Here is a 72,089-nt window from a genome sequence, read left to right as displayed (position 1 = left end):
TAGTTTTGGTGTTGGTGTTCTTCTTTTTCTAGGGCTTTGAGCTGTAGTGTTAGGTTGTTTATTTGTTGATTTTTACTTCTTTTTTTGAATGTGCCCCATGAAATAAATCTTCCTCTAAGTACTGCTTTCATAGTGTCCCAGAGATTTTGATATGATGTGTCTTTGTTCTCGTTTACTTCTAAGAATTTTTTAATTTCTCTCCTGATGTCTTCTGTTATCCATTCATCATATAATAGTGTATTAGTTAATCTCCAGGTGTTGGAGAAGTTTCTGTTTTTTATTCTGTCATTTATTTCTAATTTCAATCCATTATGATCTGATAGGGTACAAGGTAGTATCTCTATCTTCTTGTGTTTGCTAACAGTAGCTTTGTGGCATAAAATGTGGTCTATTTTAGAGAAGGATCCATGAGCTGCTGAGAAGAAAGTGTATTCGTTCTTTGTTGTATGGTATATTCTATATATGTCTGTCAAGTCTAAATTGCTGATTGTGTTATTTAGATCTATGATTTCTTTATTCAATTTTTGTTTGGAAGATCTATCCAGTGGTGAGAGAGGTGTGTTAAAATCGCCTAGTATTATTGTGGTATGGTCTTTTTGGTTTCTGGAATTGAGAAGGATTTGTTTGACGTACATGGATGAGCCAATGTTCGGGGCATAGATATTTATGATTGTTATGTCTTACTGATTTATGCTTCCCTTAAGCAGTATGTAATGTCCTTCTTTATCCCTTCTGACTAGTTTTGGCTTGAAGTCCACATTATCTGAAATGAGGATGGATACTCCAGCTTTTTTGCTGTGTCCATGTGCATGGTATGTTTTTTCCCATCCTTTCACCTTTAGTCTATGGGTATCTTTTTCTATGAGATCATCTCTTGCCGGCAGCATATTGTTTTTTCTTTAATCCAATCTGCCAGTCTATGTCTTTTGATTGATGAGTTCAGGCCATTAACATTCAGGGTTATTATTGTGATATGATTTGTATTCCCAGTTTTTTGACTCATTTTTGTTTTTGAACATGATTTGATTTCTCCTTTATTTGGCTGTTCTTTCAGGCTAGTTCCTCCTGTTGCTGATTTGCATCATCGTTTTTCATCTCTTCCTCATGGAATATTTTGCTGAGAATGTTCTGTAATGCCAGCTTTCTTTTTTTAAATTCTTTTAGCTTTTGTTTATCATGGAAGGATTTTATTTTGTCATCAAATCTGAAAGTAAGTTTTACTGGGTATAAGATTCTTGGTTGGCATCCATTTTCTTTCTGGGCTTGGTCAATGTTGTTCCAGGCCCTTCTAGCGTTTAGGATCTGGATTGAAAAATCTGCTGATATTCTTATTGGTTTCCCCCTGAGTGTAATCTGATTCTTTTCTCTCGCAGCCTTTAAAATTCTGTCTTTATTTTGTATGTTAGGTATTTTCATAAAAGTGCCTTGGTGTAGGTCTGTTGTAATTTTGTATATTTGTAGTCCTATAAGCCTCTTGTACTTGGTTTTCCATTTCATTCTTCAGATTTGGGAAATTTTCTGATATTATTTCATTGAATAGATTGTTCATTCCTTTGGTTTGTTTCTATGTGTCTTCCTCAATCCCAATAATTCTTAAATTTGGCCTTTTCATGATATCCCATAGTTCTTGTAGATTCTGTTCATGATTTCTTACCATCTTTTCTGTTTGGTCAACTTTGTTTTCAAGATTAAATATTTTGTGTTCAATGTCTGAGGTTCTGTCTTCCAGGTTTCTATCCTATTGGTTATGCTTTCTATGGAGTTTTTAACTTGGTTTATTGTTTTCTTCATTTCAAGGATTTCTGTTTTTTTTTTTTTTTCATTATCTCTAACTCTTTATTGAAATGATTTCTTGCTTCCCATATTTGCTCTTTTAGCTGTTGATTTGTGCGATCATCTCCTCGTTTGCTTCCCTGATTGTTTTAATTATGTACATTCTGAACTCCCTTTCTGACATTTCTTCTGTTTTGCTGTCATTGGATTTTATTTATATAGTGTTTAGGTTTGTTTGGGACATTTTCTTCCCTTGTTTTTCATATTGGTCAGATATCAGTGGGACTCTGAGATTGGAGATTTCCTCTTTGTTTTAAAGTGTTCCTGTAGATTTCCAGTATATCACCTCCCAGCCTTCAGTAGCCTGAAGTCTTGGAGGAACTTGATAATGCAGTGTTTCTGAAGAAAGCTGCTCCTAGCGCACTTCTGGGTCCAGGGCTTGGGGTGGCTCTGCGAGGAAAAGCTCTTACTGGGCGGGTCTGCTCTGAGGAGCTGGATGTAGATCACGCCTGCCTCTGGAGGGTGCAGTGCTGCTTTGGGAAGTCTCTGGCTGTCCTGCCCTGGTCCTAGAAGCCACCTGTGTGCAGGGGCCCACTGCTGGGTCCGGGGCTTGGCGTTGGCTCTGTGTGGAAGGGCTCTCACTGGGTGGCCTGCTCCAAGAAGCTGGCTGTGGAAGGAACCTCCTGCTGGGGCCGGATGGAGCGGGGCTGCTTGGGGAAGATTCCAGCTGCCCTGCCCTGCTCTGAGAAGCTGCCCCTGTCCGGGCCTGCCACCTGGGCTGAGCTTGACCCGGTGGGAGAGACTCACCCCGCGGCTTTATGTTAGTCCAAGTCTCTCAATGCCTCCCCTTCTTGAATCCTGGGTTCTGGAGCGACGGGAGATGCAGTGATCCTCTAGTCCACCATTTTGGATCCCTCTCAATGTTCTGTTATTTGGAGTTCCCTGATGTCATGTTGGAGGTTAAGGCAACAATTACAATGCAAAAGAGAATTCATACCACAATATGATTCCAAAAATATACCACACTGAATGTTTTAACATATTCCTAGAATTAAAGTCATTAAAATCATGAATTATGAATTCAGCAAGTGTCACAGGATCCAGGAAATCATTCCTGCTTGCCTGAATATCCTGAATGTTATGATGTAACTCCATAAGATCTATGCTGTCATTATTCTGTGCCAAATGCCCAGATTCTTTACCTTTTCCCATCCCATTGGGCAGAATTATATTTGGCTGCAGTATCACAGATGTATTTATAGCCAGCATGGCATCAAAGTCTTTGTTTAAATTTGAGAGCAGTAAGCTCATTTCCTATATTTATGACAGTAGTTTCCCAAGTACTTAACTTAGTCTCAATCTTTCATCAATATTTACCCAATTATGTAGGGCTTTGGAAGTATTTTGAGCCAAATTATTAAGAAAATGAGAATTTTGAATTTCTTGGGATAAAGCTAGAAAAGCTGTCATGGCAGAAACCAAAATAGGTATCAAAATGAATACTCCATGTATAATAAGACCAATCACTGGGGTCTGGTTAGGTGGGCATGCATCTATTGTAAGACTTGAACTCCTGCATCAGAATACCATGGTTCTGAAATGTTAGGTGGGAGTAAAAGAAAGGAGGGATAGTTTAATAGAAGAATTCTCTTTCTTCTGTCATGCCTAGTGATGCTGTTGGCCAGATTTCATCTCTTATATTACATGGTACATTTCTCCTATTCTTGTTACATTTACCTGTCCTGAAATTAAAACACAAGGAGGTTGGATACAGGCCTACTGGCCATAGAAGAAAGCTGCTTTACATTTCCTATCTCTAAAGTCAGAATTGGAACCATCTGTATCTAGAGAAAATTTGAGGCTGTTATTAAATGCCAGAGTTCTTTTTGCATGCCACCTCTACTGAAAGTCAGGACATTACCAACAAATTCTCCAGAAGTCATGGTGTCCTGGCATAGCATCAGGTGCATAATTGCTCAGTAAATGCTTTTGAACATTATTACTCATATATAAGCCAACTTTGCTTTACAGGGAGGAAAGTTTCAAGTTTAGAATGTCCACAAATCTTGACTATTTATTTTGCTGTTTTATGCCAGTGGTCATAGCAGACCTAATGTGCTGGTAAAATATAATTGTTTCCAACAAAAAATACTAATTAGAAACTGTTCACACTATAAGTCTTATTGATAACAACATAATTTTATATTCAGGTTCTTCCTATAGTTCTAGATAAATCTAATTAAACAAACACATTTTTTAACAGTGCTTATCCAGAAAGGACCAGGATGATGAATTTATGCCTGACCCAACTATGTTCTGACTTCCAGGGCAACAACCAAAATGACTCCTGGATCTTTGCCCTGGTAGTCCTCCTGAGCAGCATCTTTGTGTAAAACAGCATGGGAGCCGTCGACCAGCAGGCCATGGACTAACTGCAATATCCATTATGTGACTCAGAAGACTCTAGCATTAGAAGGGGTCCTGAATTAACAAGAGAGCAGCCTAACTACAAATCCTACAGAATCAAACTAAAAGATAAAAATAAACATGAAAAATACTTGATAGCTGTGTGTTGTGGTGCACACCTGTAATCCCAGTGACTTGGGAGGCCAAGGCAGGAGGATTGGGATATCAAGGTCAGCCTCAGCAAAAGTGAGGTGCTAAGCAATTCAGTGAGAACCTGTCTCTAAATAAAATACAAAATAGGGCTGGGGATGTGTCTCAGTGATTGAGTGTCCTTGATTTTAATCCCTAATCTCCCCCCCCCCCAAAAAAAAAATACTTGATAAATCCACAAGTGTCAGAACAAAGCAAAACAAACTTTTGGAACTGTGGAACTAATATGAGATGAGGGTTCATTTTGACACCTTTCCTTAGCTCCTCAGCTATGTGACAGAGCTGGCCAGAGGCATCAGAGGCAAATCTGCTACAAATGAGGTTGAAGATTCAGCTGACTTTCTGCACTTCTTCCCAGATTTGTGTGGACTCTGAGAGAAGTGACCCTGAAACTGGAAGCAGGTGAAAGATCCCTCAGAGCAGATGAGTACCTGAAGAATTCCCTGATCCTAATACACGGTAAAGGACCTGGTGATTAGAAAACAGGGAGAAAATATATCAGGAATTAATATTCTTGTGCAGGTACTTATATTCAAGTTTCTGTTCATATACTCCAGGTTGTTTTTTTCATAAATATCTATCTATCTATCTATCACTCTTCCACTGAGATACATCCCTAGCCTTTTATACTTTTTACTTTGAGACAGAGTCTTCCTAAGTTGCTGAGACTGTCCTCAAACTTGCGAACCTCCTGCCTTATTCTCCTGAGTGACAGGAATTACAGTTTTGTGCCACTATGCTGAGCTGCTCTAGGATATTCCTAGGAAGTAATGCTTGTTTAGTACCTGTCTTAATAGATCCAGTTTTAACTGCAATATTCCATTGTTCCTGAGATGAGTTTCTTTTGCTTTCCTTTCAGCTGTACTGTTAGTAGGTTACTTTCATCCCTGTACATAGGTTTTGTGAGGCTGCACATACCCAAAGGATATGAAGTAGAGGAAACATTTATTTGAAGAATTTCTTAAATGGAACATAAGCACTCTGTTATGTAGTCTACTTCACCCAACCACTCCCCCACCCCCTTTAATTTTATACCTTTTCCAGGCACTAGTGAAGAAGCTGAAAAGCACAACCTTTCCCAACTCTACATTTGAAAGTTCTTTCCAAAGGAGAAATTCTTTATCTTCTGCCCACCCACGAGTGGAAGAAGTTGACCCAGCTGGAGATACTGCATGATGATGAAATGGATTCTGGTTTTTTGCAAAAAGTGGCAGAATTCTGTTTCTGCATCCTCAATTATTCCAAGGCTAAAACTCTCTCAGGAGGCATCTAGGTTAATGGATCTCATGAGTTTACTTCCAATCCTTCCATTAACAATGACTTAATTTGTTTTTCAGCTGTTTCTATTGCTCTGCTAAATTTGAGATGGTCACAAAAAATACCTAATGTTTTTGTTAATAAAATATCTGGCTGGGAAGAACTTGCAAAGATCAAAGAAAAGAAGCTCTATTCCTAATATTTCCCTATTAACCTGGACATGCACTGTCCAATTTGGCATTCAAAGAAATATATGTGCCTATTTAACTTAAATGTAAATTGATTAAATTAAATATTCAGGTCATGTGACCATATTTTGAGGGCTCAATGGCAACATGAGGCTGTATAACACCAAGCTAAATTAAACCCCATAAAAGACTCCATCTGATGGAAATTTTAACATGTGTTCCACAAATGCTGACTTAATGCCATCAAACAATAGACCAGGGTCAGAGGACATACCCTATAGATATTAACAAAGGGATAGCGGTTCCTGTCTTAATAGTCCTAAATCATACATATAAAAACATCCAGTAAACAGAGGCAATCTTACATACAAGGGGGTATCCTTTCCTTGGTGTCTATATATATCAGAAGTATATCTTGCCCAAGGGAAGGATCTGTTTCATAGGTCTGAGGCAAGACTTGAGAGTGTGCATTTGTTTTAGGCTTCCAGTTGATCTTCATGCCTTTGAGGAGGCAATTACATATTCATAGACATGCACAGAACTACAGTAACTGGAAAATTTCCTTCACTCTACCTAAACTAAATGTCATCATTTGTTTTCTATTTGTAGGTCTAGAGATGCTGGTACTGACCTATGTCAATGCCATTAACAGTGGGGATCTGCCCTGTATGAAGAACAGGATCCTGACTTTGGCTCTGATAGAGAACACAGGTGCTGTGCAAAAGGCACTTTCACACTATGACAAGTTGATGGGCCAGAAGGTGCAGCCGCCCACAGAGACCCTCCAGGAACTGCTGGGTCTGCCCAGAGACAGCGAGAAAGAGGCAACAGAAATCTTCATCAAGAGTTCCTTCAGAGATTTCAACCATGTATTTCAAAAGCAATTAGAGGTAATTTTTTCTCTCAAAAATTATTTTCCAGTTTTATTGGGTATAATTGATAAATAAAAATCAAGTACATATTTATGACATAAAATGTGATGTTTCGATGAATGTATGCATTCTGAGATGATTACAACAATCAAGCTAATTAACATATCTACCATCTGACAGTTGCCAATTTGTATATGAATTTGGATATTGGGAGACCAAGTATTATGAGGACATGACATGGGCATTTAGTTTGAGAGACCCTACTATTTCCAGGTTTTAAATGGTGATACTTTCCTATTGGTAATCATAATAAGTATTTTTAAAGCTTCATTATTACAGACTCAAAATGTAGAAAGTGTTTTCTACTAAAAACATTCTTGCTTTTAATTAAATACATGTAGCCAACAGAGTTTCTAAATTGACAACATTCCTGCTGTTATCAAACTGATTTGACATCACAGTATATAAAAGGGAAGAACTCGGGGTGTTAGTCATCTTGACCAGGCTGATGGTAGATCATATTTTTTTCTATTCATGGTAATGATTGATTAAATTTGAAATAGACAAATTCAAAGAATTGCATTGTAAATGTAAGATGTTGCTCTGAACATTATATCCTAGGAAAGAAAGGACTTTGTAAGAAAGTCTAAGTTAAAAGGAAGAACAAAGTTTGTGGGCTTGCATGTAAGTTCCTAAGAGACTTTATTGAAGGCACTTCCCAAAATATCAAGTTAGAAATAAAGCTTTTCCATGTTATTATCTGTACTCCTGGTTTTACATTAAAGGCTCAACTAGAAAAACAGGTGTGATGTCTTTTGGAACCAGAATCTGAAAGCATCATCAAGTTGTTTCTGGGCTTTGCTTCAGAATATTTTTGGTTCTCTAGAAGAAGCAGTGAATCGGGGTGTTCATTTTAAGCCAGGAGGGTGTCCTCTCTTTGTTGTAGACAAAGAAGCCGAAGAAACAGTACCTTCAGAAGTCCAGGAAGGGTATTATAGGTAACCAAGACTTACCTATTGATTCTGCACAACTGCTGTTGAACTCCCTTGAACACCAATGAGTCCAAGCATCATTGCATACAGATGTGGATTCCTGTCTACATAGCTTCCAGTCTTTTATTTAAGAAACCCATATAGGGAAACCATTATCCCAGACATTTTGTAAGCACTTATGAAAGACATGTATACTCAACTAACATTTGGGTTATAAAATGAATTACTGGGGTTGATCATCACAACAACTCCATATTGTAGCTGGATATCTGATGTTACAAAGGACAGATCCAGTGACAGTTGCTTACACAAAAATGCTGCTTTAAAATTCAGGGACTTCACATTAGGTTTAAGGAAACTGGATCCAAGAGTTGCCACCACTGAAACCTGTCAAGTGTTACCCTGACCTTGATACCCCCCATCATGACTCCAACTCCTTTCCTGTGGATTGCTTTCTCCATGATGGCTTCAGTCTTCAAACCATTCATCCCATGTAGAACCACAGCACCAACAGCTACAAAATTAGAGCCCTCCATCTCTAAGGACAGAGATTCTCTCTTTACCAGTATCTCTATTATCTACTAATAGCTCTCTTGCTGAGAGTTTCCATGACCGACTACCCTGTAGCATGTGCCTGCCTCTGAGACAGGGAGTCTTGACCACCAATCCTACTTAAACCAAGAGGAATAGAACCTAGGGGTATAGGTGCTGGGGAAACAGACAAGAACTAATACAGCACTTCCACTCTTCTCTGAACTCTTAAGACTAAAGAGATTCTGCACACATATTGACTGTCCAAGGAGGCTGTGACTGATGCAACTGCGAACAGACCAGATTCTCATAGGAAAGGAAAAAGAGATCAAACGTAAGCAGTGACCAAGAGACTACATGCTCACAAAATCTCTTTAAAGTTTAAATATTTGACTGGGTCAAACTGTTTTCAGCAAACTAAGTTGGAAGCACATAGTCTCTCTTGGCTCCGAAGCCATTTCTGCCAGTGGCATAAGTAGTTACTATCATCAAGGCTACCCTAAAGAAAAATAGTCCTAGAAGATTCCCTTTTTCTATTACATGTAACAACCTTGCTATAATAAAAACTACAAAAAGATCTTCTGAAAAAACATTCTGTATCTTTGGGAGATTCTGCTCTGTGTAACAGTGGGTACAGTAAGAGCTAAGTTGTTCAGCAGATGGTGGCTTTGAAATGAGATCCAGTCAGAATCATCTCCAGAGTGGAGAGGAAAGGCAACAGGTTCTAGCCCTGAGCAGAGCAGAACTGGCATGAACTTCCAGGATGGCCATTCCTCACACCTTATTCATAGCAGGGTATCAATTCCTGGTCCACCTCCTGGCCCATCCCACACTCCAAGCCCCATTGACTTTATCATGATACCAACCCTTATGCAAATGAAGAAATTCTTGTTTATTGATTCACAGACAAATCTCTGAAATCACCAGCTGTCCAGGAGCTTCTTCCAGATTAAGGCAAGAGACATGTTCCTTAATCACCCATGGGTTAAACTGGGATCAGTATGCAAACACACAGCAGCTACTTATTGTAATTAGCTGAAGAAAATTGCAGGAATAAATACCATCCCACACGAGTTCCAACCTGCTATTGTCATCCACATTTGTCTCTAATTTGTGAGCAGAATATGCTCCTTTTCTGGCTCCATGGTTTCTACCATCACCATGGTTTCTCTCCCAGTCTGAGGCTCAGTACCATCCCTCATTCCAAGCCACCTTGTCTGTCTAAACACCATTATATAAATAACTGAGATGTGCCCAATTGAACCCTCAAATGACAGTTTTGTACCTACTTATTTCATATTAAGCAAATACGAACTGGTCTAACAAGTGTGTGACCTGTTGAAAAGCCATACCCAATGTTGTAGTACTTACTCAGAAATTGTGTCTTGAAATAAATCATTTCTTTTTTAAATGGAAAAGTCTTCATTTCTATCTATGTGTATTTCTATTATGAAAAACGACTTCGTTGAAAATAAAATCATAATACAGAAACTAGTAAAATAAAAAAATAGCCACTGATTCCTTCAATTAGCTGACAGTTGTAAACTTAGAGTATATATATTCTTCTGAGGTTTTATCATGATAGATTTGTAAGTACTCTTTTACAGATAAAAGTACACTAAATGGACATAAAAGTAAGTCATTCTTAATCAATATTTCCAAATTTATCTTCAGAGAAATTTACTTTATCTGGAACAAATTTTAGTGGATAGGTGGAAAATTCAGTTCCTTCACATATAAATTTCATGAAAAGATTCAATTTTCCCTGGAACTCTTTTTTTGTTTGTGTGAGGGAAACATACGTTTTATTATTCTGAAGAAAAAGCAGCTGATTTCCCAGTATTATTCCTGTTTCAAAGCAGCCTGGGTCTCCTTTCCCTTTCAATTTCAACTTTAAGGGGAAATTAAATTTCATTTTTTGTCCTGAAATAGACCCTAGAATTTATTTCATGCAAAGTCTGGGGATACCTTTATTGCTTATCATTTACAAAAACAGGAAGCTGACAGGTTAAAAAAGTTAAAGAAGGTGAGATCAAACTGGCAAAATTGGTGAGTCCTTGTCAGTTTTTCACAGATTTGCATTAACAAGAGCGAAACCCCATTGATACACAGACTAGCAGTATTCCAATGTGAGCTCTTATTAGTGATCTACCTGTGAAATAAACTTATTTTGGGGCAAGGCTTTAAATCTCCCAGTGATTCAAAAATAACTCCAAATACCATGAGATGACTGAGTCGTAGGACAGGCACCAGTTCTGACTTCATAACAAACATTGGGTTTGTCTGTTCATAAACTTTACATGAGTAGATTTACACAGTCTGTGTCTCGCTAGTTTGCTCAACAATATGATTGTGCTATTTATTCATGTTGTTTGGTGTCACAAGAGGTTGGCAATTTTCATTAGTATACATCTTTCCATTTAACCAACATACCATGATTTGTTTTCTTAGCAATGGTGGATGAACATTTAGAATGATTTCATTTTGGAGCTACTAAAATATTCCTGCTATTATTATTCTCAGTAAGTTTTATGTGTGCACATGAAAACATATCTGTCAGATGTATGTACCATATGGGGACAGACATAAGTATGTGTGCACTGAAGGAGGAAAAAAAACACTGAATATGTGGAGCTATTTTGTGGAAAATTCTCACAATTGATGGACATGTAAAATTTTAAAGTGAGGAATTGTTCATCTTCTTAGTGCACTTGTATTCTCTAATTAATTTGTTTTAAAAAATCATTACTTATCAAATCATTATTGAATAAAAAGAAAAGTAAAATGTTGAAAATCATGGAAACATCTTTTCCAACAATTATGATACCCAACCAATGACTTCTAAGTAATAAGCACTTGAAATATAACAGTCTGTAGTTATCTTATATGCTGTTATGATTTGGATGTGAAGTGTCCCCCAAAAACTCATGCAAGACAATGCAGGAAGGCTCAGAGGAGAAATGATTAGGTTGTAAGAGTCTTAAACCAATCAGTGAATTAACCCAGGATGGGATTAATTGAAGTGATAGGATGTGCCTGGAGGATTTTGGAATTGGGGTGCTTTGGGGTGTACATTTTGTATCTGGAGAGTGCAATTTCTCTCTCTCTCTCTCTCTCTCTCTCTCTCTGCTTCCTGATGATGTGAGCTGCTTCCCTCTGCCACACTCTTCCACTATGATATTCTGCCTCACCTCAAGCCCCAAGGAATGAAGCCAGCTTTCTATGAACTAAGACCTCTGAAACCATGAGCCCTCAAATAAACTTTTTCACCTGTATAATTGAGCTGGTCAGATCATCTAGTCACAGAGTGACTAAGATACAGCAGTGACTAAGACAGCTGACTAAGATACTTGCCATGAACCCTTAAGCCAATGGCAAAAGATATATAAAAATGTTCATATGTCTGACTTGGGAGGATCTAGGGAAGAAAATCTGCATGGAATTGCAGAAGCCTGAGTACTGGAAATGTGTCCTTTCCATTTCCCTTCATTCATGCACCTTCTGCTACACACTGATGCTGGACTGTCTGCTCTAACAAATCTTCAAAAGCAAGCATTCTTATGACTGAATTTTGTTGTTTGTACCCAGGTTCACCGAGTTGGTGAAGGTGTATCTAGCATGAATCACATTTCAAGAAGAGCCCTGTGCCTCCACTGAATTTATCAAGCAGAGACCCAATACCAGTCTGGCTCTTACCTTTGAACTTACACATGAAAGTTAAAAACAAAAAGATGCAAACAAAAAACTATCTTCATACAGTAATTTCCTGGAATTTTTCTGTTCTTCACAAAAGAAGCTAAATCTACTTGTAATACATACTGAAATATGTGGAAGATAGATATTATGTCATGTGCACCTTGCATACCCAAAAAGAAAAGGAATAAAGGAAAGACAATAATAGAAATTACATGATTTCTATGCCCAAACATGTTGCAAAAAAATGATTTATTAGAAATGTAATTTTTATACATGTATTTTATACATTGTATTTTTTGTTCTTTAAATTATTTTATCAAATATTATTTTAATTGTACATATTTACAGTGTACAGTGTAGTCACTAGATAGACATATGTATACAATATGTGATCAGCCAATCAAGGTAATTAACCTGGAAAAGCACTATTATCTATGCAACAACCTGTTTTCATTTGCTGGTACACTCTCCAATGTCTGCATTCAGAAGTTTTCTAGTTATCATATTTTTAATTTATTTTTATTGTAAACAAATGGGATACACCTTGTTTCTCTGTTTGCACATGAAGTAGAGGCATACAACTTGTGTAATCATACATTACATACGGTAATAGTGTTTGATTCATTCTGTTATATTTTCCTTTCCACCACCCCACCTCTTTTCTCTCTATACAGTCCCTCCTACCTCCATTCTTGCCCCCCTCCCAACCTTCATTACGTGTCATCATCCACCTATCAGCAAGATCATTTGACCATTGGTATTTTGAGATAGGCTTATCTCACTTAGCATGATATTCTCCAATTTCATCCATTTGCCTGCAAATGCCATAATTATATCATTCTTTATGGCTGAGTAATATTCCATTGTATATATATATGCCACAGTTTCTTTATCCATTCATCAATTGAAGGACATCTAGGTTCCACAATCTGGCTATTGTGAATTGAGCAGCTATGAACACTGATGCAGATGTATCTCTGTAGTATGCTGATTTTAAGTCCTTTGAGTATAGGCCAAGGAGTAGGATAGCTCGGTCAAATGGTGGTTCCATTCAATTTTTCTAAGGAATCTCCACAATGCTTTCCAGAGTGGCTGCACTAATTTGCAACCCCACCAGCAATGTATGAGTGTACCTTTTTCCCCACATGCATGCCAACACCTACTGTTGCTTGTATTCTTGATAATCACCATTCTAATTGGGGAGAGATGGAATCTTAGGGTAGTTTTTATTTGTATTTCTCTTATTACTAGAGATGTTGAACATTTTTTCATGTATCTGTTGATTGCTTATAGATCTTTTTCTGTGAAGTGACTGTTTATTTCCTTAGCCCATTTGTTGATTGGGTTGTTTGTATTCCTGGTGTAGAGTTTTTTGAGTTCTTTATAGATTCTGGAAATTAGCGCTCTATCTGAAATATGAGGGGCAAAGATTTTCTCCCACTCTGTAGGCTCTCTCTTCACATTGCTGATAGTGTCCTTTGCTGAGATAAAGCTTTGTAGTTTGAATCATTCCCAGTTATTGATTTTTGCTTTTATTTCTTGTACTATGGGAGTCATGTTAAGGAAGTCTGATCCTAAGATGACATGTTGAATATTTGGACCTAATTTTTCTTCTGTAAGATGCAGGGTCTCTGGTCTGATTCCAAGGTTCTTAATCCATTTTGAGTTGATTTTTGTGCAGGGTGAGAGATTGGGGTTTAGTTTCATTCTGCTGCATATGAATTTCTACTTTTCCCAGCACCATTTGTTGAAGAGGCTATCTTCTCTCCATTGCATATTTTTGGCACCTTTGTCTAGTATGAGAAAATTGTATTTATTTGGGTTTGTGTCCATGTCTTCTATTCTGTACCATTGATCTACTTGTCTATTTTGGTACCAATACCATGCCATTTTTTGTTGCTATTGCTTTGTAGTATAGTTGAAATTCTAGTATTACAATACCTCCTGCTTCACTCTTCCTGCTAAGGATTGCTTTACCTATTCTGGGTTTCTTACTCTTCCAGATGAATTTCATGATTGCTTGCTCTATTTCTGTAATGTACATCATTGGGGTTTTAATTGGAATTGTATTGAGTCTGTATAGCACTTTTGGTAGTATGGCAATTTTGACAATATGAATTCTGCCTATCCAAGAACATGGGAGATCTTTCCATCTTCTAAGGTTTTCTTTAATTACTTTCTTTAGTGTTCTGTAGTTCTCATTGCAGAGGTCTTTCACCTCGTTTGTGAGATTGATTCCCAAGTATTTTATTTTTTTTTTTTTGATGCTTTTGTGAATGGGGTAGTTTTCCTAAATTCTCCTTCTGAGGATTCATCAAATATGTATAAAAATGCATTAGATTTATAAGCATTGATTTTATAACCTGCTACTTTACTGAATTCACTTATGAGTTCTAAAAGTTTTCTGGTGGAATTTCCCAGTTCCTCTAAGTATATAATCATGTCATCAGCAAATAGGGATAGTTTGAATTCTTCTTTTCCTATTCATATCCCTTTAATTTCCTTGGTCTGTCTAATTGCTCTGGCTAGAGTTTCAAGGACAATGTTGAATCGAAATGGTGAAAGAGGGCATCCCTGCTTTTTTTCCGGTTTTTAGAGGGAAAGCTTTCAGTTTTTCACCATTTAGAATGATATTGGCCATGGGCTTAGCATAGATGGCCTTTACAATGTTAAGAAATGTTCCCACTATCCCTATTTTTTCCAGTGTTTTGAGCATGAAGGGATGCTGTATTTTATCGAATGCTTTTTCTACATCTACTGAAATAATCATGTGATTCTTGACTTTAAGTCTGTTGATATGGTGAATGACATTTATTGATTTCTGGATGTTGAACCAACCTTGCATCCCTGGGATAAAACCCACTTGATCATGGTGCACTATCTTTTAAATATGTTTTTGTATGCGATTTGCTAAAATTTTGTTGAGAATTTTTGCGTCGATGTTCATTAAGGATATTGGTCTGAAATTTTCTTTCCTTGATGTGTCTCTGTCTGGTTTAGGTACCAGGGTGATATTGGCTTCATAGAATGAGTTTGGGAGGGTTCCCTCCTCTTCTATTTCATGGAATACTTTGAGAAGTATTGGAATGAGCTCTTCTTTAAAGGTTTTGTAGAACTCGGCTGAGAACCCATCTGGTCTGGAACTTTTCTTTGTTGGTAGGCATTTGATGACTTCTTCTATTTCATTCCTTGAAATTGATCTATTTAAATTGTGTATGTTCTCCTGGTTCTGTTTAGGTAATTCATATGTCTGTAGAAACCTCTTGATGTCTTCAAGATTTCTATTTTGTTGGAGTATAGATTTTCAAAATAGCTTCCAATTATGTTTTGTATTTCACTCATGTCTGTTGTGCCATTTCTTTGTTCATTCCAAATTTTAGTAATTTGGATTTTCTCTCTCTTTCTCTTTGTTAGTGTGGCTAAGGGTTTATCAATATTGCTTATTTTTTCAAAGAACCAAATTTTATTTTGTTAATTTTTTCTATTGTTTTCTTTGTTTCAAATTCATTGATTTCAGCTCTGATTTTAACTATTTCCTGTCTTCTTCTACTTTTGGTGTTGCTATTCTTCTTTTTCTATGGTTTTGAGCTGTAGTGTTAGGTAGTTTATGTGTTGGTTTTTTCTTCATTTGTTGAATGCGCCCCATGAAATATATCTTCCTCTAAGTACTGCTTTCATAGTGTCCCAGAGATTTTGATATGATGTGTCTTTGTTCTCATTTACTTCTAAGAATTTTTTAATTTCCCTCCTGATGTTTTCTGTTATCCTTTCATCATTCAATAACTTATTATTTAATCTCCAGGTGTTAGAGTAGTTCCTGTTTTTTATTCTGTCATTTATTTTGAATTTCAATTCATTATGATCTGATAGAATACAAGATAATATCTCTATCTTTTTGTATTTGCTAAGTGTAACTTTGTGGCATAACTTATGGTCTATTTTGGAGAAGGATCCATGTGCTGCTGAGAATATACCATCCACTTTGCTGGATGATATATTCTACAAATGTCTGTTAAGTCTAAATTATTGATTGTATTATTGAGATCTATGGTTTCTTTGTTCAATTTTTGTTTGGAAGATGTGTTCAGTGAGAGAGATGTGTTAAACTCACCTAGTATTATTTTGTTGTGGTCTATTTGTTTCCTGGAATTGAGAAGGATTTGTTTGACAGACATGGATGAGCCACTGTTTGGAGCATAGATGTTTATGATTGTTATTTCTTGCTGATTGGTGCTTCCCTTAAGCAGTATGAAATGTCCTTCTTTATCCCTTCTGACTCACTTTGGCTTGAAGTCCACATTATTTGCTATGAGGATGGACACTCAGGCTTTTTTGCTGAGTCCATGTCCATGGTATTATTTTCCTCATCCTTTCCCCTTTAGTCTATGGGTATCTCTTTCTATGAGGTGAGTCTCTTGCAGGCAGCATATTGTTGGATCTTTCTTTTTGGTCCAATCTGCCAGTCTATGTCTTTTGATTGATGAGTTCAGGCCATTAACATTCAGGGTTATTATTGAAATATGATTTGTGTTCCCAGTCATTTGGGCTCATTTTTGTTTTTTGGCACGACTTGGTTTTCCCTTATTTGGCTATTCTTTAGGGTACTTTCTCCCTTTGGTGATTTACATCATTGTTTTTCATCTCTTCCTCATGGAATATTTTGCTGAGAATGTTTTGTATTGCCAGCTTTCTTTCTGTAAATTCTTTTAGCTTTGTTTATGATGGAAGGATTTTATTTCGTCGCCAAATCTGAAGTTAAGTTTTGCTGGGTATAAGATTCTTGGTTGGCATCCATTTTCTTTCAGAGCTTGAAAACTGTTATTCTGGGCCCTTCTAATTTATAGGGTCTGAGTTGAACAATCTGCTGATATATGTATTGATTCCCCTTGAATGTAATTTGATTATTTTCTCTTGCGGCCTTTAAAATTCTGTCTTTATTTTGTATGTTAGATATTTTCATTTTAATGTGCCTTGGTGTGAGTCTGTTGTAATTTTATATATTTGAGGTCCTCTAAGCATCTTGCACTTGATTTTCCATTTCATTCTTCAGATTTGGGAAATTTTCTGATACTACTGCATTGAATAGATTGTTCATTCCTTTGGTTTGTTTCTATGTGCCTTCCTCAATCCCAATAATTCTTAAATGTGTCCTTTTCATGATATCCCATAATTCTTGTAGATTCTATTCATGATTTCTTACCATCTTTTCTGTTTGGTCAACTTTCTTTCAAGATTAAATACATTGCCTTCAATGTCTGAGGTTCTGTCTTCCGGATGTTCTATCTAATTGGTTATGCTTTCTATGGAGGTTTAAATTTGGTTTATTGTTTCCTTCAACTCAAAGATTTCTGTTTTTTTTTCTTTCAGTATCTCTATCTCTTTATTGAAATGATCTTTTAATTCCCACATTTGCTCTTTTAACTGTTGATTAGTGTGATCAGTCAAAGCCTGTATTTGCTCTTTCATCTCCTCCTTTGCTTCCCTGATCTTTTATTTTTTTTACCATTTTTTAAATTAAAAATCATAACTTTACATAGGGCAATGTTGTTTGATTCATTCTGTTATTTTTTCCCTTCCCCCCACCCCTCCCACCCCTCTTTTTCCTCTATACAATCCTTCCTTCCTACATTCTTACCACCCTCCTTATCCCTAACCCTAAACCTAACCCTAACTCTAACACTCACCCCTCCTATCCCCCATTATATGTCCTAATTGGCTTATCAGCGAGATCATTCGTTTTTTACTTTTTGAGATTGGCTTATCTCACTTAGCATGATATCCTCCAATTTCATCCATTTGCCTGCAAATGCCATAATTTTATCATTCTTCATGGCAGAGTAATATTCCATTCTATATATATGCCACAGTTTCTTTATCCATTCATCAACTGAAGGGCATCTAGGGTGGTTCCACAATCTGGCTATGGTGAATAGAGCAGCTATGAACATTGATGTGGCTGTACCTCTGCAGTATGCTGATTTTAAGTCCTTTGGGTATAGGCCAAGGAGTGGGATAACTGGGTCAAAAGATGGTTCCATTCCAAGCTTTCTGAGGAATCTCCATACTGCTTTCTAGAGTGGCTGCACTAATTTGCAGCCCCACCAGCAATGTATGAGTATACCTTTTTCCCCACATCTTCGCCAACATCTAGTGTTGCTTGTATTCTTGATAATCGCCATTCTAATTGGGATGAGATGAAATCTTAGGGTAGTTTTGATTTGCATTTCTCTTATTACTAGAGATGTTGAACATTTTTTCATGTATCTGTTGATTGCTTGTACATCTTCTGTGAAGTGTCTGTTCATTTGCTTAGCCCATTTGTTGATTGGATTATTTGTATTCTTGGTGTAAAGTTTTTTGAGTTCTTTATAGATTCTGGAAATTAGTGCTCTATCTGAAGTATGAGGGAAAAGATATTCTCCCACTCTGTAGGCTCTCTCTTCACATTACTGATAGTTTCCTTTGCTGAGAGAAAGCTTTTTAGTTTGAATCTATCCCAGTTGTTGATTCTTGCTTTTATTTCTTGGGCTATGGGAGTCCTGTTGAGGAAGTCTGATCCTAAGCCAACAAGTTGAAGGTTTGGACCTACTTTTTCTTCTATAAGATGCAGGGTCTCTGGTCTGATTCCGAGGTCCTGAACCATTTTGAGTTGAGTTTTGTGCAGGGTGAGAGATAGGGATTTAGTTTCATTGTGTTGCATATGGTTTTCCAGTTTTCCCAGCACCATTTGTTGAAGAGGCTATCTTTTCTCCATTGCATATTTTTGGCACCTTTGCTAGTATGAGAAAATTGTATTTATTTGGGTTTGTGTCCATGTCCTCTATTCTGTACCATTGATCTACCTGTCTATTTTGGTACCAATACCATGCCGTTTTTGTTACTATTGCTTTATAATAGAGTTGAAGATCTGGTATTGAGATACACCCTGCTTTGCTCTTTCTACTGAGGATTGCTTTAGCTATTCTGGGTTTCTTATTCTTCCAGATGAATTTCATAATTGCTTGCTCTATTTCTGTAAGGTATATCATTGGGATTTTAATTGGAATTGCATTGAATCTGTATAGCACTTTTGGTAGTCTGGCCATTTTGACAATATTAATTCTGCCTGTCCAAGAACATGGAAGATCTTTCCATCTCCTAAGGTTTTCTTTAATTTCTTTCTTTAGTGTTCTGTAGTTCTCATTGTAGAGGTCTTTCACCTCGTTTGTGAGATTGATTCCCAAGTATTTTATTTTTTTCAATGCTATTGTGAATGCGGTAGTTTCCTAATTTCTCCTTCTGAAGATTCATCACTTATGTATAAAAATGCATTGGATTTATGAGCATTGGTCTTGTAACCTGCTACTTTACTGAATTCACTTATGAGTTCTAAAAGTTTTCTGGTGGAATTTCTAGGTTCCTCTAAATATATAATCATGTCATCAGCTAACAGGGATAGTTTGAGTTCGTCTTTTCCAATTCGTATCCCTTTAATTTCTTTGGTTTGTCTAATTGCTCTGGCTAGAGTCTCAAGAACGATGTTGAATCGAAATGGTGAAAGAGGGCATCCCTGCCTTGTTCCAGTTTTTAGGGGGAATGCTTTCAGTTTTTCACCATTCAGAATGATATTGGCCATGGGCTTAGCGTAGATGGCCTTAACAATGTTAAGGTATGTTCCCACTACCCCAATTTTTTCTAGTGTTTTGAGCATGAAGGGATGCTGTATTTTATCGAATGCTTTTATTGCATCTATTGAAATAATCTTGTGATTCTTAACATTTAGTCTGTTGATATTGTGAATGACATTTATTGATTTCCTCATGTTGAACCACCCTGGCATTCCTGGGATAAATCCCACTTGATTGTGGGGCACTATCTTTTTAATATATTTTTGTATGCGATTTGCTAAAATTTTGTTGAGAATTTTTGCGTCGATGTTCATTAAGGATATTGGTCTGAAATTTTCTTTCCTCGATGTGTCTCTGTCTGGTTTAGGTACCAGGGTGATATTGGCTTCATAGAATGAGTTTGGGAGGTTTCCCTCCTCTTCTATTTCATGGAATACTTTGAGGAGTATTGAAGAGTATTGAGTAAAGAAGAGTATTGAGCTCTTCTTTAAAGGTTTTGTAGAACTTGGCTGAGAACCCATCTGGTCCGGGACTTTTCTCTTTTGGTAGGCTTTTGGTGACCTCTTCTATTTCATTGCTTGAAGTTGATTTAATTAAGTTTTGTATGTCCTCCTTGTTCAAGTTAGGTAATTCATATGTCTCTAGAATCTTGTTGATGTCTTCAAGGTTTTCTGTTTTGCTGGAGTATAGATTTTCAAAATAGCTTCTAATTATGTTTTGTATTTCACTCGTGTCTGTTGTGATATTTCCTTGTTCATTCCAAATTTTAGTAATTTGAGTTTTCTCTCTCTTTCTCTTTGTTAGTGTGGCTAAGGGTTTATCAATATTGCTTATTTTTTCAAAGAACCAACTATTTATTTTGTTAATTTTTCTGATTGTTTCTTTTGTTTCAATTTTGTTGATTTCGGCTGTGATTTTAACCATTTCCTGTCTTCTACTACTTTTGGTGTTGGTCTGCTCTTCTTTTTGTAGGTCTTTCAGCTGTAGTGTGAAGTCATTTATTTGTTGATTTCTACTTCTTTTGTTGAATGTGCCCCATGAAATAAATCTTCCTCTAAGTATTGCTTTCATAGTGTCCCAGAGATTTTGATATGATGTGTCTTTGTCCTCGTTTACTTCTAAGAATTTTTTAATTTCCCTCCTGATGTCTTCTGTTATCCACTCATCATATAATAGTGTATTATTTAATCTCCAAGTATTGGAGAAGTTTGTGTTTTTTATTCTCTCATTTATTTATAATTTCAATCCATTATGATCTAATAGAGTACAAGGTAGTATCTCTATCTTCTTGTATTTGCTAACAGTAGCTTTGTGGAATAAAACATGGTCTATTTTAAAGAAGGATCCACGTGCTGCTGAGAAGAAAGTGTATTCGTTCTTTGTTGGATGGTATATTCTGTATAAGTCAGTTAAGTCTAAATTGTTGATTGTGTTTTTGAGATCTATGGTTTCTTTATTCAATTTTTGTTTGGACAATCTATCCAGCGGTGAGAGAGATGTGTTAAAATCGCCTAGTATTATTGTGTTGTGGTCTATTTGATTGCTGGATTTGAGAAGGATTTGTTTGACGTACATGGACGAGCCAATGTTCGGGGCATAGATATTTATGATTGTGATGTCTTGTTGATTTATGCTTCCCTTAAGCAGTATTTAATGTCCTTCTTTATCCCTTCTGACTAGTTTTGGCTTGAAGTCCACATTATCTGAAATGAGGATGGATACTCCAGCTTTTTTGCTGTGTCCTTGTGCATGGTATGTTTCTTCCCATCCTTTCACCTTTAGTTTATGGGTATCTCTTTCTATGAGATGAGACTCTTGCAGGCATATTGTTGGATTTTTCTTTTTAATCCAATCTGCCAGTCTATGTCTTTTGATTGATGAGTTCAGGCCATTAACATTCAGGGTTATTATTGTGATATGATTTGTATTCCCAGTCATTTGACTCATTTTCATTTTTTGACATGATTTGGTTTCTCATTTCTTTGGCTATTCCTTTAGGCTAGTTCCTCCTGTTGCTGATTTGCATCGTTGTTTTTCATCTCTTCCTCATGGAATATTTTGCTGAGAATGTTCTGTAATGTTGGCTTTCTTTTTGTAAATTCCTTTAGCTTTTGTTTGTCATGGAAGGATCTTATCTCATCGTCATATCTGAAAGTAAATTTTGCTGGGTATAAGATTCTTGGTTGGCATCCGTTTTCTTTCAAGGCTTGATAAATGTTGTTCCAGGCCCTTCCAGCTTTTAGGGTCTGGATTAAAAAATCTGCTGATATTCTTATTGGTTTCCCCCTGAATGTAATCTGATTCTTTTCTCTTGTGGCCTTTAAAATTCTGTTTTTATTTTGTTAGTTATTTTCATACTAATGTGCCTTGGTGTGGGTCTGTTGTAATTTTGTATATTTGGAGTCCTATAAGCCTCTTGTACTTGGTTTTCCATTTCATTCTTCAGATTTGGGAAATTTTCTGATATTATTTCATTGAATAGATTGTTCATTCCTTTGGTTTGTTTCTATGTGCCTTCCTCAATCCCAATAATTCTTAAATTTGTCCTTTTCATGATATCCCATAATTCTTGTAGATTCTGTTCATGATTTCTTACCATCTTTTCTGTTTGGTCAACTTTGTTTTCAAGATTAAATATTTTGTCTTCAATATCTGAGGTTCTGTCTTCCAGGTGTTCTATCCTATTGGTTGCTTTCTATGGAGTTTTTAACTTGGTTTATTGTTTCCTTCATTTCAAGGATTTCTGTTTTTTTTTTTTTTTTTCAGTATCTCTAACTCTTTATTGAAATGATCTCTTGCTTCCCGTATTTGCTCCTTTAACTGTTGATTGGTGCAATCATTTAATGCCTGCATTTGCTCTTTCATCTCCTCCTTCAATGCCTGCATTTGCTCTTTCATCTCCTCGTTTGCTTCCCTGATTGTTTTAATTATGTACATTCTGACCTCCCTTTCTGACATTTCTTCTGCTGTGCTGTCATTGGGTTTTATTGATATAGTATCTAGGTTTGTTTGAGACATTTTCTTTCCTTGTTTTCTCATAATGGGCAGATGTCAGTGGGACTCTGTGATATTGCAGATTTTTTCCATTGGCTTATAGTGTCCCTGTAGATTTTTAGTGTATCACCTATCAGCCTTTAGTAGCCTGAAGTCTTGGAGTAACTTGATAATGCAGTGATTCGGAAGAACGCTGCCCCTAGCCCACTACTGGTTCCGGGGAGAGAGACCTGGAGAGGTCTCTGGCTGCCCTACCCTGGTCCCAGAGGCTGCTTGTAGGTCGAAGTTCTCCGAGGGCTTGGGGACTTGTGGCTGGCTCTGTGTAGAAAGGCTCTCACTGGGCATTCTGCTCCGAGAAGCTAGCATAGAAAGGCGCTCCCCACCGGAGGGAGCCAGGCTGCTTGGGGAAGTCCCTGGCTGCCCTGTCCTGGTCTCTGAAGCAACCTGCGGGCGGGCCGGAGCTGGCTGCACGCAGGTTCTCTAAAGCAGGACTTTTAAAAGAATATTTTTAACAAGCTGAAGTTCTCCAAACTGATGTTTCAGTCTTTAAAGCCAAGCAGCAAGTTTTGTCTTGAAAGAAGATCTGAAGGATATCTCTATGTCTGCTATAATAGTGTTTTTCTTTTTAATTGAAATACCATTCAGGTTACTAGCTATCATAAGGCCCTGGGTTTCTGGGTCTAATCCCCAGACCTAAAACCGCTGCTTCTCAAGCTTACCGCCCTACCAACGGGACAGAAGACACGTACTTCAAAAGTTCATCAAGCAGCTTCCGGTCGTTTTAATTATGTACATTCTGAACTCCCTTTCTGACATTTCTTCTGCCGTGCTGTCATTGGATTTTATTGATGTAGCATCTAAGTTTGTTTGGGACATTTTGTTCCCTTGTTTTCTCATATTGCTCAGGTGTCTTCCCCTCTAGTTGTGAAACTCTGAGATATTGCAGATTTCCTCTGTTGACTAATAGTGACCCTGTATATTTCCAATAACTCACCTTCTAGCCTTCAGTAGCCTGAAGTCTTGGAGGAACTTGATAATGCAGTGATCCATAAGGAAGCTGACCCTCTAGGGGTGGTGACCCTCAGGTGGGATATATTCTCTGCTAGTGGGCCAAGGCACCTCTACTTGTTGACCCATGGTCAACCAAAGACTGAGGGCTGGGGCTCAGCTGGTCTGGGCCTGGGTCTCTGGTTCTATCACCCCAGTGGAAAAGCCTCACCCAGTGGGGAAAACTCTCCCGGTGGGGAAGTCTCACTGGGTAACTATCTCCTCCAAGAAGTTCCCTCTAGTCCAGAACTACTGCCTGGTCCAGGGAGCCTCGCGCTACGAGTGAGTCTCTGGCTTGGCAGTTCTTCTCTGTGTCGTTCTCTGTTGTCCGGAAGAATTGCCTGGGCCGGGGAGCCTGGCCCTGCGAGGGAGTCTCCTGCTGGGCAGCCCTGCTCCAAGAAACTGCCTGCAGTCTAGGCCTGCTGCCCGGTCCAGGGTAGCCTCGCCCAGTGGGAGAGACTCACCTGGTAGCTATGAGTTGGTCCTGAGTCTCTTAATACTTCCTCTTCTTGAATCCTGAATTCTGGAGCAACATGAGATGCAGTCACCTTCTAGTTCGCCATCTTGGTCTCCTAGTTATCATTTTGATTGCCATCTAGTTGGCAATCAAATACAATCATATTTGTCAACAAATACAATCATATTTATTGGTACTCAAGGAATTGCTCTATCCTCCTTGGTTTGCCTTCTATGAAAATTTCCTACAACATTCCAGAAATTACCAAGACAAAATCAGGAATGAGAATCTGGACACCTAGCAGAACTGAATTGTTGGGGAAAGCTGCAACATTTTGGAAGAGAGACAGGAAACTTTCTTAGCCAGTTATTACTACAATAATTTTATATGATAGTACACAATATAAGTGAAAGAATTATAAGAGCACCTACATATTTCCTGCTCATGTGACTCAAATTGCCTACAGAAGGTAATCTCCAGGTTCTGGGTTATGATCAATCTAAGGTTTGTGTCCTTTACATTTGTAATCACTTTAAAAGAATAATCTCAAAAAGAGGTTTTTATTCCTCTTTATGAGGTGTGAGTAGTACATAATAAGGCTGATAAGAATGTCTTAAAATCTCTGTCCCTTGCATACACAATTCATTGACAAATTAAGTAAATTAAGTCACATTGTCAACCTCATTATTCCACTGGGAAAATATAAGATCAAGTATGAGATCAAGGAGAAAAGTGAATATTCAAATCTATTCCATGAAGAATTTGACCTACTCAGCAATGGCTTAATGGCAAGTGATTGCAGCTGGTGACTAAACATTACCTGCTGTGGCTCATCTGGGATTCTACTAACTGATTAATCAAGATGGAGCCTTGCTTATGTCAGATGCATAATAACATCTTGAAGTCCAAGGTACTCACTCTTGTTTCTCTGACTTACTTTAGGATAGTCAATAAAATACTAGAAGACTAAGGTTAGGGGTCAGAGAGCTAACTATGCTTGCTTCACCATCAGGTTACCTACCAACTAAGGTAGAGTTGAGAGGATAATGGGATCATTGAGAACATGTAATACTTGAACAGAGCTCCCCAATAACAGCACTCTCATTCTAATGACTTTCTAATGACATTCAACATTCGGTATAACACAGTCATCACCTGGTGAAGGGGCACAAGGACTAAGAGAAGCTCATTATGTTTGGAAGAAAAGAAATCTCATTCAATGCTTTCCTTGAACAGCTGGCTGCCATAGAAATTAGGACTTTCTCTACAAATCTCACCATTATGATGATGAAGGGTAGGCTACTGGGACAGAATGGGCAGTTAAAGAAATGGGACACTGAAAATAGAGTTAGAAAAAGGCAAAAATAGACTGAACTGGAGGATTTGCCTTCACGCCCTAATCAGAGCAGGTTTATGTCAGGTCACCAGTGCAGTTTCTCTTTCTCTCAAAGACTACTGGAAACAGGAAAAAGGAGAGAAGAATGGGGTCCAGGGGCAGAACCTTGAACATTTGCTGTTGTAGGGACACACCCTGGTGCTAGCTGTGGGCTGTGGAAATGTTGCTCCCTGCTGCTTCATCTGGGAGGTGACTGTTTGAACCTAGTGCTCTGAAAGGTAGTGGGGGGAGGCAGGAGGTGGGTACTCTAGACGTAGGCAAGTTGTCCAAATCACAGAGGCTTAGGGATCCAGCAGCACTAGAGAGAAATCACTGATTCTTCTATGGGCTTAGTCCTTGCAAGAACCAGGCACACATAGTTCAATGCTAGTCTTCTGTGGAACCTGCTTTCTTCTATAACATGGCAGCTACAAACAAACCTTGTCTGTCCACCTGTATACCAAAGTATATCACCTTCAATTTGGGGAGATCTTTGACTCTCAAAGAATGGAAAGGAAGATTTGTCATTCCAAAAAATTTATTTCCTTTTTTAGTAGTACTGGAGAGGGTGTGGAGTGAACTCTTTCAAACAGTGAAATCTGGTATTAAGTCACAAGTTTAAAAGTTCTTCCACTTAAAATGAACAATCCCTGACAGATGGTGCAAATGTGTAAAGGGGAACTTCTAAGGGTGACCTAGAGAAAGTGCACAGTGTCCACATGCAGACACACTCAGTGGGCATCAGGCCCCACCCACTGACTCTCCCCAAGTGCTTCCTACTGTCTGCAGAAGGCTGCGGGGCTTTCCCATCAGGCTCTGTGCAAGTCAGTGGACCTTTTTCCTAGGGAACTCATAATGCCCAGGAATGTGGTGGTACCCTGGGGAGTGTGATGACCCCACCACTGATGTGGTAAGATGCCAGCACCTGACTTAACAGGAGCTTCTTGGGCAGCAGAAAGGTATGCCGATCAGTGAGAAATGACAGAGCAACTTCAGATTCTGGTCTCCCCCACAACCCTGTGACTCATCTCACAAACTCCATTTCCTGCTTCTTCAGAAACAGTGTGAAACCTCAATGGAGGAAGAACAGAGTTTACTTTTGATTTCAGTTCTATTCATCTTAACTGCCTCTTTGGGTGGTTGCAATATCCTGTTTGGTTTTCGGCTTCTAAGAAGAACAGTTGGTTTTCAGAGGAGCCAGGTGTGGAGGAAAGGCAAGCTGTGAGCAGAGGCAACGGAGAACTTGTCTGCTGATTGCAGAGCCCCTGCCAGGTGAGTTAGCTGTGGAACCGGCCACCCATGAACTTGTCCCCCAATTAAAAATGTCAGCAAAATCTCCACGGAAAACTTCACTCTGGGGTTGCACTGGAGAGTGCAGGGAGACCTGGGAGGCCACTGGGAGTGGTCCCATGGCCTTTGTCCCAAAGGGCTCCGTGCTGCTGCAGCTCAGCTCATCTCTTTGGTGCAGAAGGGGCAGGGAGGGGAAGGTGTGCCCCTCCTCCTGTTCTCAGTGGTCTCCTGATTTATTCCGTATACCTGTCCTCAACGCGGTTGATGAGAACCTTCACTTTATCTCATTTTCCTGGAGGTCTTACCTTATTCCCTGCTTATTTTCTTCTGAGAATTCGTCATTATCACCCTACAGTTGATTAATTTTATTATGTTTCCTCACTAGAATAGAGATCCTTGAGGCAGGAATTTGCATTCATTTAGTATGCTCTCTGATAATGGATCTCTTGAACAGTATTCAGCATGTGGCAAGTCTCAAAAGTAATTCAAAAAGTAAATCAAAAAGTACTCCTTGAATTAATGAGAGAACCATTTCTTTTGTAATGCCTACACAGTTTTTCTAACCAGTGTTCATCTCTACCACTACTCATTCTGCCTCCACTTACCCCAAAATGTTAATATTCTCAGGGCTCTGTCTTCAGTGCTTTGCTTTCCTCATTCTGATCTGAAAAATCTCAGGCAATGCTTTCTCCTTCTCTTTCCACATTTTTTTTTATTGGTGCATTGCAGTTTTACATAATGATGGGATTTGCTGTTACATATTTGTACATGCACACAATATAATAATATGATTTGGTCAATTTAACTCCCCAGAACTTCTCCTGACCTTCTGAGTTTGACTTATTTTGCTTAACATAATGGCCTCACATTCTGTTCATGTTCCTGCAAATGACATAGTTCATTTTTCTTTATGACTGAATATAGCTCCATTGTGCATATATATATGCCATTTTCTTTATTCATTCTTTTGTTGATGGATACCTAGGCTAGTGCCATAGTTTGACTATTGTGAATTGTGCTGCTATAGACATGGGTATACATGTATCACATTAGTATGTTGACTTTAATTCTTCAGAATAAATACCAAGAAGTGGTACAGCTGGATCATATGGTGGTTCCATGCCAAGTCTTTTGAGGAATCTCGATACTGATTTCTACAGCAGTTGTACAAATTTACTGTCCTCACCAACAATGTAAAAGTTTTCCATTCTTTTCAAATCCTCACCAGTATTTATTATCATTTGTATTCTTGATGATTGCCATTCTGAATGGTGTTAGATGATATTCCAATGTAACTTTCATTTGCATTTCCCTAATTGCTAATGATGTTGAGCATGTTTTCATGTATTTGTTTGCTATTTGTATTTCTTCTTTTGAGAAGTGTTTGTTTAGTCCATTTGCCCACTTATTAACTGGGTTATTTGTTTTTTTTTTTTTTTTTAATTTATGTATTCTAGATATTAATCCTCTGTTGAAAGTGTAGCCACAAAGATTTTCTCTCATTTATAGGTTCTTTCTTCACATGGTTAATTGTTTCCTTTTGTAGGCAGAAGCTTTTAAATTTGATGTCATCCCATTAACTCTTGACCTTATTTCCTGAGCTTTAGGGGTTCGACTGATAAAATCATTGCTTGTACCTATATGCTGAAGTGTTACCTTATATTTTCTTATAGGAGTTATATAGTTTTTGGTCTAATTCTTAGATCTTTATGTGTTTTCAGTCAATTTTTGTGCAAAGGGAGAGGTAAGGGTCTAATTTCATTCTTCTACATATGAATAGTCAGTTATCCCAACATTTATTTAAAAGCCTTTTTCTGCAATGTATGTTTTTGTCAATTTGTCAAGAATCAGATGACTATTGGTGTGTGTGTTTGTTTCTGTATCTTCTAATCTATTCCATTGATCTATGTACCTGTTTTTATGCCAGTAACGTGCAGTTTCTGTTACTATAGCTCTGTAGTATATAATTTAAAGTCAGGTATTGTGATGCCTCAAGCATTGCTTTTTTTTTCATTTGTTTACAATTGTTTTGACTATTCTGGGTCTTTTACTCTTTAAATGAATTTTAGGACTTTTTTTCCTAGTTATATGAAGAATGTCATTGGTATTTTGATGGATATTGCATTGAATCTGTATATTGCTTTTGATAGTTTGGTCATCTTAACAATATTATTTTAATTAATTAATCATAATTATTATAATTAATTATTAAGTTTGCTGATCCATGAGCATGGGAGGTTTTTTCATCCATCTTCTGAGGTTTTCCTCAATTTCTTTCTTCAATGTTCTGTAGTTTTCATTGTAGAAGTCTTTCACCTTCTTGGTTAATTTATTCCAAAGTAAATTTTTTTTTCTTTTTAGGTTATTGTGAATGAAATTGTTTTCCTGATTTCTTTTTCAGTGGATTCAGAATAATATATAGAAAATCTATTGATTTTGTAACCTGCTACTTTGTCAAATACATCTAACTCTAGCAATCTGTTGGTGGAGTCCTTTGGATCTTCTAGGTATAAAAACATACCATCTGCAAACAATGATCATTTGACTTCTTCCTTTCCTGTTTTTATCCCTTACATTTTCTTCTCTTGTCTGGAAATATTTTTTGAGTCCTTTAATAAAAGATAATATACATTAGTCTTCTGTACCGGACTTGACATGCTAGGTAATGATTTTTTTTCTACAAATGTAGAAAGCTAATATAAATATTCCACAAGCAGAGGACTGATATGCATGTGCCTTGAATAGTCATCAGAAATGACTTCAAGTCTTGTGATTCACTGAGTGGTTTTTCTGAGTTATAGGTTTCCATGGCATCTGAGTCTACTATGAAGACCCCCATTTGTTTAGTGGAAAACAGAAATGAGCAGCTGATGGTGAATTCAAAAGCCTTAAGGATTCTTCACAAGATATGTCAACCTGTGGTGGTGGTGGCCATTGTAGGGATGTTTCGTACTGGGAAATCCTACCTGATGAATCATCTTACAGGACAGAATCACGGTGAGTGTGGTCCTGGGTAAGAGGCCATCACATAGAACCATAAATAGGACACGTTGATCTCACTTTCTCCAGGGTCTTATTAAGGAAGAGGCCAATCCTTTCCACCTCAGAAAATTTCTAATTCTTGCCAGCAGATTTATAACCTCTAACCTATCGAAAAGTACCTCATGCTTTTCTCCACTAATAAAGAGTTCCCCGGCCTTATTAAATATCTGCTTCACTGTTCTTCCTGATCTCATCCACTCTCACCTGCTCAGGAGCTATCCCTACCAATTGCTCCCTTTCTATCACCTGTATCCTTTTGTCCAAGCTACATGTCAATTTAATGGAGCATACAAATACAGTTAATATGTCTTTTTTAAAAAGTGGATGGACAAAATAATGCACAGTAGGATTCCTCAATATCCAATATCCAAATTGAGCTATCAGTTCATTTTTTCTCTATTTCATTCCAAATCATGGACAAATGAGCATGCTGCTCTTACTTAGCCTTTTGTAATATGCAAACTATAACAAAGTACATAAAGCATATGTATACAATATAGATAATAAGTATAAAGTGAACAATTATATTATCACTATCTAGATCAGGAAGTGAAATCTTAAAAACTTTCAAAAGTACAAATCATACCCTCTCACACTCAAAGCTCTTCAATGTTGTGGTGTTCAGGACACACTTCTATTCTTGCTTCTAAATAATGGTTCTATGGTCTATTATGCATTCTTCAAAATAAGTTAGTTTAGCCTCCTTTTGCCTTTTATATAAAATGGACTGTCATGTCTGTATTCCTGTGGGTCTTGCTTCCTTTGCTGAATAAGAAGCTCATGAGCATCCTCTGTTTGTCACACATATCTGTAATTTGTTCATTTTTACTACTTTGTGGTATGCTAATGTCTGAGGATGCCACAATTTATTTATCCATTTGTTGTTGATGAGCAGTGGTGTTATTACCAGGTTTTATCTTTAATGAATAAGGTAGTTATAAATATTCTCATATTTGTATCCTGGTGCACATGTACAAAGACTTCCCTTGTTCAACAATAAGTTGAACTCAACCTGAAGCCAGAGGACACTGGAGCTCTTCCTGATCAGAAAAAAACACACAGCAATACACAGGAGTTTACAAAAATTCTGTAATGTGAAAAAATTGAGCACTTAAAAGATGAAGTGAATTGGGGACACAGAGTGTTTTTTTGAGAAAGATTACACTTCGATTCCTTATCCTTGTGAAATAGAAGCAAACACTATCCTTGCTCAACACTTTCTGCTCCTACAAATTTAACCAACATAGCCTTTGGCAGCTTTACCTCTCTGCTGTCACTCTATGTTGCTTTCTCCTCTTCCTTCACAGGCTTCCCTCTGGGCTCCACAGTGCAATCTGAAACCAAGGGCATCTGGATGTGCTGTGTGCCCCACCCCACCAAGCCAGACCACACCCTGGTCCTCCTGGACACTGAGGGCCTGGGTGATGTGGAAAAGGTGAGGCAGAGAATCCATAATGCTCTTTACATGTGTCATTCGATTTGTCACCTCAGTTCAACTTCTGTGACATATTCCTGTACTTGTAATCTGATTATGAATAATGAGCATAAATTCCATTTCCACAAACTTCCCTAGCAACCTAAAGTAGCTTGGTTGCTTCAGGGATTTTTCTGTCAAATAACCTGACAAGAACAATTTAGGAAGGAAACTTTATTTGGGGGCTCATAATGATAGAGGCCTTTGTCCCTGGATTGCTGGCTCCATTCGTCAAGGATCAAGGTAAGGCTGAACATCCTGATAGAAGAGTTTGGCAGAAGGAAGTGGCTCACATGATGATCAGGAAGCAGACAAAGAGACTCCACTCACCAGATACAAAATATATAATCCATAGGCATGCCCCCCAGGGACCCATCTCCTCTAGCTACACCCTACCTGCCTTCAATTACCTCTCAGCTAATCCCTTCAGGGGACTGATTCACTGACTGGGTAAAGGCTCTCATAACCCAAACATTTCTCCTCTGAACTTTTTTGCATTGTTTTACACATAAGCTTTTGAGAGACACTTCACATCCAAACCATAATATTGTTAAATTAGGACAGATCTTTATATTTTTAATATTGGATTGTGCAATTTAATTTAAAGAATACATGTCAAACTGCCGAAGTCCAGGGCTCTGTGCCAAGTACTATGAATATATCAGTAAATAAGATAAGATCTAGAGCCTGGTTGTATAGACAAGAAATATGAAATGAGATCAGTACAAGGAAACAGATGCAAAAAGTGGGAAACTGATCCAGTCATGAGAGCCAGGAAAAGCTTTCTGAAGAAAGCTGTAATCTCTAGGGTCAATGGGTTTTGTAACTTTAAAAGTAGAGGCCAAGAAAATAGGCTTTTGGTTAAAAATCCATATATGTAATCTTCAGACAAAGTTCATCTTTTATTAACTTTGGTTTCTTCTCCTCACAGATTATCATTAAGATTTTGACCCAGGTGTCTAAGCTCTTGACATGAAATATTCATTGACTAAAAGCAGGAGCTAGACCCATCAAAAATATTACAAATGACAAAATTTTTAGGTGTTTCAATTACTTGTATCAATTTTTTCTCCTAATTTATCTTATTCTCAAACTAATTGAAAGTAGCAGCAGTAGATCTTTGGCTTCAGTACTGCAAATTTGGTGGTGGGAACACCAAGCAGGGAAGGAAAGCATAGACTTAGAAATTCCAAATTTAAAAATTCAGTTTTTCCATTCTCAGTTGTCCTCTCAGTATAACACCAATATGGACTATTGATATGCAACATGTTGTAGTTTGCATAAAACCTTTTCTTTATATGTAATGGCAATTCTCAGGAGAAGAAAACATAACAAAACCTAAGCTGATGGCAGCAGAACCACTTTATAACTTGTAATGGGATTTGGGTAGGATCTGGATCTATTTCAAAGCCTTTTAAGTCTTACCAAGGATCTTGTATCAGGCCTCTTTGCACTCTGGCCTGCACACTCGCTGCCTCAGTGAAATTAAAGAACGCTGTACTCTATCAATTTAGACTTGCTGCTGCTGGTCCTTCCACTTGCTTGATCCCTGCATCTCCACAAGTTCAAATCTTTAAAACTCAGTTAGTGACTTCTTCATCTGAATTCCCAGAGAAATTATTCACATTCATGGACCTCCCCACCCATGCTTTCCTTTCTTTCTTTCTTTCTTTCTTTCTTTCTTTCTTTCTTTCTTTCTTTCTTTCTTTCTTTCTTTCTTTCTTTCTTTCTTTCTTCCTTTCTTCCTTTCTTCCTTTCCTTTCTTTCCTTTCTTTCCTTTCTTTCTTTCTTTCTTTCTTTCTTTCTTTCTTTCTTTCTTTCTTTCTTTCTTTCTTTCTTTCTTTCTTTCTTTCTTCTTTCTTTAACTTTGGTTTCCTCTCCTCACAGATTATCATTTGGGCTGTGTTTCATATTGTTATGTGTATCTGCACCTCCATAAAGTGATACTCCTCTGAGCAGGGACTGTCATATGGAACTTTGTATCTACAAAACCAAATGCATGATTTCTATTTCATTTGTTCTTTGGTTCAAGTGTTACTTAGGAATGTTTTCTTAAGTTCCTGATTTATTATCAATTTTGTTTGCTAAGGAATCATACATTTTTCTAAATATTCCATGAACATTAACAAATTTAGATTAAAAAAAATGTCAAATAAAGTTTTGTTGAACTTAACTGAAAAGTGCTAGTATCCTTAGTATAGCCATGATTAAGATGAAATGTGTAATGAGCAATTGCCCACTTATGAGACACCTACTATGTTCTAGGCATTTTATTAACTATTTTATGCACATTGGGAATGACCTTCATTTGTCTTCATAGCTAAACAAACTAATATTCTGAGAGGGACTAATATAAATATCAAAAATGAGATTTAAAGAATAGCGAATTGAATGAATGAATGAAGACTGGACTCCTAAGCCACTTGCTCTCATGTGCTTCCTAGGGTGACCCTAAGAATGACTCCTGGATCTTTGCCCTGGCTGTGCTTCTCAGCAGCACCTTCATCTATAACAGCATGGGTACCATCAACCACCAGGCCCTGGAGCAGTTACAGTATCCTTCCAAAAACCAAATAACCTTGTCTCATTGAGTTTAAGAGAATGCAACTGAGACTGTTTCTTCTTCTAACTTGATTCTCTTGGATGAATAAGTGTGGACACAGGAAAAAAAAGGAACTTTTATAAAACTTGTTTCTAAGGGAGACCCGGAAATTGTGGTGCATCTCGTTCCTTAGCTAAGATCCCAGCTATGTGACTGAACTCACACAACTAATCAGGGCAAAATCTGACCCCACACCTGATGAAGTAGAGGATTCCACTGAGTTTGTAAGTTTCTTTCCAGACTTTGTTTGGACTGTGCGAGATTTCACGCAGGAACTGACGTTGAATGGCCACCCCATCACAGAAGATGAGTACCTAGAGAATGCCTTGAAGCTAATTTCAGGTATTAGTGGGGGGAGGTTCAATAAGGAAGTGGGATCAACTGAGCCCTGTCCTTCAGTGCTCCATATATATGTTTATTTGAGACTCGATTGAGGCCTTTGCTAACAGTGATTGATGATTGACAGGAGGGCATGATTTTCATTCATTATTTCACAAAAATCTTCAGTCTCTATAATTTAGATCCACTAAAGGAATTTAGGGCACAATGTTGTGCCCAGTAATTTTAGAACAATCAATACCATAAAAAAATTAGTATTATAATCAATGCTACCATTTCTAAGGCTCATATATTTGTTAGTTATTAAGTTTAACTTGCCTTTCTGTTTTGAGAAAAAAAATTATCAAACTAGAAATGAATAAACCTAGAATCACAGGAAATCTAATGATCAAATTTTAAAAATATTTCACTCAATATATCAAAGTAGATAGTTATATACTTCAGAGAAAAGATATTTATATAATAAATGGTTCACGGGGAGGGGGAAAATAATTCATAAATCTGGCAATATTGTCTAACCCATCATTTTACCTTTTTGACAACATCACCTTCTTCATCCCATAGCTTTATTCTGGAATCATGTTACTATTATACATTTATCTCATGGATTATATTTAGCAGATAAGTACTACCCATGTTTATTCATTCTTTGATCTTATATCTATTTTGAATTGCTGATTAATGCCACAGGATCTCATTAAGACAAAGTCAAGTCCAAAATAATCTGACATCAAGAAGTTTACAATTTACATTGAAATTCACTTTACTTTGGCATTTTCTGCTGAAGAAATTCTAGATATAATTAGATTTGGGGATTTGGGGATTTGATTTTTGAATCATTTTTCTCCACAATTTTGGGTATCACCTATCCTCCTTGTGTTAATTTTCCCAGCAACATCTTGGCCTTATTTCTAGCATTACTTTACTTAAGAGCCCACATGTCAGTTCAAACATTTGGCTGCAATATCAGAAAGTTTGAGAATTTTGTGATTATTCAGTCAATTCAAACTTTTAATAAATAATTTATCACCATTATAATGGGGTTAAGGAGACAATTTATAGGTTTCTCCACTTGAGGTGGTTTCCATTCCTGTCCTTAAGTACTCCCTTGACTCTCAGCTCTGATTAAAAAAATTAATGTTCAAGTTAACATAACACTGCTTTTTATGATTGAATTAAGAATGTTCAAGGGCTTAGTAGCTGCAGTTGGGCAAAGATTCTGAGAAAATTCCTCAATCCCTTTGCCTGCAGACTTGTTTCCTCAATGAGTATTGTTTTTACAGGAGAGAATCAGAAAATCCAAAATTCCAACATGTCTAGAGAGTGTATCAGATATTTCTTTCCAAGACGAAAGTGCTTTGTCTTTGACCGACCTATGAATGACAGAAATCATGTATCCCATTTTGATGAAGTTCCACAAAACCAACTGGAAAGGACTTTTGTAGTGCAATCAAAAAACTTCTGTACCTATGTCTACACCAATGCCAAAACCAAGACCCTGAGAGGGGGAATCATTGTCACTGGAAATCGTGAGTTTCTTTTGTCTGAAAGCATGTCTTTGAGGTTTAGTATGTGTAACAATGCTATGATTCTTTTGTGAGGTTGTCAGTAATCCTGTTTGCTTTTGTAAGGAATTTGGAGCAGACATTCATGTCACACACAGAAATGCATTTTACTTAAAGTGTCCATATCTGAGGACTTGTTGAAGCTTAACAAATGTCACAATGTATGTATACTAAGGATACCACCAGAAGCTACTAGTAAGGAGAGACAATCTGCAAACTGATGAAAAGTCCCATAGGATTAAATGTTTTTCAGTGAGAATACACAGATATTTTATGAATTGAAACTAGTAAGAAAATAACCAGCAGGTCCTGAGTCCCATGTCAGCTCATTGTGTGTTTGAGAAACAAAGTTGAAGAGCAACAGTTTCAGGAAGATATGGTCTATGCAATCCTTCAGTCCCCATGTGGAGATGGACCTGCTTGGTTCAAACACTCTATTGCTTTCTGTAAAATTCTGTTGATATTTTTTACAAGGAAACTTGCATTTTTATTTTAAATCAAGACTCACAAATTATGTAATTTACTTTCTCTAATAAATTCTTTTTAATTTTATTTAAATAGGAAAATATTTTCCTAGGAAACACTAAAAACATTTTGGTTGCAATAAATAATTGTGCAATGGGGTGAATTTGAAAATGATAAAAGGAATTTGTGGGAAAAACAATGTTATTAAATACTGATTAATTCATAGGAGAGATGAAAAAGGAAGAGTAGAAAGTACAGTAGGAGAAGAAGAAAACATTGATATAGAGAGAGTTTTTGTGAATTTTATAGTGTCCATTCTTAAAGCTTGTAAAAAGTATGAATAAGTTTTCTGTGTGTTCCATGTCACTCAGGGTTGGGGACTCTGGTGGAAACCTATGTAAACGCCATCAACAAAGGAACCATTCCTTGTTTGGAGGATGCAGTGACCACTCTGGTGCAGTGTGAGAACTCGGCAGCCGTGCAGAAGGCAGCCGACCACTACAGTGAGCAGATGGCCCAGCGGGTGGAGTTCCCCACAGACACTCTCCAGGAGCTGCTGGAGGTGCACGCGGCCTGTGAGAGGGAAGCCATCGCAGTCTTCATGGAGCACTCCTTCAAGGACGACAAGCATGAGTTCCAGAAGAAGCTTGTTGTAATTGTCTTTGTATTTATCCTCCCTGATTCCTCTCCTTCTGGAATGAGACTTAACTCCACACTTTAGATTCCAGAGTGTGGAATTGCATCTCTCTCATCATAGAAGGACCTGGTTATTTTGTGGGCAACAGGGTTATTCAGGCTACTTGCATCCTTTCTCTAAAAGATGGCACTTACTTTTTATTGCTGAAAAACAAATTATTAAATGATGAGCAGCTTAAAGCAACATGAATGTATTAGCCCACAGTCAGACCTCTGCACAGGGTGTGTGAGCGCTCTGCTCAGTGCACCACACATTGAAACCTAGGAGTCAAATGGCCTTAGCTCTCACCTTGGTGCTCTGGGGAAGCTCTCTTCACCCTCGAGCAAGCAAGGACCCATCAAATCTTTCTCTAGTCACTCTGATTTCCTCTTTTGCCACAGTCAGAGAAAACTGCTTTTAAAAGGTTTGTGTGGTTGGGACTGCCCTAAGGAGTGCTCTCCATCATAGGATTAATATCCTTCATATTCACAGGCCCAGGGACAGGGCAGGGTGTGGACACTAAGGGAGAGAACTCTCAGGGTCTGCCTAATGCTGCTGACCAGAGGCACCTTTGCTGCAACTTTGTCTTTCAGTCTATCTGGGATGACACAACAGCAAAAAAAAAAAAAAAAAAAAACAAAACAACAACAACAAAAAAAAACTCTAAGGAATCCACTGGATTGTAATTTACAAGTACAAACAAACATTCAAAAATCCATTCCTCTATTCTCACACATTCACACCCTTCCTAAAAGAATTTGTGAAGGGTTCATACACTCAACTCATTCCTTGGGGAATTGTTTGCCATGTATATAATCTCAACCACAGAAACCTATATTTCTTGACAAATTTACTTCTACTTTAAATTTATCTTTTCATTGTGACTATTAGGGTTTGGGTTCACATTAATAATACTATAGTTGAATAAATCATCAAGTTTATGTCTTCCAACTTCATGGTGTTACAGAGATTGAACTTGACCAGAAGGGAGTTAAGGCAATTTTTGATATCACAGATAATTGACCAGACCTATCTGTTAGTGAAACACATCTCCCAACTCCTTTCCATGTCTCAGACCACTCCGAGGCTGTCTGACTGCTTATTCCAGGAGAACGACATTGGACGTGCCTTTTAGCAACATCTCTTTATTTTACTTCATTTGACTTTAAAATTCTATTTATTCTAATTAGTTGTACATGACAGTAGAATGCATTTATGCATTTTGATAACTCATACATAAATGGAGTATAATTTCTCATTTTTTGATTGTACATATTGTAGGATCACATGGGTCATGCAGTCATATATGTACATGAAATAATAATATCTGTTTCACCCTGCTCTCCTTCCTAACCCCATACCTTCACTTTTATTTGTATTTCCCTTCCAGGACACTATACAGAGAAAAAAGGAAACTCTCTTGCTACAGAATGAAGAGGACTCTAAAGAATACTGCCAGTATCACCTGAATCTGCTTTTAGAGCCTATAATGCTAAGTGAATCAAGAGGAGCATTCTCTGTTCCTGAAGGCCATAGTTTCTACTTACACGCAAGGAAGATGGTGGAAGAGCACTACAACAGAATGTATGGGAAACACGTGAAGGTGAGGAGTAAGAAGTCATAGGGTCTGCATCGCTCCTGAAACTCTAAGTTCACAGCACCATTTGTGAAACAAAGGCACAGAATGGCAATATGTTGACATTTAGTATCATTTTATATCCCCTGTTAAATACACTTAAATAAACTGAAAATAGTTCTTGTTAGAGAAGAGTTAGAAATTTAGGTGAAACCAGCCATTTCTTTTATTTATCCAAAAGGGTAATTTTTTGTGTTAAGTAGAAGATACAATGAAAAGGAAAAAACTTTGTTCTCATGAAATGCATCATTCTTGAAATGGGAAAAATAGCATTCAGTTGGATATGGTGTATTAATACCATATGTTAATGGTAACTGGATGTGCTGATAGTAACAATGAGGATGGTGATGAGTCCTTGTTAACAGACATTGAACCTTCACTTCCCACGTCAGGTACAGTTTCAGGTGATTTTGTTTCAATATCAATTTAATTCTCAGAATAAAGTAAACTAGGTACTACTGTCTTCCACATTTATGCAGTAAAGAAATGTAGTGCATAGAGGATCTAATAAATGGCATAAGATCACACAGTGAGCCAGTGACAGACCTCGCAGGGCAGCCTTCAGAAACTCAGAATTCTTTTCTTCTTTGGGAGTCCTCCTGCTGTTTTCCTTGATGACTGTACCAATTCACATTCCCCCAGCAGTTCTACAAGGTTCCCTTTTCTCCACCTCCTCAGAAACATCTGTTGTCCTTTGACTCATTGATTATAGTCATCCTCACAGATGTTCTGTCATCTCATTGAGTTTTTCATTTGTGTTTCACTGGTATTAGTGATGCTTAACATTTTTACAAATATCTGTTTGACATTTGAATTTCTTCTTTGGATAGAATGTCTATTTAGGTCCTCTCCACATTTTTTAATCAGGTTTTATGTGTGTGTGTGCATGTGTGTGTGCATAATGTATATATACTGTTGAGTTTAGAAAATTCTAATATACTTTGGAATTAATCCATTAGGAGGTATATAGTTTGCACATATTTTCTCCCATTCTATACTTATATTTTTTATTTTGTTGATAGTTTCTGGGATGAGAAGAAACTTTAGTTTGATGCAGTCCCACTTATTTACTTTTGATTTATTGCCTATGTCATTGGTTTTAAATCCAAGAAATCATTGAGAAGGCAAATGTCAAAGGATTTCCCCCTAAGTTTTGTTCTACGATTTTTAATTTTAGGACTTATGTTTAAAACTTTGATGACATTAGTTCATTTTCATATAAGGTGTAAGATATAGGTCTAATTTCATTCTTTCCTGGCTCTCTAGTCTGTTCCTCTTGTCTTTGTGTCTGTTTTTATGCCAGTACAATGCAGTTGTGATTACTAACTAATGCAACTATGTATATCATCCATGTGACAGAATATTACTTAGTCATTAAAAAATAAAGGCGTGCCAATGATGAAAACATAGATTACCCTAAGGATAATTCATTAAATAAAATGAACCAAAAACAGGAAGACCATTGTTGAATGTTTAATGTTCAGTGCTACCACAAAAGCCAACCAACCAAACAAGGGCAAAAAGTCATCCAGCTCATATTAACACAGAGTTAGAATAGTATTGTTGATAAGCAGGACCTGAGAGTGGGAGGGGACTTACTGGTCAAATACTGGTCAAATATGTTAATATGCACCTATAGATGAGTAAGTGATAGACACTTGATGTACAAGTGCGACTGTAATTGAAATAATCTATTCTGTACCTTAATGTGACTTAGTAGACCTTGTTATTCTCATGTCTACAGAAAATGTAACTGTGATGTGACCAACATGAAAATTGACTTGATTGTAAGAACCATTTAACAATGTAGATATATCAAAACACCATGTTATCGACCTTCAATGTATACAAGTTTTATTTGTCAATCTCAACAAATCTGAAAAGAAACTCATAAGACAGCCACGCAAAGTTTTCTGGTACAGGAGGTTGGTGGTACAAGTCGAAGAATCTGTAGATTCAACCCTGAGAAGGGCTAGGACAGATCCAGACATAAGAAAACTGATGTGCAAATACCACAAACAGTGGAGGGGTTATGTGTTTATAGAACTGCTCCTCCATTCTACTGGGGTGGGTGGTGGGCAGCATTCTTTGGAGAGGAGACTGGGGAGCTAGGAAGGAGGCTGCTACAGAGGGTTTTCATGTCTCACCAAACAGCATACATAGACTTTGGTTGTGTCCACAGAAGAAAAGGAAACAATATGGGGTCTTAAGAAGGATTCAAAATTTAGAGTTAGTTTTGTTGTGTGTTGGATAATGCTCTCCTCATCTGAAGAACAGATCCTGGATGCCTATAGTGATTTTTCTCCTTCTTGATTTCCCAGGCAAAGGAGGTCCTTCAGAGCTTCCTGAAGTCACAGTCTGACTTAGAATTATCCATTCTGCAGTCAGATAAAGCACTCATTGATGGAATAAAGGCCATAGAAGGTACAGGGGAGGTCACAATTCTCAGAAGGTGGGGATGTTCCTGTACAGACTTTGACTGACTGGATAGGAAAACATTCCTGAAACCAGAAGATTCTTCTTTCTGTGGATCACAGCTCTACTAAAACTGAGAGCAATAGGGGAGTCCAGTAAATGGGTTTTCCATCACATTTGCAAACATAATCTGGATGTCATTGCTAATGGGTGAATTAAGAGATTTCCCTCTACCCTTTTCGGGAATCAGTTTGTTGTGTGAACCAAGTAGTTTAGAACACAGCTCTGTTGTTTCTTCTCTCTTCTAAAACCTTTGTGGAGCAGCTGAGAGAGCCAAGAGGGAGGCAGCCGAGAAGGAACAGGAGCTGCTAAGACAGCAGCAGAAAGAGCAGCAAGAAATAATGGAGTCCCAAAAGAGAAGCCTCCAGGAAAACATTGTGCAGCTTAAGGAGAAGATGGAGAGAGAAAGGGAGAACATTCTGAGAGAGCAGGAAAGGGTTCTGGAGCACAAGCTAAAGGTGAGTGTTATAGGGCCTGGCAGTCCCTACAGACAATGCCAGTTTCCTTAGAATGGGAAAGAGCAAAATGTTAAGTACAGACAGCATTCCAAAGGGAAACTCAAAAAGTAAATGTCTCACTGACACTGACACCTCAAGTGCACCTGAATTCTAATAAAACCTATAAATCTATGAGACTCCATAAGGTATTGATAGACTTTGTGTACTGATAGACTTTGCAGGGTACAAATAATGTCCCCCAGGTTGTGGATCATTCTTCATTGAGATTATGTGCCCCATATGAGTGGATTCTGGCACAACCATCAAAGAGACCAGAAACAGATCCATCTGGTCTGATGTATCACATTGGGTCTGTTATAAATTAAGGACAATGAAAGATCAGAAATTGCTCCCCTTACTTCCGTGTCTTCCTGATTCATCTATATAAGTAGACTCAAACAAACCTGTGTCACAAACAGGAGGTTGATAACCAGTGTTCTCCACAAGGTCAGCATTTTCTATTACTTGTTAGTGGATTGCGGCCATGCCAACTGGCTGGAAGGGAGAATCAATCAGAATTCAACCTGCATTCTCCCCCACACAGCATTCTTTGTATTGGAATAAAATTCCTGTCCACTTCCAGTAAGTGGTGAGAAAATCTCACAAGTGTGTGAGCCCTGGGTACTCCCACTCTTCAAGTCAAAGGTGTGGAAATATCAAGGAATGTTCTAAGGTGGTAGAGAAGTAGACACATGCTCAACTGCTGAACTTGTTAAATACACAACTCTGGTAGTTAATAACTGGGAATTCTCAAAAGTGGACTCTTCCTCTTTTATAGGTCCAAAAAGAACTGCTTATGGAGGGATTTAAAGAGAAATCTGAGAGGCTAAATAAAGAGATAAATCGACTAAAAGAAGAGATTGAAATATCTAAAAAGACACCGTCAATATTGTCCCAGATCCTCGATGCAGCTGGCACTGTTTTCCTCGCAGTGCTCCCTGCAGCTGTACACCAGTCAGTGTAGGGACGAAAGTAATCAGTGATATTATTGAACAGCTTGGGGCCCTCTGATAGGAAATTATACAATGGGGCATCTTTTGTTTTAATGGCATCATACTATGGCTCCTTTTTAAAATGTTTGTGTAGTATTAGTTTTATTCAAGAAAAATTTTAAAATGAAAAGCAGTATCAAAGAATGTGAGAGAAACAATTCTTATTGAATTAAAGAAATGAGAACCAAGTAAAAAAATCTGAAATGATTTCTAGAAAAGACTCAAGTCAAGCAAGTAGATAGCAATGTGAAGAAAACAGTTGCAATTCATGTTTTAGTCATGAAGATTATTTAAGCCATAATGAGCTCTCATGGGAATTGACCAACAACCACATTAATCATAAAGAAACACGAGAAAAAATTGAACTTTACTAATAAAAACCTGTGCTAAATAAAACTGTGAAGCACATAGTTTTGCCTTCTTAATGGGTAGCAAAGAACAGTTTTAATAATACACATAAAAATAAAAATGCACATATCTCTGATCTAGCAATTCCACAAAGGTATTTCTCATATTTTTTTATCCCATTAAAAATGATACGTGCAGTGGTTTACTTATTTCAGGATCATGATAATTACCAAAGACTGGATGCAACTTCAAGTCCTTCTGTCGGACACTGATAAGGTAAATCTGATGATGTTATAACCTACCTGTGGAAAATAATAAATAAACTAGTGTACATGTCACAATACGAAGGGATCTGTATAGTTGAGGTGAAAAATGAGAAAATGACTAACTTTACAATGTATGTTCTTCCATGCCTTTAACATTTTGTATGAATATGTTACATTCAAACAAATATGAATACAATCATTAAATTAAAAATGAAATAATATGTGGCTGAGAAAATGTCAGGACAGGAAGAAAGTGTTTAATACTACTAGAAATAGCATAAGTCAGCTCAATAGGAAAGTCTGCTCCTGAGAACAGGGAACTGGAGAGCACAAGACATTCTGATTTTTGTTTTTAATTATGGCCTTCAATAAGGCCTTAAACATCTCTTCCCCAGTACATGTTCAGATAAAAGTCTCCTGAGTTGTTGACTTGAATGGTCCCCAAATTGTGCCCCACATAAATAAAGAAAGAAATTTTTTCATTATGGTCAACTCAACATTTTAGGAATGGTTTTCACATGTCTAGTGCTTGACTTACAACCGGAATCACCTTTTTGTAATTCTACAAGGTGGGCATATTCTCTTGACTCTGGACCTTTACATATAAACAGAGGCTTCTTCATCAGCCCAGCTTCCTCACTACATATTCTTTATTTGCCAACCTATGTTATTCCATGATGCTCCTATCTCTGACTTACTAAAGGTGTCCCTCCTCTGTACTGACATTGTGCCATGTTGTCACTCCCACCATAGAACATATGTCATATGCGTATATATATGTAATTGTGAAGTTGAAGATGCCTATGTGCTTCTGTGTACCACCTCTTGATCTCATGTACTTGGTCTTCTTCGTTACCCGATCATTGGTTCCAAGTATAAAGACCACCGCACAAGTACCAGGTGTGAACTGCTTAAGCACATGAGATACACTCCAGTAGGGCCCTAGGTGACCATGTTCTCACCTAATTCTCAGTTTCTAGGACTCTTAATAGTAAAGAACACATTGGAGGAACTTGTCAGAAGAAACTCACTGAGACAGAGGGTACCTATACAATGGTATAAAACTGCTGCCTATTATCTCTACAGACTACATATCCCATGTTCCCTGAGTTCTTCAAGCTTCTTACTCATAGTAACAACCCAGAAATGAAATCACTGCTTTAGTTCCTAGCAAAACTATGATGTTCAATGTAGTAAATAAAGTGTCATAATCATGCAAACCTGACTTCTGCCATAATCTTTTTATCAGTTCAGGCTAGTTCTGCTGGAATAAAATCAGGCATTTTATATGAAGATTAAAATCTCATTATGCTAAGTGAAATAAGCCAATCCCAAAAAACCAAAGGCTGAATGTTTTCCCCGATAAGTGGAGAATGATATATAGTGGGGGTGGGGGGGTGGGGGAATGAGAGAAGAATGGGGGAACTTTGGATGATGTAGAGGGAAATGAGAGGGAGGGGGTGTGAAAAATGGTGGAATGAGACAGACATCATTACCCTATGTACATGTATGATTACGCTAATGGTATGAATCTACATTGTATACAACCATAGAAATGAAATGATGTATCCCATTTGTGTACAATGAATCAAAATGCAATTCGTAAAAAATTAAAAGCTAAATAAAAAATAATAATAAAAAATCTCACTGAATAGGACACCACAGGCTGTCAGAGGAATCTGCATATTGTCCACAGAGTCTCAAGACAGCAACATTGTGACATCCTATTTCTTTCTTCCACTTAGGTCCTAAAAGCACACCTGTGCTTTCTTTGGGATATTAGAGCAGTGGTCAGTCACTTTTCAGTTTCCCAACCAAAACTTATACACAGAGGCTTCTTCCACTGGCAACAGAAGGCCTGCTGCTAAGTCAGTCCCCACAGGCTTGCTGCTCTCTCTCAGGAGCACCCTGAACACTGCACATTGGGCTGGTCTGGTGAAGGGCAATGAGTGGCAGGCAAAAGCTCTAGTGTCCCATCACATCTCCCCAAAACACATGACCTGCAATGGAATATGAAACCTTTAATAAGGAAATGTTGGTGTATGATTATAGTAATTTGTAATCAGAAAGGGGTCAGAAATGAGGTTTGAAAAAACAAAGATGAGTAAAAAGATTCCCCTACCCACCCAGTTTAAAACTTAGTCATGAGTTGCTATAACAAATAAGTCATTTCAGTTTTCTTGTAAAGTAATTAGCGTGATCTGTGTGTTATGTTTTCCTTAAATCATTAGACAAGTGTTTGTGTGAAGTGACCTTTATGCCTCCCCTCTTGTGTCCTTACAATAGGCAGAAGGAAAGTCCAGGTAAGAAGCTGGGAGACAGAAGGACTCACGTGCCCATTGACTGTGATGCCACCAGGCAGAGTCTTGGCACTGGAATCACTGACGACGTATAAATAGAATTCTGCAGCTTGTTCTACAAATTTAGGATTCAGATCTTTCTCCTCTAGCTGCTTCACTTGTATAAGGTACTTCCTCTGAACAGACCAAATATGAATCACTTTCTCTTTAGGAAGAACTTTGGATGCATAACCGAGGCTCATTAAAGTTCTTGCCTTTTTATTAGTATCTGCAGGAATGAGAATTAGCTGTAGTGAACTTCAAACTAACTACCTCAAATGGATTACCACTTCAACTTTATAACTTTCAGAAAGTCAATGTAAAGAGAAAATAATCAATTGATGAATGAGGGCTATCAAAAGCTAGAGGGATAAGAAAAGAAAAATCTTTCTCCAAGAATACATGTATAATGCAATTTTAAATTGGATCCAACTAATCTAGTCAAGCAGTATTTTCATTTCATCTAACAGGATAATAGTTACAAAACTATAATCTTTAGCACCTATATGAAAAAAGGTCATTACTGTACTGCTTTTTCTCTATTTTTAATCCAGCCATCCAACAAGCCCAGAAACCACTTTTTAGGTTCAAGTGCATGCTCCAGGTACTCATCAGCACTCATGGGTTTCCCATCTGCTTCCAGTTGCAGGGAGAAATCTCAGAGTCCACACAAAGGTTGGAAAGAAACACAAAGTCAGCTGAGTCATCTACCCCACTATTCCCAGGTGAGGATTTTTCCCTGCTCCATCTGTCAGCTGTGTCACATAGCTGAGAGGTTGCATTAAGAAAACTAAAGGAAAAAAATACCACCTTTTTTCTATCTTTACTGCAAATGCTTACTGAAACTAAGGTTTTATATTTATTAGCTCACTCATCTATTTGCAAACATTCACTCACAGAATTTATTCATTCATAAACACTTATTGAACATCTACTATGCACCAGGCATTGCCCTAAAGATTATGAATACTACAATCAATGAGGCAATGCTATCATTGTAGTGATGGGGATGGACAATAAACAAGCAAATAAAATATTATAAATATCAGACAATGATAATGATTGTCTTGAAAAAATTGAATGAGGCAAAAGGTGAGAAATTATGTGCACATGTCTGTGTGTAATGCAGGCTACGAAGTTGTCCAGAGAGAGGTGCTTTTTGAGGTTGTGGTTCAGCAATAATATAAATGAACTGAGGGAGCCATAAAAAATTCAGTGAGAAAACATTCTAGACAGAAATCACATCACCTGCAAAACCTGAGGAAATAACTGAGGGTATCCAACCTATACCAAGAAGTCTACTGTGGTAGGTAGATGTTCTAAAAGAAAGAGGTGCAAGATATAAAATCTCTAAACCAAAGAAGGAGTTTGAAATTTAATGTGAATTAAATGGGAAGCCACTGGTGGATTTTGAGTGTGGTATGGCTTTTAATAAAAGAACATTCTGGCTGTGATTACATCTGTGAAAGTCAAGATTATAAGCAAAGAAAATAAGCAATCAAGGAGAAAACCAAGAAGGGAAAATGGAAGTATAGACTAGAGCTACCTTATAGGAGGTACTGAGAATAGGTCAGTCCAGGGAAATACCTTTGCCAGTCCAGCTGAAAGGTTTTGTGAACTAATACTTTCAAGAATGCAAGGGAAGAAATCATATGAGATGATGCCTAAGTTTTCAGTCTGAATATCTTTGTGAATGATGTGGGAGTTTACTGTGTTGAGACTGATTGGGTAAGGGACTGAGAGCAGGGAAAGAAGAGAAGACTCACAGTAATTAAACAACTATTGTTTTCAGAGTTCATAATAAAAAAGAGGATGCAGCAAAGGAAATTAAAAATGTCTACCAATAAGGAAAGTAGAATATTAGAAAGCTATGACATTCTACATACAAAAAGAAGTAAGTGTTTGAGAAAAGAGGATCAGATCAACCTATCAGATCCTTCTGAGCTATCAAATGAGATGAGAATTACCTATTAGAAACAGGAAAGTTAAAGTGAGTTCAGGGCAATGCTTGGAAGTTAAGTTCTTCGAAATGGTGAAGTTGTTGATGATGACCTACACTATGTAATGCACAAGGGTGTTGATAAAAACATGAGGAGATGAGGGAACAGAGAGACCAGAGTGTTATGAATGTGTATGGATTGTTACTCTCTAAAAAAATACCAAGAGCTAAAGTATTTGACAGATGAAGGGTGTGTTTCCTGGGTGGATGGGAGATGACGACAGCAAAGAAGGGAGGTGGGGTCTTCAAATGTGTGTAGGTGTGTGCTTCAAATGAAGTTCTCTTTTTAGTGGCAGTGGAATAAGAAAGTGTCTGTAAACAAATAAGGAGCAGAAAACACAAGTATCTCATCAGTGTGACAGATGACATGTAAAGTTTGGGATAAAAAGTTACCACCTAAGACAATTGGAGAGGTCTATAGGAGAAATAATGTCTGTGGCATATAGCTAGGCATCAGGAAGTAACATTTAGAGAAGGTGATAAAAATGCAGAGATTTGCTGAAGTGAAGACAGGAGTTTCAGAAAATGTTGAAGGTTTGGAGATGGCAGGAGATAAGTTAAACAGGGATGTTCTGAGTGTTGTGTGGCTGGGTGTCTAAGATATGTGAGACCAAAAAGGCTTGAACTTCAGATGATGATTGAGATGTTGAGCATAATGGGATTCTTCAGTACTTGTGTGCCTCTCTGAAGAAAAGAAGTTATGTTTCTAGTTTAGTGCTATTCTGGACCTCATAAAAAAGGATACTGCAGTTGGTCCATGGCCTGCTGGTTGATGGTTCCCATGCTGTTGTAAATGAAGGTGCTGCTCAGGAGGATTGCCAGGGCAAAGATCCAGCCATCATTCTGGTTGTCTCCCTACAAATCAGTGCAGAAGCTGCACAGAACAGTGATTAGTTCACATGGCAAAGACTGAATGTTAGTTCTGTCTTTCATTAGCTAGAGAATCATGGGAAAGTTACAGTGAACTGCAATATTATTTTCACTTCTGAAAGAAATTAAAGAATACTGAATTCCTGGTGTATAAGTAAAATAAGACACTATATGAATGTATGTAAGAGTATGATGCACATAAGCATTTGATAATATTTTAGTATCTATTTTTTATCAGCTACTAAAATTCAAGCTATTTTAATAAGGGTATCCTACCTTAGTTGATGGACCTAATCCATTTCCATGACTTGTCATTGTAAAGAACTTTTTAGCAGTAGTTAAAATAAGTTCATTGAATAAGAGGCTTCCAAGCCTAAGATTTGTTAAGAGTAGCAATATATGATCCTTAATGAATATAGATGCAATCATTAGATATTATACTTTCCTTCTCTTAGTAGTGCTTCTGTGAAAAAGGGTATTCTTACCATCATTGTGGATTCATACTGAAAAGTCAGGCATGTTTGTAAAAACTATAACCCAGTTTAGGGATATAAATTCAGGCACCACTCAAATATTTTGCTATGATATGAAAGAAAATTACTAAAAATAGATGTCATTATTTTATAGGTTGACCCATAATTAAGCAGATGAAGTGGGTGTCTACTCTCAGATCTCATACCAAGTAAATGAAAAGAAAAATACATTAATAAGATTAGTCAGAAGCACAGATCAAGGAACAGGAGTCACAAGTACAGGGTGGGATATTGATCTGATATAAGTAGAATATGAAAGGTTTCTTTTTCACTTTATGTCTTTTAGTCTCTTCATGTCAAGCAGAACTAGGGTGTGGTCTTCTTTCTGGGGATGAGGCACACACCACATCCAGATTTCCTTGGTGAAAATACTGAGAATAAGTTAACATACAATTAAAAGATAAAAGAAACTACAAGTATTGATTTTAATTATAATTCTACAAATAGGGAAATTAGAATATCTAATGCACTCTAAATCACTGATTTTACCTTTAAGCTCAAAGGAAGCTTGCTGTTACTGCATCAGCATTCTAGTAAAGGTCTCATCATTCATTATTATGTAAGCTAATTTTCTTCCTCAATACATTATTTTCCCCATAAAAGCAAACATACTTTTAAATGGGAAAATAATGGCAAAGTGGGATAAATGAGTTGATTGTCTCAAATTCTCCAAATAGAACATAAGGAGTCCACTGGTGGATGGAAAGTTAGCTTTCACTGTCCCTCCCTGACTCTAACTTTCTTTCCTCCAGCCCCAGGCTGGTTGCCCACAGTGCAGTGGGCAGAGGGCTCAGCAGAGCTTTGCTGGTGGCACTCACCATTTTGCTTCCCAGCGAGTTTGTTCATCAGGTAGGATTTGCCCATGCAGTAGAGGCCCACGATGGCCACCACCACCACAGGCTGTGTGATGCCTGACAGGATCTGCAGGGCTTCTGGCTTGACCACTAGCTGCTCCTCCATGTCCTCGATGAGGCACATGGGGCCTGGCATGGCCATCTCTGAGACCATGTCTGCGATGCTACTCAGTCTGCAGGACAAGAGGCGAGATGGGCAGCAATTTCTAGTCAGTAAACTGAGTCAAACTTAACCGTATGGGCTAAAATTCTGTATTCTGTCCTTGAACTCCTAGTACATCTTAAAAAGACCTGTCAGGGGGGATTCAAGATGGCGTCCTAGAGGGTGGCTGCATTTCATGTTGCTCCAGGACTCAGGAGTCAAAAGAGGAGATATTGAGAGACTTGGGACCAACTCAAAGCAGCCGGGTGAGTCTCTTCCATTGGGGAGGCGTCCCGGATGGGGCGGTAGTCCCGGAACGCAGTGAACTTTGTGAAGTAGAGCTGCCGGCGAGACGCCCCTCCTCCCGCTGGAGCAGTGAACTCGGACAACTGGGAGGGTCATAGAGGAGGCCGCTCAGCACAGCGCTGGGACTTGGAGCAACCACTGGGGCTCCAGCGGCTGCCCAGGGGAGGAGCGGCGAGGAGAGCTGTTTGGACTCAGAGCGACCACTTCTGAACACTCCTGCCCTGAGGAGGAGGAGTGTGGCTGCTTGGATTTGGAGGGACTACACCAGAGCTACAGGCGGTTGCCAGAGGAGAAGTGGCGTGGTGAGCTGTTTGGACTCAGACCACGTCTGAACACCGGGGCCTGCCAGGAGAAGTAGGAGGAGGAGGAGCGCGGCCACTTGGATTCGAAGTGACTGCACCAGAGCTACAGGCGGTTGCCAGAGGAGAAGCGGCGCGGTGAGCTGTTTGGACTCAGACCACTTCTGAACACCGGGGCCTGCCCGGAGGAGTAGGAGGAGGAGGAGGAGGAGCGCAGCGGGGTGTTTGGACTCGCAGTGACTGCATTAGAGCTCCAGGCAGCTGCTCAGAGGAGGAGGCGAGTAGTGAGTTGTTAGGACTTAAAGTGACAGCTCCTGAACACAGGGGGGCTGCCTGGAGGAGGAGCGTGGTGGGTCGCTTTGTCTCGAGTGGCCGCACCAGAGGTCCAGGCGGCTGCCCAGAGGAGGCGTGCAGAGGGTCATGTGGATTCAGAGCCACTCAGAGCAACCACTCCTGAACACCTGGGGGATTACCGGAGGAGGAGGAGGAACAGGGAGGGTCACTTCGACTCTGAGTGATTGATTGCCCAGGGCTACGGGCGGTTGGTGGGAGGAGGAGGCACACAGTGAGTTGCTCGGACTCCTAGTGATCGCACCGGAATACTGGGTGGCTGTCTGGAGGAAGAGGTGTGCGGCGGATTTCTGGGACTCAGAGGGATTGTACGGGCCCCCAGGTGGCTGCTCAGAGGAGGGGCCGTATAGCCAGGTGATTAGGTGCAGAACACGGTCCCAGGATCTAAGAGGCTTCTTGGTGGAAGAGCCCCACAGAGACACGCTTAGGGCGGAGCAAAGGTTCCAGGCCTGCGGGCAGATTCTCTGAGGAGGGGCAGCCTAAGGATATTCATCTGCGAAGGGTGAGGCTCCCAGGCCCAGGGAGGTAGGGCCGGGCCCCTGGGAACTTTACAGAGGAAGGCAGCCCAACCCAGGTGGTATCTCTAAATTGAGGGGAACCTCTAGGAGGGGAACTGACCAGCGAGACCTCCCCACCGGGTGAGTCTTCCCTGGCGGGTGAGGTTTCCCCACAAGGACGGTAAAACCAGAGACTCAGGCCCAAACAGGCCTTGCCTCAGCCTGCAGCCTAGTTCCCCTTTAGACGACCATTGGTCAACAAGTGGAGGCACCTCTGCCCACTAGCAGGGAATATACCCCACCTGAAGACCACCACTCCTAGAGAGGCAGCTTCCTTGTGGAGCACCGCATTATCAACTTCCTCCAAGACTTCAGCCTACTGAAGGCTAAGAGGGGATATATATAGAAATCTTCAAGGACATTGTAAGTCAATAGAGGAAATCTGCAATATCTCAGCAGTCCACTGATACCTGAATAATATGAGAAAACAAGGAAAGAAAATGCTGCAAACAAATCTAGATGTTACATCAATAAAACCCAATGACAGCATGGCAGAAGAAATGACAGAAAAGGAGTTCAGAATGTACATAATTAAAATGATCAGAGAAACAAATGATGAGATGAAAGAGCAAATGCATGCACTGAATGATGAGATGAAAGAGCAAATGCAGGCATTGAATGATCGCACCAATCGAGAGTTAAAAGAGCAAATACAGGAAGCAAAAGATCATTTCAATAAAGAGTTAGAGATATTGAAAAAAAAACAAACAGAAATCCTTGAAATGAAGGAAACAATAAACCAAATTAAGAACTCCATGGAAAGCATATCCAGTAGGATAGAACACCTGGAAGACAGAACCTCAGACATTGAAGACAAAATATTTAACCTTGAAAACAAGTTGACCAAACAGAGAAGATGGTAAGAAATCATGAACAGAATCTACAAGAACTATGGGATATCATGAAAAGGCCAAATTTAAGAATTATTGGGATTGAGGAAGGCCTAGAGAAACAAACCAAAGGAATGAACAATCTATTCAATGAAATAATATCACAAAATTTCCCAAATCTGAAGAATGAAATGGAAAATCAAGTTCAAGAGGCTTATAGGACTCCAAATACACAAAATTACAACAAACCCACACCAAGGCACATTATAATGAAAATACCTAACATACAAAATAAAGACAGAATTTTAAAGGCTGTGAGAGAAAAGAGCCAAATTACATTCAGGGGGAAATCAATACGGATATCAGCAGATTTTTCAATCCAGACCCTAAAAGCTAGAAGGGCCTGGAAGAACATTTTTCAAGCCCTGAAAGAAAATGGATGCCAACCAAGAATCTTATACCCAGCAAAACTTACCTTCAAATTTGACGATGAAATAAAATCCTTCCATGATAAACAAAAGCTAAAAGAATTTACCAAAAGAAAGCCAGCATTACAGAACATTCTCAGCAAAATATCCCATGAGGAAGAGATGAAAAACAAAGAAGCAAATCAGCAAAGGGAGAAATTATCCTAAAGGAATTGTCAAATAAAGGAGGAACCAAATTGTGTCAAATAAATAAATAAATAAAATTTAAAAATGAACCATATGACCAGGAAACCAAATCATATCTCAATAATAACCCTGAATGTTAATGGCCTGAATTCATCAATCAAAAGACATAGACTGGCAGATTGGATTAAAAAGAAAGATCCAACAATATGTTGCCTACAAGAGACTCACCTCATAGAAAAAGATACCCATAGACTAAAAGTGAAAGGATGGGAAAAAACATACCATGCACATAGACTCAGCAAAAAAGCTGGAGTATCCATCCTCATTTCAGACAATGTGGACTTCAAGCCAAAACTAGTCAGAAGGGATAAAGAAGGTCATTTCATACTGCTTAAGGGAAGCATAAATCAGCAAGATATAACAATCATAAACATCTATGCCCCAAACAGTGGCTCATCCATGTATGTCAAACAAATCCTTCTCAATTTCAGAAACCAAATAGACCATAACACAATAATACTAGGTGATTTTAACATGCCTCTCTAACCACTGGAAAGATCTTACAGACAAAAATTGAACAAAGAAACCATAGATCTCAATAACACAATCAATAATTTAGACTTAACGAACATTTATAGAATATACCATCCAACCAAGAGCAAATACACTTTCTTCTCAGCAGCACATGGATCCTTCTCTAAAATAGACCATATATTATGCCACAAAGCTAATGTTAGCAAATACAAGAAGATAGAGACACTGCCTTGTATTCTATCAGATCATAAAAGATTGAGGTTAGAAATAAATGAAAGAGTAAAACACAGAAACTATTCCAACATATGGATATTAAACAATGTGCTATTATATGATGAATGGATAACGGAAGATATTAGGAAGGAAATTAAAAAATTCTTAGAAGTAAATGAGAACAAAGAAACATCATATCAAAATCTCTGGGACGCTATGAAAGCAGTACTTAGAGGGAAATTTATTTCATGGAGCGCATTTAATAAAAGAAGTAAAACTCAACAAATAAACGACCTAACACTACAGCTCAAAGCCCTAGAAAAAGAAGAACAGACCAGCACCAAAAGTAGCAGAAGACAGGAAGTAGTTAAACTCAGAGCTGAAATCAATGAAATTGAAACAAAAGAAACAATACAAAAATTGACAAAATAAATAGTTGGTTCTTCGAAAAAATTAACAAAATTGATAAACCTTTAGCCACACTAACAAAGAGAAGACGACAGAAAACCCAAATCACTAAAATTCGGAATGAACAAGGAAATATCACAACAGACAAGATTGAAATACAAAACATAATTAGAAGCTATTTTGAAAATCTATACTCCAACAAAATAGAAAATTTCGAAGACATCAACAGGTTTCTAGAGACATAAGAATTGCCTAAACTGAATGAGGAGCACATACAAAATTTAAATAGACCAATTTCAAGTACTGAAATAGAAGAATTCATCAAAAGCCTACCAACAAAGAAAAGTCCGGGACCAGATGGGTTCTCAGCCAAGTTCTACAAAACCTTTAAAGAAGAGCTCATTCCAATACTTCTCAAAGTATTCCATAAAATAGAGGAGGAGGGATCCCTCCCATACTCATTCTATGAAGCCATAATCACACTGATACCTAAACCAGACAGAGACTCATGAAGGAAAGAAAATTTCAGACCAATATCCTTAATGAACATCAACGCAAAAATTCTCAACAAAATTTTAGCAAATCGCATACAACAACATATTAAAAAGATAGTGCACCATGATCAAGTGGGTTTCATCCCAGGGATGCTAGGTTGGTTCAACATCAGGAAATCAATAAATGTCATTCACCATATCAATAGACTTAAAGTCAAGAATCACATGATTATTTCAATAGATGCAGAAAAAGCATTTGATAAAATACAGCACCCCTTCATGCTCAAAACACTAGAAAAAATAGGGATAGTGGGAACATTCCTTAACATTGTAAAAGCCATCTATGCTAAGCCCATGGCTAATATCATTCTAAATGGTGAAAAACTGAAAGCATTCTCCCTAAAAACTGGAACAAGGCAGGGATGCCCTCTTTCACCACTTCTATTCAACATCATTCTTGAGACTCTAGCCAGAGCTTTTAGACAAACCAAAGAAATTAAAGGGATACGAATTGCAGAAGAAGAACTCAAACTATCCCTGTTCGCTGATGACATGATTATATATTTAGAGGAACCAGGAAATTCCACCAGAAAACTCTTAGAACTCATAAGTGAATTTAGTAAAGTAGCAGGTTACAAGATCAATGCTCATAAATCCAACGCATTTTTATACATAAGTGATGAATCTTCAGAAAGAGAAATTAGGAAAACTACCCCATTCACAATAGCCTCGAAAAAAATAAAATACTTGGGAATCAATCTCACAAAAGAGGTGAAAGACCTCTACAATGAGCACTACAGAACACTAAAGAAAGAAATTAAAGAACACCTTAGAAGATGGAAAGTCTTCCATGTTCTTGGATAGGCAGAATTAATATTGTCAAAATGGCCATACTACGTAAAGTGCTATACAAATTCAATGCAATTCCAATTAAAATCCCAATGACGTACCTTACAGAAATAGAGCAAGCAATTATGAAATTCATCTGGAAGAATAAGAAACCAAGAATAGCTAAAGCAATCCTTAGCAGGAAGAGTGAAACGGGGGGTATTGCAATACCAGATCTTCAACTCTACTACAAAGCAATAGTAACAAAAACGGCATGGTATTGGTACCAAAATAGAAAGGTAGATCAATGGTACAGAATAGAGGACACGGACACAAACCCAAATAAATACAATTTTCTCATACTAGACAAAGGTGCCAATAATATGCAATGGAGAAAAGATAGCCTCTTCAACAAATGGTGCTGGGAGAAGTGGAAATCCATATGCAACAGAATGAAAGTAAATCCATATCTCTCACCATGCACGAAACTAAACTCAAAATGGATTAAGGACCTCGGAATCAGACCAGAGACCCTGCATCTTTTAGAAGAATAAGTAGGTCCAGATCTTCAACATGTCGGCTTAGGACCAGACTTCCTTAACAGGACTCCCATCGCACAAGAAATAAAAGCAAGAATCAATAACTCAGATAGAATCCAACTAAAAAGCTTTCTCTCAGCAAAGGAAACTATCAGCAATGCGAAGAAAGAGCCTACAGAGTGGGAGAATATCTTTGCCAATCATACTTCAGATAGAGCGCTAATCTCCAGAATCTATAAAGCACTCAAAAAACTCTACTCTAAGAATACAAATAATCCAGTCGACAAATGGGCTAAGGAAATGAATAGACACTTCACAGAAGAAGATCTACAAGCAATCAATAAACATATGGAAAAATGTTCACCATCTCTAGTAATAAGAGAAATGCAAATCAAAACCACCCTAAGATTCCATCTCATCCCAATTAGAATGGCGATTATCAAGAATACAAGCAACAACAGGTGTTGGCGAGGATGTGGGGAGAAAGGTACACTCATACATTGCTGGTGGGGCTACAAATTAGTGCAGCCACTCTGGAAAGCAGTATGGAGATTCCTTCGAAAACTTGGAATGGACCCTCCATTTGACCCAGCTATCCCACTCCTTGGCCTATACCCAAAGGACTTAAAATCAGCATACTACAGAGATACAGCCACATCAATGTTCATAGCTGCTCAATTCACAATAACCAGACTGTGGAACCAACCTAGATGTCCTTCAATTGATGAATGGATAAAGAAATTGTGGTATATATATACAATGGAATATTACTCAGCCATAAAGAATGATAAAATTATGGCATTTGCAGGCAAATGGATGAAATTGGAGAATATCATGCTAAGTGAGATAAGCCAATCTCAAAAATCCAAAGGACGAATGATATCGCTAATAAGTGGATGATGACATATAATGGGGGGAGGGGAGGGTTAGTGTTAGGGTTAGAGTTAAGGTTAGGGAGGGGGGCAAGTATGGAGGAAGGAAGGACTGTATAGAGGGAAAAGAGGGGTGGGAGGGGTGGGGGGAAGGGAAAAAATAACAGAATGAATCAAACGACATTACTGTATGTAAATTTATGATTACACAAATGGTATGCCTTTATGCCATGTACAGAGAAACAATATGTATCCCATTTGTTTACAATAAAAAAATACATTATTAAATAAAAAAAAAAAGACCTGTCAGGCTTTCATGCTGTCCTAAAGACTGGTGTACTAGTTCTCTTTAGAATAGGGTTATTTTAGAATCGATTCCCGAAAAAAGTTACGTAATGGGATTAGAGTGTTTTAATATACCATTTCTTCAACTTCTCTTACTGTTAATGTCATATATAACCAGAGAACAATGGCTGAAGCCAGAACTTCAACAGTAGTTCAGTACTATTGATTAATCTACACACTGCATTCACTGTTTACTAGTTTCCCACTGATGTTCTTTTCTGCTCCCCAGTCCAATTTAGGACTCCCCACTGGTAGTCATTAGTGTCTTCTCATCTTTGGTAGCTCCTAATTCATCACCATTCATGACTTTGACACTTCAAAATGGTACTAGCATGTAACTTTTAGACTGCTTTCAATTTTGGTATTGCTGATGATTCCTTCATATTAGATTGAAATTATACCTTTTCTGTAAGAATGTCACAGGTGTGCAATTCTGCCTTTCTCAGTGGTTCACATTACGAGAATCATGACATTGACATGATTTATCCTGATTCTGCTATCTTAAATTTGATTGACTGGTTAAGGTGATATCTGCCAAATTTCTCCACTGTGAAGTACTAATACCAGTTAAAATTTTAAGAGTAACCTATGGGGAGATATTTTTCAAATTATGCAAATATACTCTCATCATGCTCTCATATTTTTTGACCACTAATTTTAGCATCCATTGATAAGTCCTGCTTGTAAGTCAATTACTATTGAATTTCCCTGAAGGTGATTGTTTTTCTTTATTCTTTTTCTTTTTCTTTCTTTTTTAATTCTGAGGATTGAATCCTAGGATGCTTAACCACTAAGCCACATTCCCAGCCCTTTTTATTTTTATTTTGAGACAGGGTCTCACTAAGTTGCTTAGGGCCTTGCTAAATTGCTGAATCTGACCTTGAACTTGTGATCCTCTTGTGTCACTGGGATGACAGAAATGAGCTACAGAGCCCAATTGAAGGTCATGTTCTATTCTCATCATTCCATTCTTTTGTTAATCAGAATTCTACTTTAGGAATTGTACATTCTTTTTATTTACTCAGACATTTATTTAGTTATGTCAGCATAGACTTAAAAATGTGCACTCTGTGGGTTTTAGAAATTGATAATCAGTATTTATTGTGTTGCTCAACTTGTCCCAGATTTTATCATTAAGAGCTCCTACAAACTGGATTCTGTATCCTCTTGACATGATTCTATTATATTTTCTGTTCTTTCTGTGCAGCACAAGAAATTCCAGGACCATGTCACATTTTCCCTGCATCACTCCTAGAATTTACCCTTTCTCCCGAATGCTGTGGATCCTTTAATTTGGTAAATGTGTTGAAGACACAAACATTCCACACTAGGCATATTTGCTGTTTCTAGTGCATCTCAGGAGAAAAGGTGAAATATGTGTAGGTATGCTAGCGCACATGCAGCATATTCTCTACCAAATTTTTGCCTATTCATTTCTATGTATGATTTGAATCCTTGATGTTATTTCTAAGTTAGTTCAACACAACTAAATTCATTCAAGCTTCCTCGTTTTCTTCCTTTTTTCTTCTCCTTTCTCTAAAAGAAGACTGGTTGACAACACACATAATAGATTTACCTATTTGCTTTAACTCTAGGACGCACATAGCACACTTTCAAAGTGTCTGATCCAAAGTTCTGTGAAAACAAATTGACCAACTAGAGTGAATTATTAGTGGATGCAGTATTCCAAAGTTGCATAGTTCTTTAATTCTTCACCCTTTCCTGGTATGGTTAAGTTGTAGTGGGAAATGAGGGTCAGGACAATGAGATTGGGAAGCAATTATTAGTGTCACCATGGCCCAGGGGGACAATTCCCAAAGTCAGAACCCCAAGCACAGTAGTGCTTTTACTTATATACATCAGCAAGTTTGGGGAATAAGGTTAGGGAGTTGGTGTGATTCTACTGGAGTGTACATTCTACATTTCTTATGTGGGTGCAAGCTTGTCAACCACCCACAAATTCTAACCTCATACAGCTTAGGGAGTTGTATTGCACTAAGTTTAAAGGGGGAATGTTTTGACCCCATAGTTTTAATTTCTGTTTCTGCCACTGTGATCATTATAGATACCCATACGCTACTTCAAGGGTCTATGGTTAAATGTTAGTAAGCACAGCTGCTGTGGGTCAGCATGGAAATCCAGACTGTCAGCTCTTAAACTGCTAGAGTTTTCATTTTCCTCTACCATGAAATTATTAATTTGTAGCATAGTTAGAGTCATTCATTGCTCTTTCTGTTCCATTTGGGCATCATTTTTATCTTGATGTCTTAGTTGATTTCAAGCATGTGTTTAACTTTTGGCTATATTAAACCCCATGTTTCTAAAAGTCAGAGCTTTAAAAGAGATGTGGTTAGAAAAATGTTACTTCATCTCACCAGTGTATTACCATTACAGCTGTCTTTCTTTTGTTCCATCAGAAATTCACCCATCCTATAATGATATCCATTCTTATTAGTTTATCTTTGGATTTCATTCACAAAATATTCATATAAAGTCTATTTTCTTATTTAAATTTTCCAACAGTAAGATCAAATGGTATAATGATAATTGAAAATCAATCCATATCAGTTCATAGAAAATTTTGTCAATTATTTTGAAAAGTATTTACTCCATTGTGTGGATATACACAGGTGTATTCAATCATCTCCTATGTTTGGACTTTTAAATCATTTCTAATTCTCATAATTACAAAGTTGCAACAAGTAACTCTGCTAACCTTGTGCATATGCATTTTCCTATTTTTGCAGGTGGAACTTCAGAATTGAATCCTGCATGTGGGATTACTGGGTCAAAAATGAAAAGCCTATAGATTCATTAGATATTGCCCAGTCCCTCTCCAGAAAGGAATACCAGCTTGCATTGTCATCAGTTTATCTTGCATCTCATTTTCCAGAAAATGAAAATTTTTATAGGTGTCTCACATCTTCCAAAATTACAACAGAATTTGGTTTGGAGGCCTTTCCTGTTCACATTGACATCTTTCAACTGAGCAAAGCTGAGCTGTCTGAATTGACACATTACATGATAATAATGAAACAGATTACATTTGCTTCCCCCTCCCCCCAATTGAGAACAAGTTCCTTGTTGTGAGAATAGTAGCTGAGGGGTTGACCCCTCTGCCATGACCTAACTGGTGCCCTAGAAACTGAAGTTGGAGGTTGCCCCTCACCAGGCCTGTCCAGCACAGGAGAAATCAACATGTGTGGCTTCCCTGCCTTTTGTCTCACTGCCTCTTCTTTAGAAACTTTTCTCATATTCAGAGATTTCCAGGAGAGAATTCTTTTTTAATATCACTTTATACTTCTTCATTTTATTTTCAGTTTTGTTCTCTTAAAATACAACATCTGAAATTTTTCCAGGTGCACTTTGATTATATGAAATTAGTGATATCTGATCTCATTTACCTTTTAATTACAAAATCTAAGCTAAGCCATTTTTATAGCTGAAACTACAACCTACATTTACTTCTTCTACATTCTCTTACTGTTTCTATTAAAGCATTATAGTTAGGCATATAGTGGGGTGTGATGTAATCATATAAGCACGGAATACAATTTGTTCCACTTTAAATCCAGTACTTGCTCTGTGCCTCCCCTCTCCTTCCTCTTCCACTGCTCCACTGGCCTTCAGTCTGTTTATTTGTACTTTGTAGATATACATAAAGGTAGAATTCACCCTGTTATATTTATATATGAACATAACATAGTTCGGTCAATTTCTTTCCATTGTTCCTCCCTTTTCCCATCCCTGCTCCCTCCCCCTCAATCCCCTTCCTCTACTCCTCTGATCTCCCTTTAATTGTCGGGATTCCTCCACAAGCTTTCCCCCATGTTTTTCTCTAGCCTCCATATGAGAGTTAAGGAAATTTTCAAACAATAAGTTTCTTCTATTTTTCTTCAAAGCTGGTTTTGAATAAAACCTGTTTCTCACTAAGTGAGCTGTGAACATTTCAGGGATAGTGAACATTGTGAAGCCCCCATCCCCATATTGGTGCCACCATCCTCAGGAGCATGTAGATTCAAATCTATCTCTAGTTTTGAAACAGACTCCATCCTAACCCAGACTTGGTCGGGTTTCTTCCAGGCCTGTTCCTGTGGGACGCAGGCTCCCCAGTGTCTTCCTCCTCTTGCTGTGCAGAGCCTGCCATGCTGCCAGGGCTCCCTGCTGCCCACTCCTTCTTAATCTTTGCTGTGCCTCAGCATCACGGTCTTTCACTGGAGCCTGTGTCTCCAGTCTGACCTTTAGTCTGTTGACTTTTGGCGCTGTTATGTTACCAGAATTTGTATTCTCTTTGTGTTAAGACCGATTCTTTATTATCTTCATGTACATCAACTGCATGTTGCTTTCAATTATTTCAGATAATAAAGATATCCTTACAAAATAATCTAATGAGTCAGGATTGGTTTTCCTTTGAACTCTGTTTTGTATAGAGTGTTATATACACAACTGCTGATGCTTTCTCTTTAACCAGAGCTTGAGAATTGGATAATTTGTAAATTTCATAAAATGAAAAGGAGTGAAAAAGTCTTCCATTAATGAGGTCGGAGAAAAGAAACAAAAATTAGGTAGAAGGGAGATATAAAGGAAGGACAAGGAAACAAAATTTTATTCAGGACTTTCTCATTCTATCCCAGGCCTGTCATTCTCAAAAATCTGGAAAATCTGTAATTCTGGCTTGTGTGCTCTTAATTAGCCCACCAATAAATAGATTAATTTAATAGAGATATGACATTGTAATAAACCTATAATTTAGGGAACTTTCCAGTTTCATCTACTGGATTAGATATTGCAGACATCAACTTAAGGATCCTGAGAACCACGAGATCATCATCAAACATCCTGAGGTCACCAGACTGGTATCAACTCCACAGACCTCTCATACCCACACCTTTCCAAGTTTCCTTCAAAAGAGCTGGGAACCCCACAAACTTGTTTCTCACTCTTGAGATGTCCCTGCATTCTCCCTTGAATGTGTATTCCTTGCTTTCCTAAATAACTATCTGTGCCTCTGCAACACATGTTGGAATTCTTTTCCATCATGTCTGTCAAAGACCCTACTTGTCCTGAGCTGAGTTCCCCCTTCTCTCGAGAAATTTCTCAGACCCCTCTTCCAGAGATCTCCCTTCTGATATTATCAGGCCTGACCTAGTGTTTTCTGTGCTATCCCAGGGAGTCAAAATGATGATGAGAAAAGATGTGTGAGCTCTTTGAGTACAGATAAATATAGACACAGGCTCCCGAGTTCTCCTTCTCATCCTGTAAGAGCATTTGGCCAGCACTATACTGTTGATTACTTCTGTCCTGCTCCACTTAAAACTACTAAGATGCCAGTCCTACCTCACTCAGGCTTCTTATCTCTTCAGGGGTAGCTAGAAAAAGTCCACACGTTATTATATGATCAGGACCTTTTCCCACTTACAACAATTACCCTCTAGGATTGCTGGCAAGCTGATAGTCTGTTTTGTTTTGTTTTTTTTTTTTTTTTTTTTTTTTTTTCATGAATTGTACCCAGGGGTAATGAGCAACATTATCAGTCCTTTAAAAAAAAAAACTTTTTAAAAAATTTTTAGAGACAGGGCCTCCTAAATTGCTGAAGCTGGCTTTGAATTGCAGTTCTCCTGCCTCAGACTCCCAAGTGGCTGGGATTGTCTGTGTGCTCCACTGTGCCAGGCTTGATAATCTTTTCAGTTTGATTACATAAGGCATATCGCCACATTATCAGAAATGATCAATGACTGGCTCAGAAATAGTGTCTACACAAAGATTTAAAACCTCCCAAATGATCACTGGGATAATTCCTTCTTTGGCATATTTCAGTTTCTCTAATTTGCCTGGAGCTGTAAAACTTGCCAATAAAGCAAGGTTTCATCTGAATTTCATTAGGTGATTGTCAAGAAGGAAATGCCAATCTTAAATCCTTCCCAGTTTCCTGGGTGGGCTCTGCCTTTGCTGGAACCAAATTCAACACACAAGAGCAATGGGCTCTAAAATGACAGCTCCCTCCTGATATCACCATGATTGCAAGTGAGCTCCTGTTCCACATCTGACTCAGGAGCAGCCTCTCAGGGAATGTTAATTTCAGTGAGAAACAATTCACCTCATAAACCATGTCCCGCCCCTGCCCCAGTATCACCTGGAGCACAGATCCTTCAGAGTTGGGAGGAAGGCAGCTTCCAAGAGGTGAACAGCGCTGATGAGCTCCTTCCCTTCTCTTTCTCAGTTTGACCACAGTGTTTTCTCTTTCCCTGTCTCTGCCACATTGCTGTATTACCTTACCACTCCTGTAAGTAAAAAAGTCCTATGACTTTCTAGACTTTCTTCAGGAACCTGATAAAGAGCCATTTAAACAAAAGGCCTTCTTTGAAAAGAACAAACACACAAGTCTAATATGAAGGTGAAAGAACTGAATACAAAGCAATGACTCAGCAGCCTTAGAGAAATCCCAGAAAGGATGCCTCCAATGGGAGAATTTTACATGATTTCTCTACTTGAACTTTCCATTTCAAACAGGCTGAATTTGCGTGCCTCCCATCTGAAATTGAGAGTGGCTTCCTCATGCTGAGAATGGAGGCTGGCGAGAGACTGTGGCCCCCAAACCTGACAGGCACCAGAGAATCTGCCTGAGAGCAGAGATTGCTCTGCAGGACTGGCTAACACAGCCCAACCAAATCTGTACATGTACATCTGCTTTTGGTCTCACACCCCTTCCCCTTTGCCTTCTCCCCTTTAAAACTTCTGCCCAACTTCAGGGATTTCAAAGATGGAACATTTCAGAACAAATAAATTTCTTCTTTCTTCTTTTAAAGTTAGTTTTGAGTAAATTCTACTTTACTGCTAAGTCGACTCTGAAGATGTCTGAAGCAGCAAGACTTACAGCCTAGCCTCTTCCCTCCTGGGTGGTATTAGAGTCACTTGAAACACAACTGGAAGAGATCTTAAAAACTGCTTGCAAGTTGGGCACTGTGGCACATGCCTGTAATCCCACTGGCTAAGGAGGCTGAGACAGGAGGGTCACAAGTTCAAAGCCAGTTAGCAACTTAGCAAGGCCCCTTAGTAAAACCCTGTCTCAAACAGAAAAATATTAAAGAAGCGGTGGGCTGAGGATGTGTTTTAGTGGTTGAGTGCTGCTGAGTTCAACCCATGGTTAATCGAACAAACAAACCAAACAAACAAATGAACAAATAATCCTGCTGGCAATAAAAAAATTAAAATGCTTCATTGGATCAATAAAACAAGGTCCTTTGTCTCATGTTTGTTGGTCAGTGTGAGGACTATGGGGCTCATGTGATATTTTTTATGTCCCACTGATTTGAGTATTAGACTCATTCACAATGGATGTAGGTACCTGTGCTTAGTAACTGAGAACAGCATGTGTCCTGAGGGAAATGTCCATGTCTTAACCACCTCTGATCTGAATACTGATCCTAGGTCCTGGAACTTAGTGTTTAATACATAATAAATAAAGATGAGGATAGCTTTCTAATGCACATGTGACCCTGAAAACTGCTTTGCATAGATTATCCCATTTTTTTCTTAAAATACTTTTAACACAATGTTATAGAGAAAATTGATGACTTGTTAAAATACCAGAGCTAATAAGCAGAATTTGAATCCAAGATATCTTGCTCCAAAACCCACTCTATCACACACTTCTCTAAAATACTTCTCTTTGTTGAGTGAACAATCATGTTTGCTATTCCACAACTGCTTTTTATACCACATTCTGTACATATATCATTGAAACTTCACTCTGCTGCTTCATGATATGAGGTATTTATTTTTCTTTTTGCCAGGAAGAAAAAAGTCCAGAAAGGAGATTAGAAATGTGTTTACCTAAAGCCACTGAACTACACCAAAATAGCAAGTCATTGAGTGAGATTCAGATTTGGAAATCCATCTGATTAAAACCAAAGTCTCTCTGTTACAGGGCAGGGCCTTTTAGGAAATATAGGGAGCATGAAGGCCAAACTTCAAGCCGTGATTCTTGCAATCAAGTCAGAAGAATTTCAGATTTATCACTCGGGGTAACAGACATGAGTTTATTAGAAGGAATGGGAATGGGGAAAGAGGGATACTCTCAAGGGAGACGGGGGTCCTCAAAGAGAAAAGAGGGACAGCATATGTCTTCTGTTACAAGAGCCCCCCTTCCCAGGGTAACTTGTGTTCCTCTTACTGAAATGATTCGGGGCCTCCATTTCTCCTTCAGACAACAGGTAGTTTGATGAGAATTACAACATATCCTGTCCACTTGAACCAGGTGAGACTATAGGTAAATTTTGCATGAGGGATTTTATAACAGAAAAACACATACTCATCAAGAAGTAAGTTTTCTTTTGAAAAATACTATCACCTATATCACAAAACATTTTCTGCTATATCTTAAGTGCTGCAATCTATTGATACTTACGTTAGGTAAGTGTTAAATACACTTTGAATATACATCGTCCATCATTACATTAATTTTCAACTACATATGTATCTTATTTTAAGGAAGATCAGATAGGAAAGTTTACTTGGTAAGATGCATTATACTTGTCTTTTTTGTTTGGACACAATCTAGGGACATTTGATGTATTTTCAGGGGTCAATGAAATTGTTTTTTTTTCCTGGTGAACAAATAAGAATATAAAGCTTTATGAAAATAGCAGGTAGTAACTGAGTCAAATTATTAAATGATCTATGATGAATATATTTTAAATTATTTCACAGTCTCAAAACCTGTTAGGAGAGCTCAAATAAAATACCATCAATTATCTGGCTATGTCTATAAAATAGATATTTATTTCTCATAGTTCTGTAATCTGGGAAGTACATGGTCAACTCATTGGCTGATATGGTTTCTGGTGAGGGCCAATTTTCTGGTTCTAGATGTCACCATTACAGGGCTGGGGCCTTCTGGGAAACTGAGACAATACTATGCCCCAATTCTTGTGATCAGGTCAGAAAGATTTCAGACATGTCCCTCAGAGTAACAGACATGAGCTTATTAGAAGGGACAGGAAAAGGGAAAGGGGGAAGCTCTCAATGAAGAAAGTGGGTTCTCTCAGAGAGGAGAGAGAGCATGTCCCTCCTCCTTCCAGTTTTATTGGTGTTTCAGGGACGTTTCCAGAGATTTCCACCCAGATCCATGTCCTAACTCTTGACTGACAGCCAATTGATATTCGACTTTCAAGTCTTCATTGCCATAACAACTTAGGTCACTCTGGCTCATGATGACCGCTTCTAATTGGAACCTGTCATTATAGACTTTATAATCAGGGGGAATTATCCTTATCTCTCTGAATTCTATGTTCAGATCTGCAAAATGGTAACAAAAGTCCCCCCTTCAGGTAATTTCTTTTTTTCTGATCAGAATTATTTGGAGTCTGCATTTATCCTGCATATAGCAGGTAGTTTGCTGAGGAATGTAACATATCCTGGCCACCTAAGTCAGGAAAGGCTGCAGGTAAATTGCTTCTTAGAAAAGAAAGCAAGTGGGGTTAGCACAGTGGGCTTGTTCATAGATTCTTCCCTTAACCTCATGATCCCACCACTCCCATTTGTATGCCCCTATTAGTGCCTTCTAGGTCTTTCCTCATTTAATGGAAGGTGTTCAACCTGAGGGCTGCAAAAGCCCAGCATACCGTTTGCTGATGTCAAAGAAAGAACTTGGAGGATTCAACAGAGTGGTTTGGACATTTATTACTCATACCTTCCTTGGCTGCATAGAACTGGGATAAAATAAATAGATAGCTGCACTGTGCCTGCAAACAGGGGAATATATAAAGGACAGGCTGCATGACCAATGTGCAGGGGGACTTCTTCAGATGTTTAGAATACATGGTATTACTTCACACCCAAGATCACGCTGCTCTGATTCCTATCTCAAGATTGAAATAAGGAAAGTGGCATTTCCCTTCCTACCTTCCCTAACACATCACCGGGAGTCCTTCTGACTCTTCAGAAACAACACCTTTCTAATGCTGACTTGTGTTTATCACAACACTCCATCCCTTCAGTACATCCAGGGACCTTTCCTGTTCCTTACCTTTTTATATCACACACTATCCTCCACAAAGCCCTCAGAAAAGGATTCTAGGGACACACTGCATCCATATGAAGAGCAAGAACTGCTCAGTGGGCATGATAGAGTAATTAAAATTGCATAGAAGACATGTCACCATGTCCAAGGAAAGGAAATTAGCCATCTATAGAACAGATCAATTGAAAGGCATAGATGCTATTGATTTGTTTAGATACTTTGTAAAAGCATGAGTGATATTGTGTTCATCATCAGGTATATCCACACAGCAGTCTGTCCCCAAGACTGCAGTTACTCTGCTTTGAGCAGTGATCAATGTATATAATAGCCATCCTATTTTAGAACAACACCTTTATCATTGGAGTAGTGTCTTCAATTAATAAGGTCATGACATACTTAGTCTGATGGAGAGCTTGAGCAGTGTGGGAGGCTAAAGACAAGATCTGAATTTCCACATCCATCATCACAGCTTGAGGAGAAAGAAGAGCTAATAGAATGACCAGGAGGCACAGCAGTACCTTGTGGGATGCACTTTTTGACTATCTCAATGACTGGATGTCTGTGGTAAGAAAGGCAAAACTCAGGCTGGTTATAAATTCATTCCATGTCCTGTCCAATGATAAGGTAGTAAGGCCATCCACAGGGCACACACATCCACATGCACCACATGCAGGAGGCAACCCCATGAGCAACACAGTGATAACAAAGGACATCTGTTGAATTCACTGAGTTCTTGCATAGAAGGTCAGTCATAGAGCTCATAGTTGTGTTATCATGAACATATTGGGTGACACAACAGAAAGCTGTCTTTCTAACTTGCCGTGACCTTCATGGCCATTAATCAGACACTGGTGTGGGGATACGGGAGAATAGAAAAGACAAACAAACACTTGTAGAGAGAGAAAGTTGAGACCAGGTGGGACACCATCTTCTGAAGGAGGTACAATCACCCAAAGTTAGCTCAGAAATTTATTATATAAGCTTATCACCAATATTTTTTCTGTGAGAAATTTCTTCACAGCAGGCAGACTTGAAGGGCAAAGCAATTATAATCATCTACTTGAGCTCATAATTCTCTACCCCTGGCAGCTGGTGTCTAAACTCAGGGTCAAAACTGATAGTCCTGTAGCTTGCACAGAATCTCTTTAAGCAAGATGTCACCATAGCAAGTGGGCAAATTGACTTTCACATTTACACAGGAAGTTCCAATCTCAGGCACAGCTTCTTGCTGCAAGACTGCCACATCTATTTCCTACCACTTCAACACATGACAGGGTTCCATTGGAGTAGAGGATCTGACACTTGACGCAGTTCTGTTGATCATCCTCCCTCTTGGGGGCCATAGGCGTGGCATATCTTCATGTGTAGTTGCTTTTTAATATTAATAATCAATATATCATCAGAAACTTATTGGAAAAACATTGGGGAAACCTATACTGTAGTGGGACACAAAATAGTACATAATACTAATTTAGTAGTAATACATAGATAAAATATATGAAAATAAACAATTGTAGTATGCTAGAGTTAAAAGGAACCTGTGATTGCTTTAGTATAATAATTTCTAAATATAGATGGATAAAGAGGCATTCTTCTGAGCTTGGATGCGGTGTTTAGCCTTTGTTGCTTTCCTAGTTTTAATAGTTGATTCTAGAGATACTTTACATAATCAAAATATTGAGGATAGTCATAAATACAATATGCATTTTCCCTAATTCTTTGAGAATCAAAATAAGATTGTAGTCTGACATTATATAAAATAGAATAGACAAACTGTTAACTATAAGTTGATTTCTTTGCCCTTTGTTAATAATAGTAAAAACTTTTCACTGTTGAACACTGGAGTTCATGGTGGGGGTGGTTTCTCAGAAAACCTAGTGGCATGTTTCTTCTGAAGGTTGAAGGTTGGCAGATATGGTGCCCTCAATTTAGCTGGGAGACAAGGTTGTTTTAATCTAGCTGGGAAATAAGGTTGTTTTCGTCTGGGCTGTCATATAGAGGGAATGTGTACTTTGAGAAGAAGCATAGATTGTACTTTTGAAGGTTTTCTTATTTTAAAAACTATAAGATGACATAATCATTACTAAAAATATGTATAATCATTATAAAAATACGTATAAAAAGGCTGGCAGAAAAATAAAGACAGAGATCAGCCTCAAAACACTTGGTGTCTCTGTCTGCTGTTTCTCCACTGTGCCAATGTCTCCCATCCACCTAGGACCCCCGTCTGCTGCTAGGGCTGGACCCTGGCACAAGACAGTCAGAGACCATGAGCCAAATCATTGCTCCCCACATGTTGGGACTAATGACATGTTAACTAACTCAGGCTGACTCCTTACTTCCTGGTGAGTGAGCAAGATCAAGGCCTCAAAGGCGGTTTCAATAGTTAATGATGATGAATTGGACCACCGTCAGGGATTGGTTAACAATAGTTCTGCGAACGTGATCAGCTCGTGCTTGCCATATAGTCTTATGGGACTCTTGCCTGCGTGAACACCCCATGCCTTGCTGACCTTTAAGCTGATTGGTTCCTGCCTAGCCCCCACCCTACATAAAAGCTGTGTGACTTCCTCAATAAACGAGTTCCTGCTGTGACGGGTCTCCCTGACGTGTCTGATTGTCCTCCACACGGAGGGCTGGGAGCGGGTGGTCAGCTGGCCTTACCTATCCCGGTCTGCCCTTGTTGGGTAGTGTCCCCTTCCCTTGCCGCTGGTTGAGCAGAGCAAGGGGGCTTAAGACCCCAACACCCATACTAACTTAGCCTGAATTGCTACCTGTCATGAAAACTCACTCCATATTTAATTATACCCAGATTCTCAAGAAATAGTGTCCTTCTAATAAAAAAAAATCTTTTGTTTAGTGTAATTATTTGATGGTCATTTCAGTGGTTGGGGGTTGGGTGTTTTCAATCCAGTTCTTTTTTTTTTTTTTTTTTAATTATCAGATTTTATTTAGCATGCCAATACAATTTATCCTGGTAATAAATTAATATGTACAGTTATAAAAATGTTTGGTGCTATCTAAGAAAAATGCTTCTAAATGTATAAAGTATACACAGAATCCTTTCAACAGCCAACTTAATTTTCAAACTCAGAAGTGTGGTTAACATCAAGTCACTGATGAAAACTAGAGTTCCCATTTCCTGTAATTCATGATTCAGACAGTTTCAAGTTTATAAAGGTTTTAATTACCCATTCTGTTCCAGTTAGCTCTCACACCTGAAGTGACAACTGACAGTTGAAAACCTTCTGACCCCCATCTCCTATACCTGTACAGGCGAGGGATAACTGGCCTGGCTGGCCTCAGACTCTAACCAGAGACTGGGTTAAATAGGTTCACAGAGGTGCTCCACAAATGTCTGTGGGGTTAAATAAGGCACAAGCATCACTCAGAACTCCAGTCACACCTGAAAAAGCTTGGTTTTACTGTCTGCTTACATAGGATTAATTCCTGGAATGTTCTTTCTCAAACTTAAAGTTGTTTAAAACAAAATCATTCTATTATTGGAGTGTATCAACTATCACTGACTGCCAAAGCTGTTTATATTTTTTTCTCCTGGGATGTTTGAACTTGGGCAACTTTTCTTCCTGTTCTATGCTCACAGTAGACCTACATCAAGGTCGTCTGTTCATCAGCAGCAGAGAAAGTTTATATGTTAGCACCACCTATGATGAGCAGGGGACAGTTCATTTCTCTTTGCAGGTCACTGCCCCAGGAATCAACCTGTACCCTGCTCTGTTCATCTGAGCAGTCACTTTGCTTTTCAAAGAGTGTGGATTATTTCTGGGCTGACAGTGTTCCAAAGAGCCAATGAGATTTCTCATTGTATCACAAATACACCATATAATGTACCAATTACGTCTAGCTTACAATTTTGATTTATTACGTCTCAACCTTATGCCTACATATAGCCATGCTGCTGCAGGATTAAAAAAAAAAGTCCACTTGTTTTAATTTAAACTTCCAAGGAGTGTGTAGGTCATTTATCAATCAGTGTAGAACACTGATATTCTAGTATGCTTTTCTAATTACAGGAGCCACCCAAAACAACTTGCCAGTTATCAGTGCATTTGCCAGTTGTGTTTATAATGGAAATTATCCAATTTTCTCATGATTCTAATTTCTTTCTATTCTCAGCACTCTAGCAAAGGAAGACCAGTAGTCTATCTTCATATATTTCTCTTCTCCGTGGCAACATTTCTCTGTAGGAGTGCATGTTTGGTTTGGTTGCATGCTATAGAGGCTTATTAAATGTGTCCATACAGATGTATTTACTCAGAACAGGCCTCCCATTTTCAAGTTCATTCTCCATTGTAGATGCTTTACTTTTTAGTAGTGACACGATACTGTGATAGGCTAAAAGCACTGGCACCAGTCACAGAGACTTGGCATCAACCCCTCTATGAACTACAATTTCATTAGCTTTATCAGAAAATAAACAAAAATCCAGATACAAAAATATTTTCTCTGATCTGGTAAAATAATTAAAGCATTCATTTACTAAGTTGGCACATTTAACTCCTCTCATTAACAACTTTGCTTCCTTTTTTTTTTTTTTCAACCTTGTCATGATTTTTAAGGAACATAAGGAATCGCCACTTCTTTGATCATTTCACTTTAGACTTTTCCTCCTTATTCCCTAACTTGTAGTGATGGAGAAACTGTAGCCCATCTTTTCTCTTTACTAAAACTCTGTGTATGAAGTGTAACACAAGTGACATGCTAAACAGAACATGAACATTCTAATAATGGCAAGACTGGAGAGATTGGCTTGGTGAGGGAATCCGGAGTGCAGTACTGATGAAGCAATGGATTTTCTTTAAGTTAGAATAATAAAACTGATTCAAATTTCAAAGAGAGGGCTAATTTTAACCATCTTAGAAACTAATTAAAAATATAATCTCATTTTAACTAAGAAATCTAATGACTGAGGTAGATGATGCTGTTATCAGATACAGAATTAGGTTCAAGGTATAAAAACGATAACTAAGGGAAAGAAAGCACTGATTTAAAATTATCTTCCTTTAAATTCAGGTGGATAATTAAAAATGCTTCCAATTCAATGTTCT

General features: G+C 38.2%; 2 protein-coding genes across 2 annotated transcripts; one reads left to right on the top strand and one right to left on the bottom strand.

Moving 5' to 3' along the window:
- The first annotated feature begins 26,472 nt into the window (after positions 1–26,472).
- LOC306668151 (guanylate-binding protein 3-like) lies at positions 26,473–42,913 on the top strand. The gene is made up of 11 exons (XM_079151266.1): positions 26,473–26,677; positions 29,497–29,692; positions 31,045–31,172; positions 33,656–33,765; positions 33,959–34,155; positions 35,436–35,681; positions 36,554–36,834; positions 38,249–38,461; positions 40,816–40,918; positions 41,234–41,427; positions 42,245–42,913. Exons 2-11 carry the CDS (start codon positions 29,503–29,505, stop codon positions 42,428–42,430), a joined length of 1,848 nt encoding a protein of 615 aa, XP_079007392.1. The 5' UTR covers positions 26,473–26,677; positions 29,497–29,502; the 3' UTR covers positions 42,431–42,913.
- A 2,135-nt stretch (positions 42,914–45,048) lies between these two features.
- On the bottom strand, positions 45,049–49,828 carry LOC306664840 (guanylate-binding protein 2-like; the record flags this gene model as incomplete). Its single annotated transcript, XM_079145951.1, is given in 9 exon segments — positions 45,049–45,072; positions 45,405–45,548; positions 45,941–46,070; positions 46,072–46,098; positions 46,100–46,179; positions 48,146–48,265; positions 48,722–48,725; positions 49,086–49,171; positions 49,552–49,828. Coding segments are annotated over 9 exon segments (885 nt in total). The 5' UTR covers positions 49,822–49,828.
- Between the last annotated feature and the right edge of the window lie 22,261 nt (positions 49,829–72,089).

This window comes from Sciurus vulgaris (genome assembly GCF_902686455.1).
Source record: "Sciurus vulgaris genome assembly, chromosome: 1".
NCBI classification, from domain to species: domain Eukaryota; kingdom Metazoa; phylum Chordata; class Mammalia; order Rodentia; family Sciuridae; genus Sciurus; species Sciurus vulgaris.
Note: the sequence above shows the minus strand (reverse complement) of the source record. Positions and strands in the feature narration are given on the sequence as shown.

What these genes read in the sequence shown, in the direction of transcription:
- LOC306668151 (XM_079151266.1), top strand. Translation starts at nt 29,503, where the DNA reads ATGGCATCTGAGTCTACTATGAAGACCCCCATTTGTTTAGTGGAAAAC. An exon ending in TCTTACAGGACAGAATCACG is followed by an intron (nt 29,693 to 31,044) that starts GTGAGTGTGGTC and finishes CTTCCTTCACAG; the next exon opens with GCTTCCCTCTGGGCTCCACA. An exon ending in AGTTCCAGAAGAAGCTTGTT is followed by an intron (nt 36,835 to 38,248) that starts GTAATTGTCTTT and finishes TTTCCCTTCCAG; the next exon opens with GACACTATACAGAGAAAAAA.